Source organism: Eupeodes corollae, chromosome 1 (assembly GCF_945859685.1).
Source record: "Eupeodes corollae chromosome 1, idEupCoro1.1, whole genome shotgun sequence".
Taxonomy (NCBI): Eukaryota; Metazoa; Arthropoda; class Insecta; order Diptera; family Syrphidae; genus Eupeodes; species Eupeodes corollae.
Window position 1 is genome coordinate 102,297,224 of NC_079147.1, and position 61,884 is coordinate 102,359,107.

General features: G+C 34.0%; 2 protein-coding genes across 2 annotated transcripts; one reads left to right on the forward strand and one right to left on the reverse strand.

The window, feature by feature from the left end:
• Nucleotides 1-3,847: 3,847 nt before the first annotated feature.
• On the reverse strand, nt 3,848-38,202 carry LOC129941372 (epidermal retinol dehydrogenase 2). Its single transcript, XM_056049996.1, has 7 exons — nt 37,666-38,202; nt 11,122-11,277; nt 9,649-9,825; nt 9,468-9,540; nt 9,142-9,322; nt 4,161-4,286; nt 3,848-4,051 (listed from the first exon to the last, which is right to left on the reverse strand). The coding sequence occupies exons 1-7, from the start codon at nt 37,831-37,833 to the stop codon at nt 3,964-3,966; spliced, it is 969 nt and encodes a 322-aa protein (XP_055905971.1). The 5' UTR covers nt 37,834-38,202; the 3' UTR covers nt 3,848-3,963.
• Nucleotides 24,020-24,958, forward strand: LOC129941373 (uncharacterized). Its single transcript, XM_056049997.1, has 2 exons — nt 24,020-24,705; nt 24,761-24,958. The coding sequence occupies exons 1-2, from the start codon at nt 24,241-24,243 to the stop codon at nt 24,911-24,913; spliced, it is 618 nt and encodes a 205-aa protein (XP_055905972.1). The 5' UTR covers nt 24,020-24,240; the 3' UTR covers nt 24,914-24,958.
• Nucleotides 38,203-61,884: the final 23,682 nt, after the last annotated feature.

Genomic DNA, 61,884 nt, shown 5'->3' on the forward strand with positions numbered 1-61,884 from the left:
GAAGTACAGAGATTCTTTTTTTAGCCGTACTACGCGAATGTGGAACGCCTTGCCACGCTCTATCTTTCCCTGTCATTGCAATGTTCAGAAACTTAAAACCAATGTACACCGACACCTCCTATCCAACCCTTCCCTCTTTTCCTAATGCTCACACTGTGTCTTTGGCATATTAAAGGTATAAAAAACCCTTTTAGTGTTTGCTAATTATAAAAAAAAAAAAAAATGCAAATGTGCTACTGCGGAATAAAGCTATTAAAGAAGAGACAACGAAGGTACCAAGAAAGACCTACTACCTAGGTTTCTTTAAAACAACTTTTCAAGTGGGGTAAACTGTTTAATGGTCTTGCTTAAATTTTCCTAAAACCTTTCAGTTTATCAAAAACAATGACGAAGAACTATTCAGGCCACTCGGCTAACCAGGATGCAATATGATTTGTTGTTGTTTCTTATAAATTCAAGCCCACAAAAAAAATCCATTAGAACTCCAATAAGTCCAGAGTGTAGGATGGTGGTAACATTATTGTAAGTCATAATTTAAAATCGAGAACCTGAAGGGCAAGGAGGTTCACCAAACTATTTGGCATGGACTTTCAGGATGGGAGCATCCACGGTTAGACAAATCATCATTGAAGTCTGTGAAGTATTTTGGGACGTACTATCTCCGGTTTATATGCCAATATGTGTTATTTTGGGGTCATTGACTACACACTTTAATTATTAATAATAAGATTTAACGTCAAATACATTTTTTACAGAATTTGCTTTCGAATCTAATTTATTTTTCAAATTTCAGTAAGTTACATACAAACTAAAAATAAATCAATGCCTACTGAACGAACCCAATAATACAAAATAAAAGAGGCTGGGATACGACCCACACTGATAACTTCACATCCCGTCTATCGATTTGTCTTACTTAAAAGTTTGTTTATATGCATCAATTTTTTTTGATTCATAAAAAAAATGTTAAATGGATTTTTTTCCAAAAATAAACTTCTTTGATATCACGTTTTAATATATTATATAGAATTTAATTCAAGCCTTTAGCATTTTTGGTTCGTAAGATATTTAAATGTTCACCTTTTTTTAATTTGCTATGGTAAAAAAACTACCCACGCAATTTTCTTGAGAGCCCTTTCCGTATCTTTCTGCCTTATTATCTGTATAACAAAATTGATTTGAAATCGATATCTCTTCTGGTTCTTGAGCTATGGACTACAAAAAAACTTCGCGAACGTACGGACGTACGAACGTACGTACACACGCACGCACAGACATCTTTCTAAAAACCTTTTATTTCGAATCTAGGGACCTTGAAACGTCGAGAAATGTCAAAATTTTCCATTTGACAAATCGGACCCATTACAATAACTTCCTATGCTTAGTTAACTAGAATATAATGTTGGTTTAAGACGCGTGCGAATTTATTTGAGAAAGCAATTTTCTTGAAGAAATTGTCAATTCCTCGCAAGAGGCAGTAAACTTTAGGCAAGGATCAACCCCAAGACCTGTAGCATGACAGTCCAACGCACTAACCATCATGCCAAAGGCATTACTTTTTGTCTGTGCCAACTTTAATATTCTCCCAATACAAAATAACATATTCAATAGAATGGCCAACATTTTGGATTTACTACGCTTGGCTCAGCACAACAATAATTGCAATCATTGTATGGTATGTTGCACTGTGGTCTCAAATTACTTTTTTACATTTGCAAGAAACACAATCTTCAAACCTGTACAGCGTGTACCCTAATCATTCGCTAAAGTCCTTTCTCAGTCAAAACAATCAACAAAAAGCTTTAAGGCCAATCTTTGAAAACAATGCTAAGTTTTGGAAAATTTGTAAAAGAAATCCTTAAATATTAAAGTATTCAGAAGATCTTCCAAATAAATATTTGTAACACTGGATGCAAAAAGTTAACGAACTGATTTCTTAGATTTTAAGGAAATATACATATATGTACTGATGTACGTAATAAAGTAGGAATATATACAGAAATTGTTTTTGTTGTAAGCTACAGTCCTCCTTAGAGTTCTACGTTTATTTATTTAAATAACATTGAATTTTTATTCTAAAGGTTACATGATTACCAACTGCCTTGTATTTTAGGATATTTTAATTCAAGTGATATTTATTGGAATTATTTTAATATTCCAAAAAACAAAAAAAAGGTGTAATTCAAAATTTCCTTATAGTAACAAAAGACTCCATCATGTTAAAAATATAAAAAATAAAGCTTTTAAAAAGTTTGACTTTAACTGTCAGATACGACGTGAGTACGATTTATTAAATACATTTTTCTACAGACAATATATTTTGGATACTCAATCAAAGATATCAAGAGACCTTAAATAAATTTTCAAAACTCGTTTTTTTTTAATAATATGGAGTATGATGATCAAAGGGAGTTTTTTAGATGACTAGAAGTTTTCGTTAAAAAATCCCATCTGTAAATCAGGCCAAAAACATAAAATTGAGCTTTTTGAGTTGATTGTAAAAAACAAAATTTATTTTCATGTTAAAGAATTTATTTCTCCATGTCAACATTCGTGAGTGGTAGATCTACTACAACTAATTTTCGCTTTTTATTCAACATTTGTCAAATGCCTTGCAATCTGTTTTTCAGGTTGATGTAATTTATACTGATTTTCGGAAAGCGCTTGATAGTATTTGTATACCACTTCTTGTTCAAAAACTCAATAGATTCGGTTTTCATTTAACTTTTCTCAAGTGGATTTCAAGCCATTTGGTTAAAAGAAAACCAGTTGTGAAAATTTTTAACTCTTTGTCAACAAAAACAATGTTTGTACCATCTGGTGTTCCGCAAGGGAGCCATCTTGGTCCATTGTTGTTGAATGTACTTGAATTTTACAAAATGGTCTATTATTTGAGGATGATTTTAAAATATTTGCAGCTGTTAAAAGTATCAATGATTGTGCATTAATACAGAATGATATTGGTACTATAAACGATTGGTGTGAAAGTAATCATCTTTCGCTTAACATCAATAAATGAAGTTGTATGTCTTTTTCTCGATGTCATACTATTATTAATTATAATTATAATATTTAAAACGTCGACTTATGTAAAATTTTCGGAGATTAAGGACCTCGGTGTTATATTCAATGACAAATTAAATTTCTCTGGGCATATGGTTTATGTTATTGCTAAAGCGAATTCAATGTTGGGCTTTCTTAAAAGAAATTGTGCCGAATTTTTGAAACCATATGCAATAAAATCCGTCTATAGGTCTCTTGTACGTCCTCATTTGGAATATGCTTTAGTTGTATGAGATTCTCATTATACATTAAAAAAAAATCGTATTTAGAAAGTTTAAAAGTCTTTTACAAAATTTGTAGTTCGACAACTGAAATGTTGAAGTTCAAGCCTGTATCATTGATGATGATTTGCGAAAGCATACTCAAAAAAAGTGAGACATAATTTCGAGTAAATTATAAGATAATTTTTTTTGGTTATCAACATTGAATGTTTTATACCCCGAAAAACACATTAATTCCTAAGAAATAGATTTTTCCCAAAAATATTACCTTGATTGAACAGGCCACCACTTTCTGCTTTGTCCATCTATTGACTAATTGTGTTAACTTAAATACACACTCAATAATTCAAAACCAAAATTCCTAGCAGTTTTCGTAAAATAAAGGTTTAAGGTTACTATTTTATTACGAAGGTCTTAACATAAATCTATACACATTTATTCTGATCCTACAATTTTTCTCAATGTAACGAAGATACACAATAAAAGACCTTCTAAACTTATTTTTGCAAAATAAATGTCTTTGAAAAAAAACTTAAATACAAACAATTTGTTCATTATTTATATTATATTATATTATATTTATAAAGATGTTTTTTCGTGATAATGATATTTTTATATATTATATATTAACTTAAAAGCTTAAATTATTAAATATTTAAAATATTCGAAAATAACACTTTTATTTCCAGTAAAATTGTGCCAATTTATTTGAAGTGCTATCGTAAAACTGCAAAAGTGTATAATCCTGCCATTTAACAGGTAACAATCTGGAAAAAGGTTTAAATTACAAATAAGTACAATCATAAATTTAATGTTCCGTAAAGTTATGTATGTAAATATGAAAAAAAGACACACACAATGCCAAAGTACTCTTACCTGTGTAACCAAACAACAAGAGCAAACATTTTTGGGACATAGACCATTCGTTCATTACGTAAAATTCCTTGAACAATTTTTTCAGCTGTATATGATCCAGACATACAAGGATATCGACTGAGTACTCTGAAATATAAAAATAAAATGATTTTATTAAAATAAAAAAAAAAACATAATTTAAGCATAATTAGTTCTAGAGGATGGAACTTTTAGAATGCAAGGTCTATTGATTTTTATTATAATTATGTCTAGATGGTGAAATATTCTACGAATTATACAGAAAAAAGTCTTTAAGCAAATTTTATGAACTATATTTTTGATTAGACATTTAAAAAATAAGAACATTTGATAATTCATTGACCGTTAAACAAATATTGCACTTAAACGGTCGCATAAGCAGAAAACTTGCCATTTAAGTCTTGGGGTATTCACTTAATCCGGAAAGGATGGTTCAAACTGAATTTGGTGATTGGTCAGGATATGGCTTATGATTTATGTTTTGAATGTGTTTGGAAAATAGAAAAATGTCGGAACATTTAATTTTTAGTAAAATAAATTTGATGGGTATTGCCATCATGCTAAAAATTAAATAACACTTATTGAGAATATTCGAATTGGCTTTCTCGTATTGTCCATCCGTTCTTTAAAGATCTCTTTTTTTAATTTTTTGTTATAATAAGCGCACACTAAAGTTGATAATACTACCCTTATTATGCAAAGACATAGTGTGAACACTAGGAAAGGGAGAGAGAGGTTGAAAGGAGGTGTCGGTGCACATTAGTTTTGAGTTCCAGAATGTTGCGTAGACAGAGTGTGCATTACACATTCGCGTAGTACGGCTAAAGAACGAATCTCTGCACTATATTGATGAGCATTCCTAGAAGCGCGAGTATTACGGTTGAACTGTTTAAGGGGAGGAATTCAGCTGGATATTTCTCTAGAGCATAAACTGTTAAAATAATGATAAAAGAGGGTAAGACAAGAATCTTTACGAAGATGTTCAAGTGACGTAAATGATCTTGGTGGTATGGTATTATCACGAATATGGAAAGCCAAGAATACTATTTTAGACTTGAACCCTTGCAATAATAGCTGTATTGAACAATTCGAAAGGTAATAACTAATCCAATTAAGGAGTAATTCATAACAACCTAAAACACGCATCTTCGATAAGAGAGACTCTATGCCAAACCCTATAACATGCTTTTGAAATATTAGGTACAGTAATCTTACATTAAAACTATGTATGTATGCTCCACTGTTCGGCGAGATCGGTCATTAAGAAGTATTCGATCTCCGACACATTTTTTGAGCTGATAATTAGTCAGCATTTCAATGACCTTGGAAAGAAGTGACCTTAGGGCTAATAGATGTTATTTGGAAGGGAAGAATGATTCGCCTTTTTTGGCGACAGAATGGACAAATGCGGTTTTTCATCCGCTCGGAACGCCAACTGAGGAGTAGGACAGATGAAAAAATTTACGCAGTGGTCCAGCGTTGAAGAACACCTCTTCAGAACAATTGGTATGATATCGTCGGGTATCCGGACCAGCGAATTTATGTATGTTAAGGACTTTTGCCACAGCACGAGTGCGAAAAATATTGGTCCATAGAATCACTAATACGCTCGATGACAGGCGGAGTCATAACACTCATTGGCAGCGTTGAATTAGCGGTGATCTACCTATCAAAGGGATTAGCTTTCTCTAAAGACTTAACAAAAGAAATGTCATTGACAAGGAGCGTAAGAACCTAGGAAGAGGAAGAATTCTTCATATTTTTTATAAATGACCAAAAATTTTTACTGCCTTTGGGATATTGCAGTATTTTATGCAGTAATTTTTGGTCATGTAAAAATTTGGTCCGTCGAATATGGGCGTTGCAGGCCTTCCTGCTTGAACTTATTTCGGTTTTCCTCAGTTGGATTGGCTTTAAAGCAATGGAAACTTACCTTTTTGGTTCTAATAACCCCTTTATACATCTCGCATCGACCCATGTCGATGCTTTTAACCCTATTCGGGATAAAAGTTCTTATTTCCAGAAGAATCAAACCAGAAGAATGAAACTCGAGGAAGCATAGTAACCAGTAAAAGATCCTAAAATAATTATATACACAGTCCCAAGTGGCTTTCTCGTATTGCCAAACGGTTCTCTTTGGAGCTCTTTCTTTAACTGGAGAGTTTTTACACGAGAAATTTGCTGATATGACACAATGGTCAGATGGGTCTAGAGGAGATAGAACGCTAATAGTGTACTTACCAGGGTCAGAGGTAAAAAAAAGTCAAGAGTGTTTTCTGCTCGATCTATCACGTCCGATATCCGAGTGGGCTTGTTGATAAGAGTTGGGTGATTTAACTCAGCGAAGGTTTCAGCACACACTCCTTCAGGTGTTGTTTGACTTGAATTTTGAAGCCATGAAGAATTGATACATTGAAATCATCCGTAATAACGATTTTAGTGCGAGGATAGGACGAAACAATTCTTTTTGATGAAATCGGACAAAGCATCAAATATACGAGAAGTTGATACTCTGTCTAGATTAGGGCTTCGACGAAGGAAGCAATAGTGAATAGTCTGCTTATTTACGTAAACTTTAAACAACATAAATAAATAAATTAATTAGATGGCTCAACAGTCCGTTGAGAACTAGGGCCAGGTGATTTGCTACTCTCAGTCTCAACCCTTTCTGTGTGCGAGGAATGTAGTGAGGAATGAAGGGGACTTAAAGTTTTAATCCGATTTCGAACGTCGAATTTGAGGAAGCACTTTTCATGACAAGAATTACTCTTAGAGGATTTGTCAATTCCTTGTAAGAGGCAATACCCTTGAAAAAAGACTTTAGATGGCAAAGGCAGGGTTTGAACACAAGACTTCTGGCATGACAGTCCAACGCACTTACCATCACGCCACAGGTACTATTGCTCGTGGTTTTAATCATATTTGGCAATAACAACATACTTTTACTTATGCATCATTAGTTTGTTTGTAGTAAATAAATAGTAAGGTTTAACGTTATGAAGCCACGTTTTTTAAAGTTCTTGAGTAATTCGCGTAGTAATATATTGTCTACAGGCTAAAACCTATAAGTGTTCCCAAACAGAATAAAACTATTATCTCAGTAATATTAGTTATCAATTAGTGGAATGTCATTGTCATTTAAAATCTTAAACCACCTCATTGAATAATAACTATTTTAACAAAAGTAGGTCGGCACCACGCCCTAGTATACAAAATTAAGTGATTTCACATGTATCTCAAACTTTATCATTTCAAAGACGAAATTTGTGCAATATTTTAAGATTCAGAAATATCTGGAAATGCTGTATCAAAAATCGCAAAAACCCTCACAAAGCCAGCTTATTGAACGGAAGAAGTGTTATTCAGAGACTTGAATTAGGTTCAAAAATACAATCATTTTTGTCAAAAACAAGGAAAAAACACCATGGACCCTTCTGATGCTGCACAGAAGGACTAGAGCTGCTCGTAAGGTCTACGAGCAGAAGATTAGAGATGAACACCCGCTTGTCAGAATGAAAAAAAGGGAGTATAAAAAGGTTGCGATCAAGGAGACACAGAGATGTCACAAGATTTCCACGAACCGAAGCCTTTAAAGACAATCAGGACAACATCGTATTAGAACCGCATTCTATGATGAAAATATAAAAAGACATCGTCTCCAAACAAACTATATGTCGGCAACGACGAGTCGAATTTGACCGTAAGGAAGAAAGCACCATTTAACCTAAGCGAAGTAGAAAAACAATTTTGCCAAATCGAACTTGACGATATGACGACAACCATTGGCAAAATATTACCAGTTGGGCAGATCTTGAAAAAAGCCCCGGGAACTTTAAATCAATATCTACCATCTATCATCGAATTCAAGGGCTCATATATCAGCAAGAAAAACTTAACAGAACAAGGTACTGTACAGCGTGCAAAGATGGTGGGTGAAACAGATGACAGCTAGCTAGGGACCGAACTGCCTGGATACGCATGTTGATTGAGGCCTAGGTTCGTCCCGGGATGTAGTTTTACCTTTAGTAAGTTAGAACCATTGATGCTGTTTATGAAAACAAAGTATCATACATCCTTATTTTTTTCGCAGTTAAAAAAAACCATTGACATTAGTGGTCTCAAGACATGATATAATCAAGGCACCACAACATCAGTATGTTGCAAGTGGGTCACTAATTTATAGTAAAAACATTTCACTACGTGCTAGAATCATGCGATTTAATTTCAATACTCGTAAGTCGACTAAACTCAAGATATCTCCACTACCCCGGAGACTGTTCAAGAGAATTGGACCAAGTCTTGCTTTTGTGTGTACCACAACTTGGTGAATCTCGCATTCCACTGCACCTGTATGTCGAAAAATCTAGGAACTTAGAAACTAGGAACTTAGAAACTTAACGACCGTAGATAACGAAGTGTACCGATATTTAGCTTTCACAATATCCAAGAACGTGCAAGACAACGGTTTCAGTAGAGGAATTCAGAAAGATTGCCAAAAGCCTTACACAATTTAACAAAACTCAAATCAAATATTTTACATAAACTAACGATAGATAGAAGTAATCTAAACGTAACCAGAGCCATTCCATTTAATTACATAGCACATCAAAATATTGGCATCCCAATGTACCTACGCAATTCTTATTGTTCGTTGAAAACTAATTATCATCTCTACCCATCAACCAAACACAACTTCCCTATACTCCTAAACTTCATTAACAAGTTAATGAAAAATTCAAAAGCACATAATCTCAAGAAATCTAACCTTAAAAACACAACATCTCAATATCCGGTTAATTTATTATTTCCTTTTCCGGGCTAAAAACATTACCTAACATAGCAATAGCACCATCAGCATCATTCAGAACAAATATCTATCTTTTTAGCTTGCTTCTCTGTCCCACCATCATATCCAATATCCATGTCCATTCATAATTAATGCTCAAATTAATTTTCCACTTACCCTAAATCATTGAGAGTCTCATAAACCTCCGCGTTTGTCTTCATGAAATAAGGATGAGCCGTTGTTGTTCTTATAAAATCACAATCTGACAATCGTAATTCAGCCCTTAGGCAATCCATAAATCCTATTATTGCGTATTTTGTTGCCGAATATATCCCAGCTCCTGGCAATGCGATAAGTCCTATATAAAAATAAATACAAATAAGAAAACAAAAATATGTATTTGCGACTTATTCTATCTTTCAAAACTGAAATATCTCACAATAAAATATTTCACTCTCACATTCACTTTCACTTTGACGTCCTCACGACTCACTCTCACTTACCAGCCAAGGAAGATACTGCTACAATATGCCCCGACTTCCGTGCTATCATCTTTGGTAAAAATTCCTTCGTTGTCTTTAAAGATAAAATTAAATCAAAGTGAATTTAAAAAAAAAGGGTTTTTCATTTTAAATATTATTAAAATTTTATTTTTTAGAAATTAGACTGATTTTTCACACTCACCAAAATGTACGAACCCAAATTCACCAAAATTATCCTTTCGATTTCTTCAGCCTTTAGATTGGGCGTTGAATTTAAACTCATTAAGGCCGCATTGTTAATAAGTATATCCACTGGACCGAGATCCTTTTCAATTTTAACAGCTAGAACTTGAATTTCCCTATAGGAAGAGACGTCGGTCTAAAGATTAAACGAATAATATAACTGTCGAGTAAAATTACGAAACGCTACGGAAATTATGCAATGAAATTGTAGTAGGGTACATATACAGGGTGTGTCAAAAGTTTCTTCCTATAATTTGAAAAAAAAACATAAGTTCTCTGATTTTAAATGTTTTCATTACATTTTTTAAAGGTGAATAAAGGGGTTTTCAATTGGCACGGGTAGATTTTGGCGCCCGTGGCGGCCATTTTGTTTTAGTGACATTTGTCAAATATTTTGTTTATTTCTCAGCTGCTTACAAAATGTTCAAATGATAAAACTTTATTATCAAAATGCGTGCTCGATAAATCAAGCTTTGTGCAATTTTACGCTAGACGTGGTGGCCCTTCAGTCCACGTTTGGCGGCCAAATTTGAGACGACAAGATCGGCCGAGAACATCGCACAGTCTATAAAGCGTATAGCAGGACCCAAGACAGTCTATTCCTCGGCTTTCGCAGACTTCAGTTTGGCGAATTTTGCGTCAGATCCAAATGACCCGTGAGCTCAAAGTTCTTGACCATAGAATACGCCGAATCGTTTGAAAGAGGACCCGCATATTGGCCGAAAAATCATCTTTAGTGACGAGGCGCATTATGGGAGGACACCAAGCCACGCGAGGTTCACCAGGTGATAATGCATCCTCAAAAAGTTACCGTTTGGTGTGGATTTTGGGCCGGCGGCATTATTGTTTCGTACTTTTTTGAAAACGACGTTGAGGTGGTCATAACTATTTTATTTTGGCCCTAATTGAACCATATGGACCTAGACGGCATGCATTTTCAGCAGGACGGTGCTACGTGCAACACAGGAAACGCCACGATTGACATTTTGTCTGAACAATTTGAGGGTAAGGTTATCTCTCGCAGGAGTGATGTGAATTGACCAACAAGGTCATGCAATTTGACCTTTTTCCTATGAGGTCTCTTGAAGTCGCAAGTCTATGCAAGTAAACTCTAATCAACCGATGCCCTAAAGGGCATCCGTGCTGAAATACAATTAGGGAGCCCGACATCCTCCGAAGAGTTATGAAAAACGCTCTAGAGACAGGTCGACCTCTGAACATTATTTTCTATTCTTAGCCCTAAAAAATCTCCATAAATCATACTTTGTGATTCCTGAATAAATTATTAATACAAATTATTATCACTTTAAATTAAGAAGTCACTTTTGGCTCACCCTGTAGATACATAGATATAAAGTATATTCGTGCTGCATTATCATCAGCACTTAGACAATAGAAATTTGGAAAAGAAAATTATATAAAGAAAACTTACCCTGTAGGTTTTAGCAATGGCACCAGGAATCTTTGATATTATTTCAATTGTTTCATTGCCTGCTTTGGTGTTCACATCGACAACAGCGATTTTACAGCCCTTTTTAGCCAAAAGAATTGCCATTTCCTTACCCAAGCCACTTCCGCCTCCGGTTATCTATAAGATAAAAATCAAACAAGAGAAACAAAAATATAGATAAATGTACTTTTTATATAACTCGTAATTGTTTTTGTAAGAGAATTTAAGTTAAAGAAGAGGAATTATTGTTCTTGAAATAGTAGATCGAAATAATTGAATATTTGATATAGAAATTTAATACTTTAGGGATATTGAATCCCCGTCTCTGATATTCCCCAGAGTTATTATATTTTATACTTGATTATATATTCCTGTGATTTGAATGCATTGCTACTCATAAAAGAGACCTAAGAAAATTGCTGAATAATATTTTAAATTAAAAAAACAAAAATTTAGATGATTTAAAGTTTAAATTGTGTTTAAATGCATGTAAATAGAAGTATTAAGTAAAAGGACATATAGACATGATTGGTAGAAAGTATTCAAAAACTACAAATGTCATATTTTTAAAAGCATATTAGCGCCATCTTTATGCAAAAGCACTTATTCTGATAATTCAAACTACACATCATATTCGTGTTCTATTTATAAGATAAGTAATACTTCAGAAAGATAAAACAATTTTTGAGGAAAAATGCAAAACATGGCTGACATTTTGATTTGATTATTTGTCGATTGACACTTCAAAAAATAACGATCAAATTGACGTTTAGTTGACTTTTCGAAAAAACCTGTGTTAAAATGTAAAAATGAAAGAGAAAACACTAACATAAGAAAGAGAAGACTGAACGTTGACTCTGCCCAACAATCATTTTTGAGAGAGATTGACAGCTGTCAAATGAAACCAGAAAATTGTACACTATTTTTCGATTTTAATTTGATTGTGAATTTGAATGTGAATGAAATTTGAAATGATCAATTCGAACATTTACATCTGTAAATCAGCTTTCGAATTACTTTCCATTCTTAGATGTGAGTAATTTTGATACCTCTTTTAGGCTTGATGGATGTGTTGTAGAGTAGTGTCCAGCATAAAGAATGCTATAACGCCTTTTTAAAACTCAATACCTAGGAACTTTGATATTTCGACAGAATTGGGTTCCAAACTCAGTGGAAAGTTGTTCGTTGTTACAAATAATATGTTTTTCTACTAAGGCCCCACTACTTTCATCCAGGAAGCAGCAGCAAAATTTCCAAGATGGAATCAACGATGCATCTAAAGTTCCAGTTAGGTTGAACTACTTCAAGAACAACTTATAGGGTTTATACGACATATTTGGAGTTCAATCCTGCAAGTAGCGGTTGTGCCGGTTCTTCTTCTTCAAGGTGACTTCCTGAACAAAGAAACCCGTTGCGAAGCAATAACAAGGCTCGGATACAGATGGATTTACTGTTGACAACCTACGCAAACGATTTAAGGACAGTGACCTTCTTATATGCACGTAGAATGTTAGGTAGCTTAATAGACCAGTTGCAGCCGAAGCATAGGCGGAGACTACTTTAAAGCAGATACACCGCCATCCAGGAAATGCAGTTGGATGGGTCGGGCAAAAAGACGTTGAAAAACTGCGATATTTACTATGGTGACTAATTTTTATTATGGTGTCTACCAAGAAAACAATACAACGCTTATTCGGATGCGGTTTTGTCATTGGAACCAGATTGAAGCAACAAGTCAAGAAATGGAAGGTCCACTTGTGCAGACTGTATAACATCGATAAGGAAACGAATTACGCTGTCAGTCTGTTTGATTAATTTAATATAGATGACAAAAGCAACCAATTCCGTTTTCCCGACTTAGTTGAAGTAAAGATTGCCATATCTAATCTGAAGTCTAACAAAGCCGCTGTAAGCAGATGGCTTGAACGCCGTGCTCTTGAAAGAAGATGGAGATAATTTGGTTAGAAGCATGCACCAACTTATCTGTAAGATATGATCGGAAGAAAGTATGCCCGATGAATGGAACATCAATATTGTTTGCCCGATACTTAAAATAGGAGACCCTCAAAACTGTACCAACTATAGAGGCATCAGTCTTCTTAAAACAGCTTACAAAATCTTATTTGCCTTAATATGTAAACGTTTGAGGCCCATCGCCAATAACCTGATAGGTCAGGTCTTTATCAGTGTGCTTTTATACCAGGAAAGTCCACAATCGACTTGACAAAAAACCAAGAATATTAAATCGATTTCAAAGCAGCATATGACAGCATCTTTAGGGACGAGCTGTATAAAGTCATGTCTAGTTTTGAAATCCCTGCCAAACTCGTCCTTTGTGCCATGGAGAATTCGCGTTACTCAATAAAGGTTTGGAACAACTTAAACGAACACTTCGATGTCAAAAAAGGCCTTAGACAAGGTGATGCGCTGTCATGCGATTTCTTTAACATCGCCCTTGAAAGAATAATGCAGAGCTCTCACGTCAACACTAGAAGTACTTTCTTCCAAAAGCCTGTCCAATTAGTAGCTTATGCTGATGACATTGACATAATTGGAAGAATTCAACATGATGTCGATGGAGCTTTTGAACGAATTAAAGCAGAGGCTGCAAAAATGGATTTACCGGTTGATGAGGTAAAACAAATTACAATTTGTCATTAAGAAAGGACCTACAACTCCGACGGACGTCTTGGTCAAAACTTCGCCATCGACAGACGAAAAGTTAAGGCAATTAAGGCCTTTGCCTATCTAGAGAGAAGAAGAAGATGGAACGACAAGCTGTGCAGGCTGTACAGCGACATAGACTAATCCAAAAGGATACAAATCTAACTAGTGAGATGGCTGGGTTACGAAGAGCGCATGGAAACCAATGCCAGCCTGGAGAGTCTTCGAATCTACACCCTGTGGACAGCGCAGCAGAGGAAGACCCCGAGTCAGATGGCGCTCACAAATGGAAAGTGAGCTCACTCAACATGAAGTCGCAACTGGAGGGATCGAGCTGATGGAGAAGTTTGTTAGGTGAGGCCTTAGTTTACATAGGACTGTAGCATAACTTAAAGTAAGTAGACTAAATAAAATTAGGTGGGGCAACAGTCCGTAGAGAACCAGGGTTTAGTGACTTACAACTCTCAACAATTCCTGTGTGCGAGTAATTGCAGGGATGAAGGAGACCTACAGTTTATATGCCGAATCCGAACGACTAGTTTGAGAAAGCACTTTTTCATGACAAGAATTACTCTTGGAGAATTTGTCAATTCCTCGCAAGAGGCAGTACCCATGAATAAAAACTTTTTAAGTGACTCTAACTATCATGCCAAGGGTACTACTAGGTGACTCGACTACGTTCTTTAATTATACGAAAATAGACATAAGCTTTTATACTTGTTTATTATTTCGCTTAAATTTATTGTCATCAAATATAGCGCCATCATTTGCATTCAAAGATCTACATCATAATCTACGAACGAAACACTTTCCTTAAGTTCTTATTTCATTCAGCTTATTTTAATTTACGAAATGGAAAACAAATTAAAATCAAACCATTCCTGAATTTTTCTTAACATATCCTCTTAAAAAATTGTCAATTTTATTAAGGTTAAATTAGTTGTAGTTTTGTTTTAAATTATTCTGACAAATGTTCAATTTTATCAACTTTCAAATATAAAAAATTGTTTTTTGACAATTTCTCACTGTACTTCAAAAAGAATCCCATAAAGGCAGTTAGCTTTCAAAACGATACTTATGCTTAACTGCATTTTCTATCGGCTTAGAGCAAACCTACGTTATCAAATCTGTGGACTCTGTCTCTAAAAACTCTAAAAAAAAAAGTCCATAACTGTCGATCATTCTTATCGAGATTTCACAACAGTTTAATATTCACCTTTTCTAGGTGCGAAGGCATAGAGACATTCCAGGTAACTGTAAGGCAGATGAACTCACCAGGAACGGTACAGTTCAACCCATTCTACCACGTTTGCCAAATGCTGGCATACCAATTGCTACATGTAAACTATTACTAAATGCAGGACGTTATGAAGAAGGCGAGCATCAGATGAAATAACATCAACACAAGTCAAAACACAGAAAACATCTGGCCTACACTAGATTTAAAGCACTCAAGGTTATTCCTATCTCTAAGCAGATCACATATAAGCTCGATAATAGGTGTCATGACCGGGCACTGTCTAATAGCAAATCACGCCATGCCGCTAGGCGTATTCTCAAATGGATGTTGCAGAAGCTTTATCGATGACGAAGATGAGTCAACAGTTCTTCATCTTCTCTGCACATACATTTATCTAGCTGAAAAACTCAGGAATTACGCAAAAATCTTCTATAAACATCTTAACGATCTAAGGCCCGTTTGCTGATACGACTCATAACTATTTATTTAAGTTCACCGTAAGTTACTAAGTTCTGGTTAATGTTTTGCACATAACTCAAAGTTTGACATAAATTAACCTAAGTGATACTTTTTTGTATGGGGAAGAAATAGTAGGGCCTAAAACCTTAAGTTTCACTTTATATTTTGTGTTGACATTTCAGTTAATTGTTGTGCCAAAAAAAGTCGTTATTTAAGTAAAATAAAATAATAAAAATGAATTTTGAATTGGCCGATTTGCTGGAAGATGATGTGAAGGTTCTTGAATTGATTGAAGTTGGTGTCCCTCGTCAGGTTTACGATAGGAATGAGTACTTTTTGAGTTTCGATGAATTGGCCTTCTTCAAAAGATTTCATTTGACTAAAAAGATGACTATCCATGTATTAGAACAAATCGAGAAGGATCTAGAACGGCCTCATAACAGGTTTGATAGATGACTTTTATAACAAATAGTTGAACAAAATTGGAAGCTCTACGATACTTTGCTACAGGAAATCATCTTTTTAGTATTGCTGATTTTGGAGAGATGCATGTGTCAACTGTTTCAAGAATAGTTTTTCGAGTTGCCACAGGAATTGCAAAGCTGTATAGGAAAAAAGGAAACGGCCTAGTCACTGATAAAGTTCGGTTCCTATCGAGCACCGAAATCAAGCATCAATGAGCGTGGTAGACAGGGGGACCACCTACCGCGTGCTGTTGTCATGTGTTCTTTCTGTCTGTTGTTCTTTCTCTTCTGTCTTTCTGGCTTGTATTAGTGTCAGAGAGGTTTAAGAAAAGTATCATCAAACGACCCTAAATCAGCCTCTAACGTTTCTTAAGGGACTCAAACTGGTTTCATTGAGCTTAAAAGGAAACCTCAAGAATCATGTTGTATCACAATGGGCCATTAAGCTGGCCTAAGTATGTCCTACTTCATCACGGGCAGCCACCGAATATATTAAAAAGCGTAATTTTTTGGAATGTTTGTTATTGAACTGCATAAATATCATTTAAACCAAAGGATGACAGATTGTTTTTGATCCCAAAAGCATATGTATGTTTTCACATTTACAGGATCAACTTGCTAAAATCAGCTGCACTATAGCTGAGGGCAATTATTTATGTTATAAATTATTAATTTTGTAAATTGAAACATTTTAAATTCGGGAATAAAAAGGGATAATTTTTGATGTACCTCTAAATAAAAGAGCATTTATTTATAGTTATTAAAATCAATTTACACAAGAAGTACACATATATGTCCATTATTCATAATAATATGAACTTAAACTCTTCTATTTATAGCCGAATTAAACAAAAAGAATAGCCGCATTGATGTTGCATAAATATGCTAAGCTACAAAGCTTTTACGCGGTGATTGAATAGCTTGAATGATGGTGCTGATGGATGATGAATGAAATATAATGAGTGAATAGAAACTTATAAATGAGTGTATCTCTGAATAAACATATGGACTACTATATAGACCCACATATACAGAATACAGCCCCTCAGGCATTTACTCATAATTAACCCTTTTGACCTGTGATTCTTAATGAATGAAGAGCAATGAATAGAGAGCAACATCAACGGGCGATATGGGTCAGCGTAAGTTGACTTTTATTTCAATTTTGTGTTTTTATTTTATTTTTTATTTAGTTAGTTAAATGAGCTACTTTCTTCTGCTGTTTTGGTATTTGTTGTTTGTGATATGAAACAAATATACACGGTTTTTAATTTGAATATTTGGCTGATATTTTTTGGTTCCTATTTTGAAATTCTTGAATAAACAAACTAAGGTGCATCTTTTCGAAATTGGTTTTAAATGTTACCAAAAAATACCTTAAATTCGAAATTTATTAATTTTAAGTTTTAGAACAAGACCACATTGGGACTTTTCGAGTTATAAGTAGTTGAAGTTTACGTTTTAATGTATTTCCATTAATTGTGGAATCATTTTTTTTTAAATATAGTACAAATTGACGACAACGTGTTTTCCAAAAAGGACTTGACGACTTTGAATTTAATTTATCAACACAGCCTTTTGCTTATCATCAATCTGTCATTATCAATTTATTCAGTAAAAGAAACATTTTCATCATGGTTAATACACGAAGGTGCAACTTCTGAAAATCATACAAATTTTCTACGAAGCTCGTCAATAAAAAAATATGCGTTATCAGTTCAAATCCAAATTTGCTTTATGAATCACCACTTCATCCACAAAAAAAGAACTGTTGGTATAATTTACATGCCTTCTTATGCAAACAATCCGACGACACGACACTTTGGAACAGCTCAGAGAAAATACGAAATAGTGGCAGTTTTGCCAGATATTTGTGCTAGAGTCATTAAATATTATGGGTTCAAAACATGGCCAAAATGCAATTTTTTTTTCTCAATTGGCAACCCTGATTTGTTATTTTCTGAAAAGCTTAAAGGCCCAACTATAATAGGCATAAGCTAGCATATGCGCGCATAAGTAAACGTGCGAATACAAAGATTTTCAATACGAGTGAACATAATGGAGTCTAGCTCCGTTTCGTTTAATTTTTCTCAGTGTCGTTAACTTAAGCAAACTTAAGCAAGAGCTTAAAGAGCGATCCCAGTCGCTCGCCGCATAAGTAAAATCCGATATTTAGATACGTAAGCAAAATTGCATTATGGCTATGCAATAATTTCACAAACTTAAGTGAATTTTCGTTGGGTTTTTGACATAAGCTTATGTTTGCTTTTGCCTATTATAGTTGGGCCTTAATATTAATTGCATACAAAATCGAAACCTGCAAAGCTTTATCTAGTCACCCAGTGCAACGGGATCATTGAAAAGTCAACAATTGTTTAAACTGTCTGCTGAAGTTAGGAAAAAAAGTGGATATAGAGGTTTATTAAAATTGCTAAGCTTTTGTTTCTTAACCTTTTTTCATTAAAATCGCTATGGATCAGGTATTTATTAAGTTATTAGACGTGAATTGTGAGCAAATGTGTCGATCTTTTTAGTTTAAAAAGATTTTTGTTATTTTTTTAAGTGTTGCTATGTAATGAAATTTGTTTTGTTATGTGTGTATATAAAAGTGTGTAGTAAAAGAATCAGCCGCCAAAAAGAGCCATTTTATTAAATATTTTTGTTTTGTTTGTTGGTAATTAAAATTTTTCAATTTTTTTGTTTAGTGTTAATTTGCTTTAAATTCGTAAATAGGATCATCTGGATTGAGGTTTATGACTCGAATTGAGTTATATAAAATAATGCAACGCTCAAATAAGGCAACATTTGATGAGAAACTGAATTACATTCAACAAGAAATTTTGAGTCATTATAGTGAGCATGACAAAATAGTTGAAGCAAAAAAAAAGTTATCTGTTATAAAACACCAGTTTAAGGAAAAATGGTTCGCTGTCCGAAAAACAAAATCATTGTTTGAGAAAAAAAATGCTGAGTGGCTTAACGGAATGGTATCGTTACCTATTGCAGGTAGGTCAATAACAAAATATGTTTAAGAGATTTATAGATACATATACAATTTTGTGCTAGCATAGGTGTCAGTCGAGGTCGTCCTCAGAAATCTACACAAATGAAGTTTCGCGAGACAGGGAATGTCGATGCTTCAAAAATCGTTATAGACCTAATTAAAAGTCCTGGAAGAGCAAAGCAATACGTTGCGGCCAAAAATAATAACACTGCAAACCAACCACATCAATTATCACCATTACGTGCTCTTTCTATGCTTTCGGAAGCAGGACTTACTAAATCCCAGTATGAAATCGTTAGAGAAACTAGGAAACAATTTTTTCCTTGCTATTCTGAGCTTCAAAACTTTAAAAAAGAATGCTACCCTGAAATTCACTCCATAACCGAGACATGTGCTGAAGTGAAAGTACAAAAGTTGATAGATCACACTGTGAGTCGACTTTTAAAACATCTTGGGAATGCTGTAGAGCTTTTAAGTGAGGAAGATCAAAAATCATTAATTTTGATAAGTAAATGGGGTTGTGATGGGTCCCAACAGAGTCAATATAAAATGAAATTTGAAAATCAAGCTGACTCTGATGCCAATATTTTTCAAAGCTCTGTTGTTGCACTACAGTTGCTTTATGGTCTCGAAAAGAAAATTCTTTGGCAAAATCCAACCCCATCAACTCGCTATTGTCGACCAATAAGAATTCGATTCATCAAAGAAACACACAATGTTATCATCGAAGAAATAGACTACGTAAAATCACAAATTTCTGCGTTTTCCGCTCCAGAAGTTGATGATATGTTTATAAAACATAACATGTTATTCACCATGGTAGATGGTAAGGTTTGCAATGCCGCAACGCATACCAAATCTTCGGCCGTTGCTATATTTGTGAAGCCATTTCACACGAGTTTAATGACTTAAGTAAGAAAAGACCCTGCAAGAAAGAAAATTTTGACTTCGGTCTTTCCCTGCTCCATGCTCGTATACGGTTTTTTGAGACTATATTACATGTAGCTTACAGGTTGATTGTGAAAAAATAGAATTTTAGACTTACTAGTGAAGACAAACAATTAGTAAAATGAAGAAAGAACAAAATTCAGGATCAGTTCAGGCAACAACTCGGACTCCTAGTGGATATCCCAAAATCGAATTTTGGCAATACAAATGATGGAAATACCAGCAGAAGATTTTTTGATTCATATGAAATATCGGCAGCTATAACGGGAATAGATAAACATTTATTGTATCGTCTTAAAATTGTTTTAGATACATTGTGCTCCGGATTTAAGATCAATACTGAAGCGTTTGAAAAGTATTGTCAAGAAACGGCCGAGCTTTATGTTTCCTTATATAAGTTTTACCCAATGTCTCCTACAATGCATAAAGTGCTATACATGGATCCGAGGTAATTAAAAAAGCTATTCTTCCATAGGACAGCTTTCAGAGGAAGCAGCAGAAGCACGAAACAAACATATTCGCTTATACCGTTTAAGCTATTCAAGAATGTTTTCTCGTGTTAATTGCAACATGGACGTTCTTAATAGGCTTCTTCTAACTTCTGCTCCATTAATAACCGGCATGAGATGTAATAAAAATAAAAAGAAATACTTATTAACTGATGTTATTAATTTGCTATCAGAAAATAATCCCTGTGCCTGTGCCATCCAAAGTTATTTTTAGTTGTAATGTCCCTATACCGAGGAATTGACAAATCCCCCTCTTGTCATGAAAAGTGCTCTCTCAAGTTAGTCTTTCGGATGCGGCTTAAAATTGTAGGTCCCTTACATTCATGACAACATTTCTCGCACACAGGAATGATTGTGAGTTGTGAGTCAGTACGCGAGTCAGTACGCCCTGATTCTTAACGGACTGTTACTGCTCCTAATTTATTTTTTATTTACTTTACCGGTGCACATAGTTCTTAACATTTTGAAAATGGGAGGTAGAAACAGAATTCGGTAAAGCACTTCTTTTTCTCGATGTAGGGTTTGAAAAAGAATCTGTGTACTTTACAATACGTCCGATATTAAACTGAAGAGTAAACTGATAAGTATTACGGCTGAAATGTTTGAGAGGGGCACCCAACTGGCTTATTTGATAAAATATTGTTTGTAAAAATATCAGTAAAACTATTAAAGGCATGACACATTGCATCGGTATCATTTTCAAAGCCCTTTTTTGAATTCTATCCAAGATATTTAAACTTGATTTTAGGGCACCTGCCAAATATGCAATTTATATTCAAGTTATGGACGAAGGATGGCCTTATAAATTTCAGCAAAATCAGAAGGTGTGAACAAATTCATGCACTGTCGGAGATTGGCCAAGCTTCTAGCAATATTTTCATAGCTGGGTTATGCTTGAACGACAGGAGACAGCATTGAGTCTTTGAATCATTAAATTCAACACGGTTCGTAATTTCCCATTTGACAATGCTGTCAAGATCAGATTTGAATGAGCTTCTCATACGCTGACGTTGAAGTTCCACATCTAAAAAAAAAGTACTTGAACTTAGAAACGAATATGAAAAGCTGAGGGTACTTTCGTCATTGAAATGGTTTAGAACTGGCAGAGGAGAAATCGTTTATGAATAAAAGGAAGAGAGTCGAAAACAAAACGGAGCCTGGGGGACACCAGTATTTATTTTTATGAGTTTCAATGCATTCAACCATCCGATGCAAATTGTATTGAAAGGTAAGAGAGGTAGTTTATAATCCAAAGAAGAAGAGATTTATCAATACGAAGATCACTCTTTTTTGATAAGAGAGCTTGGCGCCAAACTCTATCAAATGCTTTCGAAAACATCAAGTGCAACAATCTTACTTTCTCCAAAACGATTGAAATTTGTAAAACTATTTAAGTTAACTTAAGTTTAACTTTTTATTTCAGTAAAATAAAAGCATCTGAGAAATGTCCTTCGGAATATATCTACCTTCGCGGTTTGAAAACATAATTTTTCTTGCATATTTCTAATTAAGACATAAATAAAAACATGTTCTGTGAAGGATTTAATCGAAAGCATGCTGGTTTACGAGATATCGAGCCTCAATCACGGCCCCACCCTGCCTATTTACGTCGCTCGAGGCCCTCTATTATCCCGAATGACGAGAGGAATCGGCAGGGCCAGAGGGCAATCGGGGTGGAAGCTACGTATTTTTGTTCGCTGGGAAAGGCAGCTGCTAACTCTTGTCCATCCTGTTCAATTATTTGATTTCTTACAGAATTTGTAACCGTTTTCTCAGCTAATACAGAGCGGCACCGATTTCTGATTGAGAAATTATCGGAGAAGAAAAGCGGCCAGTTCTAAGTTTTGAAAAAGCTCAGCGACACTCGTTGGTCTTTTCGATCTGAAGCTACGCCTTAGTCAACGGCTGTTCGGAAATGTAATAAGCTCTAACCAGCATATCTTCCAATAAATAGCAAAAAGACATCGTGAGGAATGAAGCAACGCACCTTCTACAGAAGATGAGTGGTCTCGAAACCGCTTTGTTTGCAACATTTTGGAACGATATCTTGGAGCGATTCAACGCTACAAACAAGATGTTGCAAGATCCGAAAATGATTCTTGAATCGGCAATGCGTGCACTAGAACCATTGAAATCATTCGTGGAATCCAAACAAAATGATTTCGATAAATACGAGGAAGCAGCCAAAAAAATATCCCATACTGATAAATATGTACAATCACGCACCCGCACCAGAAGGAGAAATGTGAGGTTGAATCCGCTCGATTACGGGAAAGCACAAGAAGCAGATCTGTGACCGACCAGCTATCCGTTTCTCTTATTGAAAGTTTGTATGCCTATGAAGCTGTTCGTTCGATAAATGGATCCCTGAATCACATCGAGAAGATGAATGCTGAAAATTTGCACGCTGCAGCAGAGGCATTGGTGAAAGTGTAACCGGATGATTTAGAGCCTAGTCTTGGTAATGGGTTAGTTCAATTGGTGTCTTTGATTGACTCATAGAAAATAGAAAAGGACTGTGGAACAGATTAATCGCCGGAACTGTTTTACTACATAATTCTGGAAAATCAAAATTTCAAAGCTACATTACCAAACCTCAAAATTGCATTGAGAATGTATTTGGTTTTGATGGTAACAAATTGCACTGGAGAGGAGAGCGCTCATTTTCAAAAAAATTATAAAAATAGGCTTCGAACCGCTATGGGACAAAACCGTCTATCGAAGGTTTTTCTCCTGAGCATTGAAAGCGATTTACTATGAGGATTTCAAAGAAATCATTAACGATTTTTCGGCTAAAAAAGCGCGAAAGGTTTCGTTCGTTAACCCTAAAATTTAATTTCATATAATTTTTTTTCCGTCTATAATTATATGTGTTCGTTCAAGAATCTACAATAAATTATTTATTGAAAAACTCGAGTGAAAAAATTGGTTTCCTTTATTTTAAAAATAATTGTTGGCAAGGGGGGCTCCGCTCCTTTATTGCCCCGAGGCCTCTGCACCTCTAAATCCGTTCCTGGGAATCGGTCTATGGATAGTGCTTTGTTATTGTGTATGCGTGAATTGTAAATTCTGCTAATCGTGTTTAATTTTAACATTTATCCTTAAATGCGTTTTCCCAAAAGTATAGGGTTTTTCAAAACTGTTAGCACGATTTTGACGAATCTAATAAAAATATCCTAAATCTGTAAAGCGTTACTTATTCAAAAAACTTTGAATACTTAAAAGCTTGTGTCTAAACATAATCAACGTTCTAAAAACTTAGATACAAATCTGTTTTGTTGTTTCAAGGTTCCGAAGCTGAGATATCGTGCCAGCCGTTCTACTCCGTCGCACCGGCAGTAGTGCATTCAACGAAGCATCAAGTGCAAATTTTATTTAAAAAAAAAAAGAGGCTGGGATGCGACCCACACTGATAACTTCCCATCCCGTCTGTCGATTTGTCTTGCTTAAAAGTTTGTCTGTATGTACTGGTATCAATTTTTACCAAGTTTGCGTACTATTTTTTGTAGATTTTATTTTTAATGAAAAAAAACGGACAGTTGGATTTTTATATAAAAATTATTGAATATGTGCCTGGTTACACGAGCGCAAAAAAGAATTGCTTTTGTGTATACACACAGAAAAAAAAATTAAGTGGGCATGCAAGAAAATTTGACAATACAGGAACAGTCGGAAATTAAAATACAAAAACTATACTCAGCGTCAGGTACTTTCTTTTCGAATAAACTATTATAAGTTATTATTATTGTTTTTGTTTGCTAGAGCTTATTTGGATTACGGTGTAGTGATAATTTTTTTAGTAAAACATACATAATGGAGGAAGATTTGTTGGCAGCAGCAGGATATATGAAGTGTGTTGCAGCTGCTTTGTCATTATATGCGGCTGCAAAAGAAAAGCAAGAAACATCAAATTCTAAAAAAAGGGAATGGGTTAAGACATGGAGACTGAAAAGGATTGAAAATAGCTCATTTAAGTTCTTGTATGATGAACTTCGTCTGAATGACAAAGATAGTTATCGTCGTTATTTAAGAATGGACGAAGAATGTTTCAATGAAATTTTAAAACTTGTGGAACCCTTGATTCTCAAAGAGACGACTCAAATGAGAGATCCGATTGATCCTCGAGAAAGTTTGGCCATGTTACTACGTTTTCTTGCTACTGGGGAATCTTACAGGAGCTTGGACTTTCAAACCCGGCTATCGCACTCGTTCATTAGCAAATTTATACCAAGATGTTGCTCTGCCATTTATTCATCTTTAAAAGGAAGATATTTAAAAGTTTGTTATGCGATAACGATGATTTTACTTTGAATTTATGCATTTTTGCTTTTAGTTTCCGAGGAGCTTTATGGAGTGGGAGGATGTGGCTGAAGGTTATTCACGTCGATGGAGTTTTCCATTGTGTTTAGGTGCCATGGACGGCAAGCACATTGGTTTTAGAGCTTCCAAGACGGATGGTGCTCTATATTATAACTATAAAGGTTAAAAAAAAAAAAAACAAAATATGAGCAATGAACAATACCTACCACAGTTTTTTTTAATATACAGGGTTCAATAGTATTATCTTACTGGCAATGTGTGATGCGAGATATAAATTCACATTTATTGACGTAGGTTGTAATGGAAGGTTAAGTGATGGAGGAGTACTCAACCGAAGTGATCTTTGCACTATTTTAAGCAACCCGAGCCGATATTTTCCACCAGATGCAGTTATCGGACGCGAAAGAAAATTGCCATATAGTATAATTGGAGACGACGCTTTTCCTCTGCAAAAGCATATTTTAAAGCCGTATTCATATACATCAACGGAAAAACAAAAAAAAACTTTCAATTTTCGGCTAAGCCATGCGAGACAATGCATTGAGCATAGCTTTGGAATGTTGGCGAACAGATTTAGGGTTCTTCAGACAACCATACACTTGCGCCCAGAAAAAGTTAAGCTTGTAGTTCAAGCTTGCTGTGTTCTTCATAATTTCTTAATAGAAAATTGTGGAAGCTACGAAGTTCCACAACGCCCACCAAGGGGATACACACTTACGGAAGATAACGAAATAAGTGACCAGAGGAGACCTACGCAAGTTGCTTCGGACATAAGAGACGAATGTGCGAAATATTTTACCGAAGAAGGCCAACTTCCATGGCAGGATCTTTATATATAAGTTTTCAATAAAATTAAAAGTATTAAGATATTATGTTATTAAACTATTTCATTCATTTATTAATAAAATAATATTGCATAGACTTCATTTTTTTAAAACTAAACAAAAATAAAAATTAAAAAAACAAAAAACGAAACACAAAAAAGACTTAATTATTTATAAAAAATCTTCGTCATCAAAAACATCTTCCATTGCACTTTCAATTATGTTTCTGTTTGATGAACTTGTAGAATTGGAATTTTCTTCATCGGTTACTTCAGACAACAACCTTACTCTGGAATAATTGGTAAATCTTGATGGAGTTGAAGATCTTGACGGTGGTACGCCGACATTACGTTGTTTGATTTGGAATTGTTTAACGATGTCATATATCTTCCACTTCATCTCCCGCATCAGATCTTCATCCTTTACAACTATCATTTCCTCTTCTAAATTGCCTAAGAAATGCCGAAGAACTGAGGATGGTTTGTTTGTTATCGCATTAGCTATTTTATCAGCCGCTGAAAGCGCCTGTAGCGCTTTGAGTTCCATGTTTGATACACTACCTTTCCGTTTCTATTGAAAAAAAAAAAAACAAAAGCATTTTTGTAGTTAATTGGAATATGATAGTATGATTGTAGATGTATGTACATATGTATTAAAACTCTCCCAAATTTTATGAAACCACTTAAAATATGTATATGTATATAAAATGAAAGCTCTTGACTCCCCGAGTACGAATATGTGCGCGACAGACTGTATCCACTTTAAGTACTGTTCCGATGTCACCTTTCTTGCTCTCTTCAAAATCTAGACAACAACGCTCTGTCATTTCTGGACACACCAATCCTCTTACATACATACATATATCGCGTATTGATCTGCAAATTGAAAATCTATTTATTTCCACCTGTATGATGTGGATCTTGTATTGATAATCCTTCTACGGTATCACTACTACTATGCCGATTTTAATGAAGAGATGGCTGACTACTAGAGAAGGCTGACCTCACAAGACATCACGCTATATTTTAGTGCCTTAATAATAGTTTAAACACTCATTCGGGAAATAAATACATATACTCTTAACCTACCGGAACTGTTGTATGTAAGGATCTGGATGTCTTTGGTAAGCTGTGTACCTCTGGCTCAGCAATGATTTCCGATGATGTGGGATCAAAATGCTCCTACAAACATAAATGTTCATTAACATAAAATATTTATTTAATTTACAATTCTAATTTGACTTACCGACAAAAATGAAATATTCGACTCTCCAACAACCTCATCACCGGTGTTATCCCAGAAATTGAGCCTATCGTAGCACCACAATATAGGCACATACACTTCATTTGCACCCACACCACTTCTTTTTGAACGGATAATGTTATTTTTTTCTTTTAAATATTGCGTTTTAAGCGTTCTAAGCTTAAGAATAACATCTTTCACAGACGTCTCCGGCCGACAACATTTTGTTTTCTCCGCGATTTCGTTTAAACTTTGTGACTTTTTAACCCGGTTTTTATAGTCAGCGTGACAAATTTGAAATAAATTTGGATAGTCTTGTAGCACTTCTAATAATTTAAGCGTTTGAACTCGAGTCCAACTAGCCATTGCCTTAAAATAATTGTTTTTTGAATTTAAAAAAAAGAAATGAAAACAGCACTAGCAAAACAAAAGCAAATTTGTTGTTTACTTCGACAGCAAATAGAAATGAAAATGTATGTCAAAAGGAGATCGTTTTGAGAAAGAAACATGATTTTTAACGCAAAACTCATATCTGAAAATGAGGAAAAAGACGAAACTTGGCATTTTTTTCCATCCCTTTCCTTCTTCCTAAAAATCATCCGTTCTCTTTCTTGAATTAATTCTTTTTTGCGCTTGTGTAACCAGGCACTATGGAAAACAATATTTTCTGTGAAATAAAATAAGTTTGAAGCCAATATTCTTACTTTTTGAAAAGCTATTTGAGTTGAAAGTAAATTTTTAATATGTTTAAGTATAATTTTTTTTTAGAGTTTTAATTTTTGTAAAAAAAACTGTCGATTCGATTTTTTTCAAAATTTTACTGAATGTTGACAACAATATTTTTTGAAAGAAAAAAGTAAATTACAGCCAATATCTCAAAGTTTTGAAAATATATTTGAGTCGAAAATCAATTTTTACCAACTTTTTTTAATTTTTTTTAGGTTTTTTTTATGTTTGAAAACTGTCTGTTCGATTTTTCTCAAAATTTTTCTTAATGTTGAAAACAATATTTCTTATAAGTAAAAACTAGTTAGAAGCTATTATCTCAAATTTTTGAAAAGATATTTGAGTCGAAAATCATTTTTTACCAACTTTTGTAAATTTTTTTTCGGTTTTTAATTTTTTGTACAAAAACTGTCAATTCGATTTTTTTCCAAATTTTACTGAATGTTCCCAACAAAATTTTTTGAAAGATGAAAGTAAATTAAGGCCAATATCTCAAAGTTCTCAAAAGATATTTGAGTCGAAAATCAATTTTTACCAACTTTTGTTAATTTTTTTTTTTAGGTTTTTTTTTTTTGTAAAAAAACTGTCAATTCGATTTTTCTCAACATTTTGCAGAATGTTGAAAACAATATTTCCTATAAGATAAAATAAGTTTGAAGCCTAAATTTCAAGTTTTTGAAAAGTTATTTGAACCGATATTCAATTTTTCCCAACTTTGAGTAATGTTTTTTTAGATTTTTATTTTTTATGAAAAAACTTTCAATTCGATTTTTCTCAAAATTGTATCAGATGTCGAAACCATTATTCTTCTTTGCACAACATTGTTTTTTGGAGATGAAATTATATTTTAGTCGTAAAATTTTGGAGGTGACACATTTTTTTTCTTCAGTTTTTTTTTTGATTTATAAAAAAAAACATTTAATAGATTTTTTTCAAAAAATATACTTCTTTGATATCACGTTACAATATATTATATACAATTTAATTTAAGTTCATAAGATATTAAGGGTTAACCAAAATTTTTCACCTTTTTTTCAAACTGCTGTGGTAAAAAAAACCACCCACGCAATTTTCTTGAGAGCCCTTTCTGCATCTTTATGTTTTATTATCTTTATAACAACATTTATTTGAAACCGATATCTCTTCTGGTCCTTCAGCTATGGAAGACGAACAAAAACGTCGCGAACGTACGGACGTACGAACGTACATACATACGTACACACGAACGCACAGACATCTTTCTAAAAATCTTATATTTCGACTCTAGGGACATTGAAACGTCGAGAAATGTCAAAATTTTCAATTTGACAAATCGGACCCATAACAATAACTTCCTATGGGAAGTTAAAAACATCCTTTTTTTGTTATTCCTTAAAGTTCATGAATTCACTAATCATATAAAACAAATTTTGTTCAAATATCATGTTTAGTTTTTTTTGCAATCCATCCTTGAATAATAGGCCCGAAATTTGAGCGCAAAGGTAGACGACCCCCTTAAGTTAATTCTAAAATATTTATTTCAGTTTTTTTTTACAATTTTATTACAACAACTAATGAAAATTAAAATAATTTATACCACTTGTTTGTTTGCGTGTAAACATTTCAAAATGTTTATGTTTTTAAGTAAAAATAAACAAACAAAATCAATGCATTCATTTTATTGTGATTGAAAATGTTGATGTTTTTGTGTTTATTATGATGTTTAATACTTTGAAATGAAATGTATCATTTTATTTCTGAACACTTGTTGTGTATGCACTTCATTTGAATTTAAAATTTTCAATTAAAATAATTATTTAAAAAAATGTAATCGTAACTGCATAGAAAAACTTTGTTTATTTTTTCAATAATTTATATTTCATTGTTGAAACTATACATACAACTTGATATATACTAATTAATATTCTAATCAGGTCACGCTTATAAAATAATATCCTTCTTGATTTATTTTTGGTTCATTAATAATAATGTGCTAATTAATTAATTGAATGCGAGCCATATTGATATTGATAGCTAAGCTATGAATGATGATAGAGAAATATTTATTTCTGTTTTTATTCTGTTTTTTTTTCGAAATTCCGCTAAAAACATTTGATTGATGATGATATGATAAATCTGTAAATTATATTCAAGCTTTTAGTGTTAATTTTCTTAAATCCTTATTTCTATGTTTTTGTTTCATTGAACAACTATACAGACGATTGGGTTTCTTTAAATTAAGGAGAAAAATTGGTAATCTTTTAAAAAAACAGTTTGGTGTAGACTAAAAATTGTTATTTAAGTATAAATTCTCCACTTAAATGGTACATTGATAAATTTGTATTTTCCACAAATAAATCAAATGAAAGAGAAAGTAAAACAAAGAATAGTTTCGATTTTAAACTTACGTTAAAACAATTTGAATTTTACGAAGCTCATAGAAGAAAGAATCTTGCTAATATTCCCATACTGCATGAAAATGAAAGAGATTCAATGTAGCCTAAGAAATGATAAGCGCAATTATACCAACAATTTGGCTCAAGAAATGTAACAGCAGAACATTCTATAAGAAAACCAAAAAGCTCACTCTTGGTCAATGTTCATAACAACACCCGATGAAAGATAAAGGTGGTTCCTGTTGATCTCTGATAAAAACAAGCTTTTAATATAATATATACAATATAAAAAAGAATTAAGGAAGAGTAAGAGGTCTTCTTGGAGAAACTTTTGTTTTAAAATAGAAAATACTTCAGAATCCTCAAGACTCAGGAAAATTCTCTCAAAAAGTCCAAAAATACCCAGTGCTTTAAAGACAGAAGCAGGCATGTGGACTATCACAGATGAAGAATCTCTTAATCTGTTATTAGACACCCACTTTCCAGGTAGCTCTAACCTACTCAACGACTTAACATCAGAGTCTCTAGCTTCCAGAAGCGATTTAGTTGATCTAATAACGCGGGAAAAACTGCAGTGGGCCATAGACAGCTTTGATCCATATAAATCTCTAGGACCAGACCGAATCATTCCGGCCGAACTACAAAAATGCTCAGACATGATCATTCCACCATTGGAAATCATTCTGACAAACTGTTTAAGGTTAAGATATATTCCCAAAGCCTGGAGAATGGCAAAAGTAGTCTTCATTCCTAAAGCAGGGAAACCCTCACACGTTAACCCTAAAGATCTACGACCAATCAGCCTATCATCCTTCCTTCTTAAAACCTTGGAAAGATTGATTGAAATTTACATCAGACATAATTTAAAACCATGTCTCATTTCCACAGCTCAACATGCTTACTCTAAGGGAAAATCAGTAGAATCAGCACTTCACTCGCTGGTACGTATTATTAAACATTCCCTCGAATACAAAGAATATAACTTAGTAGCGTTCCTAGATATTGAAGAAGCTTTCAACAACGTCAATTACCAGGCGATCACAACAGCAATGGATAAGCTGAAATTAGAGAAATCACTCATAGATCTTATAAGTCTCATGCTCAAAAGCAGGACAATAATTTCTAACATGAGAAGTTTTACTACCACCAGATCGGTGAATCAAGGCACTCCCCAAGGTGGAGTCCTTTCGCCTCTTTTATAGAACATGGTAGTAACCGACCTACTTACATCATTGGAAGCAGAGGGTTTGAAAGTGATTGCCTATGCTGACGACGTTGCAATATCCGTATCTGGGAAGCACCCCCAAGTTCTCTCGGACTCTTACAAAATGCCCTAAACAGGCTAACTAAATAGGCTAAGCAATGTGGATTGGACGTCAACCCACACAAAACAGAATTAATACTCTTTTCGAGAAGATATAAAATTCCTCAGATTAGCCCACCCAAGATTAGAATAATACCATTAGGCTTTTCTGACCAAGCTAAATATTTGGGCCTCATTTTAGACAAAAAACTAAATTGGAAGGCAAATATTGATGAAAGAGTAAAAAAGGCTACTTTAGCGCTTTTTACTTGTAAAAAGGCCATAGGATCAAAATGGGGCTTCTCCCCAAAAATAACCCACTGGCTATACACTTCGGTAATCAGACCGATACTCATTTATCGAGCTGTCTCATTTATGGACCGCACTGGACAAGATGGTAAATCTAAATAAGCTCATCAAAGTCCAGCGGTCAGCAGGTATGTGCATCACAGGAGCACTTCGCTCAACAACAACCGCAGCACTGGAAGTGCTTTTAAACCTAACACCACTTGACATCTTCTCCAAAAAGGTGGCTGCCAACTCATGTGTAAGGCTTAGAGCCACCTCTCAATGGACCAGTAACAATACTGGACATACTACTATTCTAGAAAGTTTCAGATCTATCCCAGAACGCTTAGACTATACCATCCCTTCAAGATCCTCCTGGGAAGACGAGAGACCCCTGGAAGACGATGCGATACACTTCTATACCGACGGTTCAGAGACCGATCACGGAGTTGGAAGTGGTATCTATTCGGAACAACTGAATCTCAGTCTATCCTATAGACTTCCCAATCAATGTAGTGTATTCCAGGCAGAAGTAATGGCGATTAAAGAAGCACTATCATGGCTCAAAGAAAACGTTATATCTTGTAAGGATATACGAATCTTCTCAGACAGCAAAGCCGCTCTTAAATCTCTCGCGCCTGTCTCCACAAACTCTCAAACAGTACACCATTTGTCGATCATCTCTGAATGAGTTGACGTAACAATTTAACATTCACCTCATTTGGGTGCCGGGCCACAGAGACATTCCGGGAAATTGCAAAGCCGATGAGCTATCCAAAAACGGAATACTTCTGCCTCATGTTAGACTAAAACATAACATAGGAACACCACTTGTTACATGCAAATATCTTCTCAAGCAATATGCTCTAGAAACAACAAATGCTAGATGATCACAGAGTACCACCTGCTTAGCAACCAAGCAAATATGGCCAAGTATTGACTTAAAGCGGTCAAAAGGCTTGATATCACTGAGCAGACAAAGTATAAGCTCTGCAATTGGAGTAATAACGGGACACTGGCTAATAGGAAGACATGCTCTGAGGCTAGGGGTCTACACAAATGACTTTTGTGGAAGCTGCATGGACGAGGAGGAAGAGAAAACGGTCCAACACCTTCTATGTACATGTCCAGAACTCCCCATTACAAGGAGTAACTTTCTCGGTAATCCCTTCTTCGATAACACCAGTGAACTGGCAACGATTGACACAAAACGTCTCTCTAACTGTTTAAGTTCATTACTCTCCCATAAGTAACCTCATTAGTGGTATCACAATGGACCCTTGAGGTCTACGTGCGTCAATGACTCAGCCACTCCAACCTAACCTAACCTAAGCTTAGAAGATGGATGGATTTGGCGAAGGATCATTTTGCTTTGGTTTTTTACCATGTATTTGACAGCAACGTGCAATTACCATATTATGTGTTGGGCGATGGAACGAACTCCCGATAAAAGCACTGAGAAACAAAAAAGCGGTTGGGCTGTATTGCATTCCCGTAGAATTGTTGAAAGCAGCATCTGATCGTTTCCCCGAAGTGTTTTCAAGCTTCTAAAAAAAGAAGAACTACTGAAGTAAGAAAAATAGAGAGACATTTGCGTTTTGCTAACAGTCGTCAACATAATATTGAATTTTGTCAAGAGAAAACATCGAAACAACACTCCACGCCAAAAAAGCAAGATTCCACACTGGATCCTCCTTACGGTCGTCATATCGATCACCACTCATAGATTTTAGGAAGGCTTTTGGAATTGTCAGCAGGGAGTTTATCTGGTTTGCTTCCAGGAGAAGGGGTATCCTGGATGAACTTAGTTCTATTATAGAAATGACTTATGAGCGGTCCAAATTACAACCTCTTACTTGGAGGTATAGGTTTTCAGAGGAGTTTGAAGTCCAAAGTGGAGTTAGGCAGGCTGCATAGTGTTACCCATTCTGTTCTGGTATTGGTGATCAATGATGCTCTGTGCACGCAGACGATGTATGCTAGCTAAATATTTCATAGGATAATAGATTTCCAACAAATCAAAACAAGGAAGCAGAAATCTTGCGACTGAAAATCTTTTATAAACAATGCTCAACAACCCTTAAAAAAAGTAGAGAGCTTTTAGTTTCAGTTCTCTATGGCCTAAATTTACGTTCAGGATGTTGTCCAATATTTTGAGGGACACCTTCCTCAACTTAAAGTCAAAACCAAGACTGTTCAGCTCAAATGTCGAATCATTAATTACATCCAAATTTATATTTTATATAGTTCCTATATGGTATAACGGCTCGGAAAGCCATTGTAATCATTATAAGAAGGTGAAAGCGCAAAGGAATACGTTGAGGAGAACAGTCGAGGATGAATCAGCGTGTTTGGGAAAGCTGGGAGAGCTTAAACACAGGGACCGCGCTCGAAAGCGGGTAGAAGTATTTGATTTTCTATGTTCCGCTGGGGACATGTAGTACCCGTGGAATGATGGTTAGTGCGTTGGACTGTCATGCCAGAGGTCTTGGGTTGGATCCCTGCCTGTGCCATCTAAAGTTTTTCCACGGGTAGTGCCTCTTGCAAGGAATTGACAAATTCTGCTAGAGTAACTCTTGTCATGAAAAACTGCTTTCTCAAATTAGCTGTTCGGATTCGACATATAAACTCTAGGTTCCCCCCCATTACTCGCACACAGGCCCTAGTTCTCAATGGATTGTTGCGCCTCCCAATCTATCTATGTTCCGCTAGGGATCACTCACAGACTTTATAGGTTCAAGGACATACATTAGTAATAAAAGTTAAAGTAGAATCTTACTATGGATGGGTTTTTGACATTTATACGAGTCTCTTATGTGATTTCGTTCCCAAATGTTGGTCAGATTTATATTGCATTTGTATATCGATGGCTGTGTTCGTTGAGTAGTTGTGCTTCTGGAATCATGTGTTTTCCATGGGGAACAAAATCAATCTGTTACTGTTGATATTATTTAGTTTTGTTAATGAAAATGGGCTTATTTTGCAAAAGAAAACAATAAAAAAGATAATTAAGTTTTGCTATGTTTCCACCAAAGGTTTATCTCAGTTTAGATTAAATAAATCTTTTTGGTTTTTGCACCGCACAATAAGATTTAAAAATGATTAAGTTTGACAGCACTTTCTAAAATGCAAATGGTGATTCGATGTTTCTTATGAAGTGCAAGTGAGATAGTTCGATTCGTGTTAAACAATGAAGAACTGAATAGTTCAGCACCGTATAAGAGTATGCTACCAACTCAATGTGCAATTTTTGTTTCAATTTGATTAAAACAAAACTATATTTTTTTGTACACAAACATGCAAATAAACAGACCATAATGCATTATCTGTAAAACCAACTCCTCCTCTCAGGTTTTTCTTCACAAATTTTGACTCGTCTTCCATCCCCCACTGGAATCGAGTCGAATCAAACTCATTTCAACTCGATTGAAGTATAAAAAGAATTGAGCAAGCTTCAAGATCGCTTCAATACCACATTTTAATGTAGTAGTCTATGAACAAACCCCTTTCTTGAAGCTTTTAGTTTATGTCAAATTGTTTGGTGATGAATGAACTTTTTTTATAGAATCTCAATTTCCAGATGTTTCGCTACCATTTCTTCTTTAAAATCGTAAATTTTATTAGTTTTAGTTTTTTTTTGTTGAAGTTTATTTTAACTTTTTATTTTCACAAAACTCTCTTCTATTTGTATTTTTTTAGTTATTATTCTGACAGGTCGTCTTTCAGTTGTACCAATTTTTAAATATTAAAATCTGGCTAGATAATTTTCAAGTGCTTAATGCCAAAAGTATTTGGTTTATTACACTGAAATATCTGTAATTCTTAACGATATTTCAAAAATCAAAGAAAAATGCAGGTTTCAAAGTCTAAAAATAGCATTTTAAAGTTCTGCATTTCTAGTTTTGATATCTTCTGATTTCAATTTCAATTAAGAGCATAAGAATAAAAATTTAACAAATTTTTCTATGAACTTGAAAAAAAATTATCAAGACCGAATTGTTTGTAACGGGTTATTTATTTTGTATTTTTAAAAGTAAAGGGTTGGAATTCGACATTTGTCAAACTAAGTTGCTAAACCAATTTTTTTTAGTTGTTTGTCTGACATTTACGAAAAAAGATCGCTTAACTATCGCACAACTCACAAAAATTGTTAATTGTATTTTGCATTTGGATTAACACCTATATCAATACAAAAGTCCAGCTCACAAAACAGCTGAAGCCAGCTGATCAACAGGCGGTGACTGCTATTTTTCGAACAAAATTTTTTTCAGCGACGAAGCACATTTCTCACTCTGTGAATATGTAAATAAACACAATTATGGTATTTGAAGTAATTAAAGAGAGGCCATTACGTCCACAAAAAGTCACCGTTTGGAGTGCTCTTTGGTCAGGTAGTGTGGTTGGACCTTACTTCTTCGAAAACAATGATGAAACGACTGTTACCATCAATTCGGAGCCTTATGGTCAGATGATAACCGACTTTTTTTGCCTGCTATCGAAGGATTTGGGACTTGGAGAATATGTGGTTTTGACAAGACGGTGCCACATGCCACACAACTCGAGCGAATATAGCTTGATTACAAGACACTTGTTGGTCGCGTAATTTTTCGTCATGGTGATATCAACTGTCCACCAAGATCATGCGATTTGACACCGTTGGACTTTTTTTTTGCGGGCCTACGCGAAAGACCGTGTTTATGCAGATAAACCTTTAACTCTTGAGCACTTAGAAACTTACATTCGTCAAGTTATGGCTGAGATACCACCCAATATGTGTCAAAAACGGTATAACATGCTTGCAGCAATTCGCCTGGTGGTCATATTAACGATGGAGTGTTTCACACAAAATGTCAACGTTCAAACTTCAAAGAAATATCATGACAAAAAATATTTTGTATGCGTTTTATTAACGTTTACTTTTAATACCTCAAAATGGTATAACCCTCAAAAAGGAGAATTTTAATAAGTTTAATACCATTTAACGTAGATTAACTTCTATAGAACAATCAGCTCAGGTGGAGTAATTTTCTTTGATACTTTGATAAATTAGCTTCTATTTAGGTACCACTTTAATATTGCATTGAGACTTAACATCGACAAGTTCTTGCAGATACTTCATTGGAGAGCTGAATCTTTTATTTCGTTGAGGCGTTAGTGCCATTCCGAATGACTAACAAAAACAAAACATCTTCTATTTTGAATGACCAATAATAGTTTATTCTGAATACAACTTTTTTGGCTTCTCAATTACCGAAATGTTGCTTTAAATTAAAACCAGAACTTGATTTATATTAAAAACCTATACCAATTCAGAAAAGATTCAAAGCTTCCAAACTCCATAATAAAAACAAATAAAGTCGTTATAATTGAACACTGAACCCCACCCGCCATTAATTAAATTAATAACTACGTCATAATTTAAATAAATTGATGTACAACCACACCTTCAAAAACCACCATCTGTTTATAAAATATATTAATAATTCGCAAAAAGACAAGCTGTCTATAAAGTCAACATTAAAATATTCTAAATATTTATTTAAAAAAGGGGGGAAAGGAAAATCTTTGAAAAATGAGAAAACAGCTAAATTTACTGCACATCGTCAACTACTGCTACTACTGACCCAATTACCTTCAGGTTACCTCAGTGAAAGAACATTGGAATGTGGCTCAATGTATGTACTGAAAAATGGTCAACAATATAGATACAAGGTATCTATAAATGGTAATTCAAGTTCTACGTTGACATTGAATACCCCAAAGGGAATCCATTCAATTCAACTAACTTAACCGTAGTGGGTGAGGCAGCCTATGTCTAGTCTATCTCGTTAGTATGTGGGAAGACTTGACTTGTGAATCCCACATACCTTATTTAAACCGGAAAGTTATCAGAAAAACGCATTCCCCAACGTCTTTCTTGATATAAAAATAATTTGTTTGAAAAATAAAAAACACACAAAACTAAACAAAACAAGCTCTACACAATAAAACACTTAAATGCTTTTAGAATAAACAATGAAACACACAAATTATTATTGTTTGGCACACGTTTTAAAAAACAGTTTTTTATTTTGTATGCACTGCAAGATAAAAATGATCTTCACCAAACTTGATACCAACAGGAATGAAAAAAAAAAACAAGTAAAACCGATCGACTCACCAAAACAACTTTTCCTTTAACATCCTTTTCCTTTGATCCGAATAAGTAATCCAAAAGATGTTTTAATGCAACGGCAAATAGAATAAGTGGCAACAGAAGCAGACACACAATTATCTTTAAATTGAAGATCAATCTTTGGCGTTTCTCACTAGCTTCAGCTTCAACCATATTTTTGTTGATCTTGTTTTTGTTTTTTTTGAAATAATTTATATATCTTATAGATACGCGGTATCTAAAGCCCGAACGAAATATATTAAAAAAGTATCTTTGAGATACTTTTATTTATTTTATAATTCACACAGGTGTTTAATTTGCGATTTGTTCATCAAAACACACGGAAACCAACTGAACTGCGGTTGCGATCATCGAAGAAAATTGCTGACTTGATCGATACGTTGATGTTGAATGTTAGATACTACTTTGGAAACGCGCACTTCCAACGAAACTACGGCTGCTGGTGCTGCTGCTGCTGCTGCTTGTGCTTGGTTAGCTTCAAGTAAAAAAACTAGGGAGTAGCCACATCCAGTTGGTTTGGTTTCCATCGACGACGACGAACGTTGACGTTTACGACGACGACGATGAAGATGATAATGATGACGAGTAGACGACCGACGACGCGACGTAAGGTATGGAAGGTTTCACAAGCAAATAAAGAAAAAAAAATGCTTGAATGGAGGTAGAATTTCTAAGTGAACAAAAAAGATTCAAATTCCCAGCACGCAACGGAACCAGCTTGAAGAAAAAAAAAGATTTTAAAAGGTGAGAGGGGTGAGCATCTGTATAGGTACTGTAGCTGTAGCCTTGTATCTTTTCGAGACTCGAAGTCATATTGTTTATTATCTTTAAATCGAAGATAAAAAGTGTATATACACATAAGAACCTAGGTTATGTGTTCCCATCATGATAATAACTCACTTATGTATCTATTCGTACATTATTTATCATTTTCGAGAGCTTTTGAAGTGTTCAAGCTTTATATTGTTCTCTGAATGAGATAATTAAATTGATAGAGTTAGATTGAAAAAAATGTAGTGAAGTGATCAATTTTATTATTATTGACGAATTTTGGTTATTGACATTGAAAGCACTCTGTTTGTAGTGTAGTTCATCATAAAAGATAGAAATGATGTTGGGTTGGCTGCAGAGATTGTGTTTTTGATGATCTACTATAAGAATTCATTTGAACTGATGTCAATTAAATGATTTCAACGGTTTTATTATGGGCTTGGCTAAACTCTGTGAAATGAGAGATTGCGTCAGATATCTTTTACTTCTATGAAATTTCGTACATTAAAGCGAAGGGGTTACATTTTTTGAAAAAAAGGTTAAATAAGGAATAAAGTATCTAAGATAATTTCGTGTTAAGAGTTCTGGAACAGTGAAACTCGTAAACAGAAGACAAATTAATATCTTAAGAAGAGTGCAGTGGGAAAATAAAATAACAAAGAAATGGAAGATGATATCTCATTTAAAAAAAAGTACGCATGCACCTAAGTAAACGCATTAATTCACGAGCACATAGTTTGAAATTAACTAAATAAAGTGATCAGATAAATTTGAATCTTTGTAAGACAACAATGTGATATTAAAGAAAGTATCTTTAACTTCCCATAGGAAGTTATTGTAATGGGTCCGATTTGTCAAATTGAAAATTTTGACATTTCAAGGTCAATAGAGTCGAAATAAAAGATTTTTAGAAAGATGTCTGTGCGTGCGTGTGTACGTACGTTCGTACGTCCGTACGTCCGCGTCTTTTTTTTCGTTGTCCATAGCTCAAGAACCATCAGAAGAGATATCGACTCCAAATAAATTTTGTTATACAGATAATAATGCAGAAAGATGCAGAAAGGGCTCTCAAGAAATTTGCGTGGGTGGTTTTTTTACCATAGCAGTTTTAAAAAAAGGTGAAAATTTTGGTTAACCCTGAATATCTTACGAAGCAAAAACGCTAGAGACTTGAATTAAATTTTATATAATAAATTGTAACGTGATCTCAAAGAAATATATTTTTTGAAAAAAATCTATCTAACGGTTTTTTTTATAAATCAAAAAAACTGAAAAAAAAATTTGTCACCTCCAAAATTTAACGACCAAAATATAATTTCATCTCCAAAACAATTTTGAGCAACGAAGAACAATGTTTTTGAAATCTTATAAAATTTTGAGAAAAATCGAATTGACAGCTTTTTTTATAAAAATAAAAATCTAAAAAAAACATTACTCAAAGTTGGTAAAAATTGAATATCGATTCAAATATCTTTTAAAAACTTGAAATTTAGGCCTAAAACTTATTTTATCTTATAACAAATATTGTTTTTAACATTCGATAAAATTTTGAAAAAAATCGAATTGACAGTTTTTTCACAAAAAATAAAAACCGAAAAAAAAATAACAAAAGTTGGTAAAAATTGAATATCGACTCAAATATCTTTCAAAACTTTGAGATATAGGCTTTAATTTACTTTTATCTTTCAAAAAATATTATTGTTAACATTCAGTAAAATTTTGAATAAAATCGAATGGACAGTTTTTTTACAAAAAATTAAAAACCGAAAAAAAATTAATAAAAGTTGGTAAAAATTCATTTTCGACTCAAATATCTTTTCAAAACTTTGAAATATTGACTTCAAACTAATTTTATCTTATAAGAAATATTGTTTTTCGGTAAAATTTTGAGAAAAATCGAATTGACAGTTTTTTACGAAAAATAAAACCTAAAAAAAATGTATAAATGTTTGTAAAAATTGATTTTCGACTCAAATATCTTTTCAAAAATTTTAGATATTGGCTTTAAACTTATTCATTTTACAGAAAATATTGTTTTCAATATTTAATGATTTTTATATAAAAATCCAACAGTCCGTTTTTTCATAAAAAATAAAATCTACAAAAAATAGTTCGCAAATTTGGTAAAAATTGATACGAGTACATATAGACAAACATTTAAGCAAGACAAATCGACAGACGGGATGGGAAGTTATCAGTGTGGGTCGCATCCCAGCCTCTTTTTTATTATGCGTTAACAAGCGATTCCAAATATTAAATTTCAATAAAAAAAAGTTTTGATAGATTATTGCTATTCTACCTTCGTGCAAAAATTTCGGGGCTATTATTCAAGGATGGATTGCAAAAAAACTAAACATGATATTTGAACAAACATTTTTATTTGATTAGTCAATTCTTAAACTTTAAAAAGGATGATATTTTAAATAAAATTTGCTCTTGACGCGTCGTTGAGTGCACTACTGCCGGTCGGACGGCACAATGTCTCAGAACCTTGAAAAAACAATACAAAATTTTTAACTTAATTTTTAGAACGTTGATTATTTCTAAACAAAAGTGTTTTTGAATATTTTAACGTTTCACAAAATGTCAGCGATTTGAAAAAAAAAATTGCATTTTTTAACTTCCCATAAGAAGTTATTGTAATGGGTCCGATTTGTCAATTTCAGGTCCCTAGAGTCGAAATAAAAGATTTTTAGATAGATGTCTGCGCGTGCGTGTGTACGTACGTTCGTACGTCCGTACGTTCACGACGTTTTTTTTCGTTGTCCAAAGCTTTTGAAGTGTTTAAAAAAAAAAAAAAACTGAACAAAAAATGTGTCACCTCGAAAATTTTGAGAGCACAAAATGATTTTATCTCCAAAATCATTTTGCGCAACTAAAAATAACGTTTTTAACATCTGGTAAAATAATAACCTAAGAAACATTACTTAAAGTTGGTAAAAATTGAATTTCGACTCTAATAGCTTTTCAAAAAATTGAGATTATGGCTTTCAACTAATTTTATCTCATAAAAAATTTTGTTTTCAAAATTCTGAAATTTTTTTTAGAAAAACCGAATTTACAGCTTTTTGTACAAAAATTAAAAACCTAAACAAAAAAATCAATAAAAGTTAGTAAAAATTAATATTCGACTAAAAAAATGTTTCTAAACTTTGAGATATCGGCTTTGAGCTACTTTCATCATTTAAAAAATATTGTTGTCAACATTCAGTAAAATTTTGAAAAAAATCGAATTGATCATCAATGCCAGATATACAGTCGTAGAGAGCGCTTCGCCACGTATCTAAACTATCAACAGATAGAGACATAGGAAAGTTGTGTGCCGAGGCCAAAACATACCAGTCTTTAAATGGAGTATACCGGCATTTAAAACACACTGAAATTGTTGGCCGACCAATATATAATCAGCGTTTGCTTTTAAATTCATAATAAATATTGGAGCAAGTCCTGATTCTACTATTTGCTTGTTCACATAGACTTGGTTGCCATAACACAAACAGCTTTTGATAGTTGCTTCAAACACTTTGAACTTAGACGTAGGATCAACAAGTTTGCTATTTTTGCAACTCTCAAATTGCAACTCTGAAATTTTTATTTTTAAAATCATGGAATGAAAATAAAAATAAAACAGCATATTATATGCGTTTCGTCCCGATGTAACGGTTGGGCTCATCAGAAGATGGCCATTACACCTTGTCTTGACGCATATTTTCTCGAATAAATCGAGATTCCATATAATATGAGCTACATAGAGCTACTGTGAATTATATGGTGCTACAGTCTTCAGAGAAGATAAATTGTAGCTATTTTTATTTCCTTGCTATGGGACTTTTGAAGATGAAATGTTTGACTGTTAACAGTCGAATTGTTTGTTCCTGAACACCAATAATTTTTAAAAATATGATTTAAAATCATGAAAATGAAATTTTAATTTTTAAAATCATGGAATGAAAATAAAAATAAACCAGCATAGGTGTTCTTATATGCGTTTCGCCCCGATGTAACGGTTGGGCTCATCAGAAGATGACCATTACACCTTGTCTTGACGCATATTTTCTCGAAAATTCAGGTTATGAGTTAATGTGTACCCTAAATATTTAAATTCTTTCACCACTTCTAAGTTGGAACCTTTGGGGGTCCAGTTGCGGTCGGTTCTAATGCTACGATGTTGGGACCTAAAGACCATAATCTTCGACTTTGAGGTGTTTGTTTGGAGATCCCATAGATCACAAAATTGTTTTAATTTGTTTATTTGAAGCTGAATTGTGACTGCATTATCAGTTAAGATCACCAAGTCATCGGCGTAGAACAAAACTTTTACAGATAAATCACCAAAAGTAACACCACCAGGGATATAGTCTTTAATATCATTTATAAATAGTGAAAAGATAAGCGGGCTTAAAATGTAGCCTTGAGACACACCTGTATTACAACTAAACGATTTCGATTTGCTACTACCATTTGAAACTACAGCTGTCATATTTGAGAGCAGCTGCTCATAGATTTTGTCGATAGCTGCAATTTTAAATAGTAGAGATGTTCTGTTAATGGTGTCAAATGCTGATTTAAAGTCAACGAAAAAAGAGTAAATATTTATTTTTTTCTCTAAGTAACGCCTAGCAACACTCGTGAGAGTGAAAATTTGATCGATTGTCAAAAGATTAGCTCGAAAGGCCGCCTGAAAGCAACTTATTTTGTTGTTTTGTTCGATCCATCTTACAAGCCTGGAATAGAGGATCTGGGTGAATAATTTCCTTAGGGAACTAAGCACAGAGATTACTCTATAGTTTTCAGGTAAAATAGGGTCACCTTTTTTAAAAATTGCAGAGATAGATGAGGACTGGAAAATTCCTGGAAACTGCTCCTCCTCAAACATTTTGTTTAAGAGCACTAAAAAAAATAGCTTTCAAATTTGTTAAAAATTTACGTTCGGTTCTTGATATATCTTAAATTAATTGGTAATGGTAATGGTTGGTAATTTTTAAATTTGTAAGAATAATTCAACTAACAACTTTTTAAACAAAACCCGAAAACCTTAAATGGGAAATTATCAGTGTGGGTCGCATCCCAGCCTCTTTTTTTTTGAGGTCTTAGACTCAAAAACAAATTTATAAAATGTTGGCCCTTGTTGGGGGTTATCCATTTTCCTGTTTTAAAAGTATAGGCTTGGAAATCGACATCTGTCAAACTAAGTTGTTAAACCAATTTTTCAACAAAAAGTCACTATTTGGTTTGCACCTTGGTCTAGAGGTGTGATTGGACTTTACTTATGCAAGAACGACAATGGAAAGACTATCAGCGTCAGTTCGGAGCATTATGCTCATAAGATAACATATTATTTTTGCTGCTATTGAAAAATACGACTTGGAGAATATGTGCTTTCAACAAGATGGTAGCACATGCCACACAACTCGAGCGAATATGCCTTTTGCATTTTTCCTGGCCACGCAATTTCTCGTAGCGGCGTTATCAACAGGCTACCAGTATTTGATGTGATTTGACATCGCTGGACTATTTTTTGTGCGGTTAGGAAAAAAACTGTGTTTATGCAGATACATTTTTATTTTTAAGTTATGGCTAAAATTCCGCCCAATATGCACCAGATATTTTGTAGAACGCTAATATACCTATAGAAATGTGTTCAGGTTCTTATAATCTCCATCCCATTTATGCAAACTAAGGAGTCCCTGAAGGGAATCACTTTGATCCTTTGATATTTGTATTAACTATTAACGAAATAATTAATGTTATTGATAATATTTAACAAAGGGGCCTTTTAATTGGCGCGGGTATATTTTGGCCCACCGTTGCGTTGGGGCCATTTTGTTTTGGTGACATCTGTCAAATCTTTTGGTTATCATTCAGTTGTTTATTCCAAATCATTATGGCAATTAATTAATTATCAAAATCCGTATTCGTTAACGTAAACGTTACGCGCATTGCGTCCATTTTACGGTAGACGTGGTGTGGTGGCCCTTCACAGTGGACCAAATTTGAGACGACCGGTTCAACAAACAATCACCCAACACCCGGTCTGTGAAAGTGAAAGTAGTACCCAAGGCAGTTTATATCTTGTCGTGCACAAGAACTCGGCCTTTCGCATAATTCAACTTGATGAATTTTTATGTAGGGACTAGGGCCTACACCCTTAAAAGATCCTACAGGAGCTTAAAGTTCATGACCATAGACAACGCCGTTTGTTCACTGACTGGGCTTCGAGTCGTTTGGAAGAGGACCCCAATTTGGCAGACAAATTATCTTAAGTGACGGGACAGACTTTTGGATGAATGCTGTGTTAACAAGCAAAATTGCCGTATAGGGGACTTCACCAACCCACGCGAGGTTCACCAGGTGATAATGCATCCTCAAAAAGTTACCGTTTGGTGAGGATTTTACGCCGGCGGCGTAATTGGTCCGTATACAGCTTCTGCAAAAGTCATTTGAGAATACGTCGCTTAGCGTGCTTTCCTATTAGACAGTGTGCTGATAATGTACAGAACAACTTCAGTAATCTGAGGTCTAAAACATGGAGCAAGAAGGAGGAATTGCATCTCTGTGGTGAAACCACATATCATTGATTTCCATATCTTTTGATTCTGGCCAAAAGAAGTTCGTTTACATAGACTTCCATGAAAGATTAAATTCTGTGCATTCGTCGTTGACAAAACAGATTGAATAAATGACAAATTAGTTGTAGAGCTGTATGGATTCTTTTTTTAGAAAGATTTGATTATTGCTACCTATCACTTTCATGGGTCTATACAACTCCAAATCAAATTTATTTAACTTCTTCGTTAAGGTAGGTAATACTGATGAAAACTCAAAAAAATCTTAGTTCAAAGGCAAACAATTTTAATTTAATAGCTAAATTAAAGGCAAATTTATAGTTCCTAGAAAACAAAAGAACATAGAAACATGTACTTACAGAGCATTTACGGATGCCATGGAAACAACTGACAGCGCCGATATAAACAAATTCAGAAATAAAAAATTCTTGGAAGTTGACAATGAAGTCATGTGTCGAATTTCATAATTAAGTCTTACAACGAAAGACCAGTGGAACCAGTTGAATGATCAAGCATGAATATTAATTCCTTATTTTTAATAAGAATAAAATAATAAAATTGTTTTTCAAAAACATTTTTATCAAGCATCCCTTTTTGATGTACATATGTATGTAAACATTTCCTTAGAAGAATAAAAATTCTTTCAAATATTCAAGAATACCCTAAAAAAGCTTTTGGATGAAACTCCAAAATACAAAGAAATATTCACGTGAAGTCAATTAATTGACATCCAAAAGCCACTTTCAATAGCCACTTCGCAATTACAAGGTGATGCGAATCTTTGACGCTTGTAAACAATTTTGGATTCCTGTTTCTAAATGAATTGCGTAGTTAGGAGTTCTATTTGGAAAATAAAATAAAAATTGAATGATGTTTCTACTACTCAAAACTCCTAACATCATAGCAAAGTGATGTTTTTCAACGCTTTCGAATAATTAATATTAGGCTTATAACAATACATTTTGGGTTGAGAAAATGTTCGTCCATGTCATATTCAGCAAACTTTAAGAAGACTTTGGCTTTTCAGTAAGATGGTGTTTGAAATCTATCTATGACTTGATGTGACTCTTAGACAGTTATAGTCTTTAGTGCCTTCAAGGCGGTGACCATTGAATACGATGATATTGGATCGTTCGGCCTTCATTATAAATCCCCATGTGTTGCAGTATGTGGACAACCCGTAAATTTTCAAATGCTTTAAAAGAATCACAAGATCGTCCGCAAATTGTACGAAAAGCGATCCTTTATCAACGGCAATATACTTTCCAATATTGTTTATAAACAATGTAAACAACAAAGCACTCAGAATGCATCCTTGTTTAACACCAGTATGAGTAGCGAACCATTATGCGAACAAAGATCCATTTCAAACCTCTGTTTCTATACCATTAGATGGATAGATAGTTATTTAATTTTATTTTCAAAAATATTTTACAAAAAATGAGGATTGCTGGTTAAAAATTAGTGTTGACAATAAGTTTAAGTTGCCTGTGAGGTTAAAAAGGAAATTCAATAATATATAAGCTTCGTAAGTAGATTAAGTTACATACATACATATGTTATGCAAATTCATTTATAATAAGATTGCGATAATTAATTGACGCTTCTAAAAAGTAATATAAGTTTGAGTAGCAGTAGCCATTAAGAATCTTGAGAAGTTGAGTATGATAAAGCATGCCGTTGCCAAGAAATTTTCTTCTGTACGTTTTGAATGCTGGGCAGATTCCAATAAAGTGCATGGTATTTTCCGATTCATCCATATTACATAATGTGCATATTCCATCTGCATCACCTTGGAAGGCTCTAAGCAGCCCGTAGCGGGCTTTAAAAATTATGGAAATCATATCACGTGAATTGGAGTCATCAAAGTAGTTCGGTATGCCAGAGTACATCAAGTTGCAGTATTTGTCGTGAAATTGAGACTGTGTCGCACTAACTGTAAATTCAGTCCAGTGTTTTTCTTTCATTTTCAGTAAGAGAATGTTATGTAAGCCGGGCCATTCAAGTAGATTCATGTCAAACAAAAATCCAACGGAAATCCATTGAAAATATCCAACCATTCCTTAGCCCAGAAGATTTTCTTGTTTATAATGGCTTTCGATAAAATGTTGGGTAATTTATTATTAGGAAGATTTAGATTTCGTCTTATGAACGAAAAATGTAGCTGGAGGGACATAAGAGCAGAGCATAGTTAAGCGTATTATCGGGCAGTAAAAAGCATCTTTTCATGTAGAAACGCTGCAATTTTTCGACTTGGTTGTATTCGCAGTATGCCCAAACTTGAGCACAGTACAACATAATAGCTTTTGAGTTTGTAGATGCTCCGAATCTGTTTGTTAGATGCTCATTCCAAGACATGTTGTAATTAAACACTACGCCAAGATATTTGTATTGATTAGACAGCTTTATTTCTGAATTATTGTAAAACCATTTTTCGCACGCTGATATTCTTCCACTATTGCGAAATATTACTATTTCCGACTTATCAAGATTTATTTCATGATTCCATTGAATCCAGTAAGTCTTTAAACTGTCAATTAGCTGTTGCAAATTAGAAGAATTATCTGACAACAGTACAATATCGTCCGCATATAAGAAGGCGTTAATTTCAAGATCGTCTAAAACAATACCGATTGGAAGTTCCGCATGAAGATCATTTAAACACAGAACGAAAAAAAGAGAACTTAGAACACATCCTTGACGAACACCTTTCTTCGTGGGGAAGATATCTGACAAACACGAACCATCCCAAACAACTGCAGTAGTATCCTTATAAAGAGACTTTATAGGAGCCAGTATCTTCGAAGATATTCCCTAAGTCGATAGCTTATAAATAAGAGCATTCCTGTCAATGCTATCAAAAGCAGCCTTAAGATTGATGAAAAAAGCGTAGAGTTTCTTCTTTTGGCAGAGTTGAATTGAATTATGCATGAAAGGTTATAAACTTGGTCCACAGTAGAATAGTTGGTTCTATATGCAGCTTGAAATTCATTGATGATGTTGTTTTTTTCTAAGCAAGCTGACAGTCTGTTCAAGAAAACTGTAGTAAACAGGGTATCCAGAAATGAAAGTCTTCTATAATTTGACACAACATTTGTATCTCCTTTCTTGAACAGTGGGTATATAATGGATTTTCTGAAAGATGATTGTAGCGTTGCAGTTTCAAGAATCTCAGTGAATAACTTCTGTATTTCTTAAAAAGAGATGGACATGTATTTTTATAAAATTCCTACGGCCAAGACAAATTCCATCAAAACCAAGACTTTTCAAATCTTTTGATGAAGATATAGCAGAATATATCTCGTGCAGCTCAATGGGGTAATCTAACTCTGGAACATGTCGCTGAAAAGCGTATGAGATACTAGCTGAATCATTTGATTGCCAGAGTTTACTTTTCATTTACTTTTTTTGCCGTTGTGGTTTTAATCTACTGTCCGCGTATTTGCTTAGCAATCTTTCACCACTCTCGGGCTGAATAAACAGATTCAAGACTCCTAGTAAGGCTACCGAAATAAGCTTGTTTTTTGGTTTTACATAAAATCCTATATTTTTGTTGGCATCATAGTAGTTTCTACGACATATTTCCAGATTCAGTTTTCTGAAGGATTTAAGGTGTTTAAGAGCATTTTCTGGCCATAAATCAAAAAAAGTTTTTTCTGGCTCAAACTAAACATTTTGTTGCATGAGATCTCCTTTTGGTTCATAAATACAGCTTTTTATTGCTTTGCATGGTTCTTCAATTGAATCTGTTGGTATTATGATGGAGAGTACAACTGACTCGAGTTTATTTTTATAAGCAACACCTCTTTGGTCATACCATTTTATTCTAGAGGTATACATCCTTGTTTGGTATTCTCTGCTGTTACTGAAGATTTTAGAGAACGGCATGTGATCTGAGAAGGTTACACAATCTACACTAAAATCTTCAACCAAATTAGTGATTGCGTACGAAGGGCAACAGAAGAACTTCTACTGCTTAAAAAAGTATATTCACCATTTTTGTCAATAAACCTTCTACCATTAAGAATAAATGCACCAATATCAACAAGAAATTGAATAAATTTGGTGCAGTTACTGTCACAAGTAGAATCTTTTGAATATCTTCTTTCCATAATCGACGATGTAGGATTCAAGTTGCAGTCCACTAATTCCAAATTTTAGCGTTTTTGTAGTAAATATCCATTTAAATTTATAACCCACGAAGTATTTCTCATAATTTTTAAAATTCTCAGATAAAACAGAAGTTTCAAATAAAAAGAAAATTTTAAATTTACAAATATATTTAAAAAATACCATTATACATATTTCTTAAAACTTTAAACATTTTTTTATAGACTCTGAGTTGGGAGATAATATACATTTAGTGCGTTTCTATTTACAAAAATAGAAGAAAAATGCGTAGATATTTTTATTTCGGACTTGGAATGCTTTCACAATCGACGTTAACGCAAATGTCTGGTCCATAGTACTGTAATTCTTCCTGAATCCTGCTTGGGTCTATGTTAATATGTTGTTATTATAAACCTACTTTTCTCATTTGTTCAATAGAAGCCCGCAAAATATTTTGGATGGAATTTTAATAAATGAAGGTCTCCGGTATTCTGCAAAATCGTTTGGATATGTATATTGGGTAAATATTCTTATGAAGCAAAGATTGGTTGAATTCTGAGCTCTTCAAAGCAGCTATAGAAAATTTATTAAGAATTATGCACCAACTTATCAGTAAGATATGGTCGGAAGAAAGCATGCCCAATTAATGGAACCTCAGTACCGATTCTAAAAAAAAGGACCCTCTTGACTGCACCAACTTTAGAAGAGGAATCCGTCTACTTAACATCGCTTACAAAATTTTCTCTGCCGTAATATGTAAACGTCTTAAAACTATCGTCAACAACTTGATAGGTCTTAATCAGTGTTGTCTTAGACCAGGAAAGCGTGAAGTTTACAAATTAATCACATTACGGCAGATCCTGGACAAACATAAGAACATCAAATTGAGACCCACCATCTCTTCATCGATTTAAATTCCGCATATGACAGCATATACCTACAGGGACAAGCTGTATAGATCAATGTCTAGTTTCGGCATATCTGCCAAACTCGTCAGGATGACCAAGAAGAATTTGAGCTGCTAGACAAAGTGCATTGTCATGAACTGTCATGCGATTTCTTGAACATTGTTCTGGAAGAATGGTGCAGAGCTCCCACGACAAAACTAGAGGCGCTTTTTTTCAAAAGTCTGTCCAATTACTAGTATATGCTGATGATATTTAAATAATTGAAAGAACTCAGCGTGAAGTCAATGGGGCTTTTGTGAGCATTGAAGCAGAGTTGGCAAAAATGGGTTTAACGGTTCATGGGTGCAAAACAAAGTACATGCTGTCATGAAAAAAGACCTACAACACCGACGTTTTGGTCACCATCGACAGACGTAACTTTGAGGTAGTTAAGGACTTTGTGTGCTGAGATCAAACGTAGAATTACTCTTGCTAACCACTGTTTCTTTGGGCTAAGAAAGCAATTGAGTAATAAAGCCCTGTCTAGAGCGTCAAAGTGTCGCTATATAAGACCCCCATCATCCTTATACTGTTATACGGTGCAAAAGTATGGACTAAGACAACAACGGATGAAAGCGCTTTGGGTCGTTTCGAGAGGAAAGTTCTTCTAGTGGTTTACGATGACCTGTATGGGCTATACAGCGACTTAGATTCAGACTTAGATAGAAGGATAAAAGTCCAACTACTTAGATGGCCGGGTCAAGTTGATCACATGGAAAGCATTGCTCCGGCCCGGAACGTCTTCGGATCCACACCCACGGGACAGCGCAGTAGAGGAAGACCCCGGATCAGGTATCGCACAGAAGTTGGAAGTCAACTTACCCAACTTGGTTGGGAGTCAAACTGACTTCCATTTAGATGCAGGGATGTTATAAGCTGATCTGTAATTTGGAAGGAAGAAGTGCTTACTTGCACCTCCACGTGGGGTGTCGTCTTTCCTCTGGGTTAGGGGCTGACTTACTTATAAAATTAATACAAATACAATACAAATCAGTAAATATATAAAACGGACCAAGCAAACGGTATTTAAAATAAGTTTAAAAGATTCTGAATTGGAATTAAAAATCATTTTTAGGAATGATGTATATTGTAGATAAAGCTTGGCTGATTGCATTCCTTCAAGATTCCGGGCGACCACTTCTAGGGTTATCTTCCCTAGATGACACTTCATCAAAGACTAACAGTCAGACCACTGAAGACGTGGTAGCACGGGATACGTTTTAGCCCCCTGGTTAACTCCAGGAACATATGACGGGATGGCCTCCTTGTGAGAGCATCGTGGTGACTGTGGTTTATCCTATATGCATAGGGTATTGATTTTTTATTACTCAAAAAATCAATATATAGATGGACAAAGCCAATACCAAAGGTTAACAAAGAAGTGAATTTGTTATGTCTTGCAAGCTTAGAAAGAGGAATCATTTCGCCAAATAAAGAGTAACTACATGTGTAAATCCTATTGGTAAATTTCAAAAACCAAGCGAATGCCCAATGAAATCTTTTTTTTTCTAGTAAATCCTTCCGTTTTATGTACATATATCCCTTGTTGTCCTCCAGCTTAAAAGACATCATACTACCGAAAGACGCTACACAGTTGTCAAGAATTCACAATGTGTTACGAAAATATTTCTAAGAATTATTTTGTAGGTGAATCCGTCAAAATCGCTGGCATATTTTGCATATGTTTATTTCTAATTTCACATCCATATCATCCTAATGCAAATGTTAATGACCTCTCTCTTTCAAAACCGCTGCTCATCATAGCTGCATTAAAAAAGTTGACACTTTCCTGCCATATGCAGATGTTAACTTAATACGTTTTTATCCAGCAATAGTTTATGATGCATCAACATCAGAATGATAACAACATGTCATGATGGTTTCTGCCCTACACCACAATCCAACGAACGCGAACGGTACAGCTTCAACACCAGAGAATCTAATGCCATGCAAAAGCTATTCGCACATGCGCTCCAGTCAATGAACCCATTTATAATAGATTCCCGCGGGATTCTGGACCGCAGGATAAATTAAACAAAAATAAAAACTAAATTCCATAAATATAGACAGTGGAACCGTAACCGTAGCATGTATATACTCGTAAGACGCAAGCGCGTCACGCAAAAAAGTGGCTACGAGAAAAAACCAATTTGCATGTGCGTTGTGGATGCATTATGCGCATATTGTGCCCATCCCGTCAACGTCATCCAGCTAAACAACAGATGTTGCTAAATGTAAGTTTGACTTGGATCTCATCTCTGCGGTCGATTGCTTCTGGGCTTCTGGTTCTGATTCTGGTTCTGGTACCACGTCCATAAATATATGTTTAAGTTCCTCTGATGGACCATGTTGTGTAGAATGTCACCCGAAGAAGAAGAATCAGAAGAATACAAAATATGAACAGCACGTTGTACACACAAATATGTATCCAAATCCGCATCCATGCCCTGCCCCAATGAGTAACATCTTGAGCGTTCTGACGTCTGTCTCTTGTGTCATTCGCGCGGCGATACTTTACTCCTATCTAGATGCATTATTCTTTTCTGCACCCATCCGATCCGAATGCCAGCGCAGTTCCAGTTTCAGTTCCAGAGCAGTGAACAAACTCTTGCTTCGACACAAGATGTTATCCAGATCCTGCTACTAATGGTGACGCGACGCAACGGTGGAGTGTTGGATGCACGTTCGAATATACAAAAGTTCTGCAAATGCAAAAATGGGAATTAAAATCACGGGTGAGATATCATATTAATGATATTACACAGAGAACACGTGTTGAGATGTTTCTCGCTGCAGTTGTTTTTGTTGTTTTTTGTATCATCATCACTATAAGGCTATTAGCAATAAGGTTAATGGATGAAAATATGCTGACGGTACGATAAATTAAATTTCGTTCTTTTTTGATTTTGCTTTCATTTCCGATTTATTTCTATAACACTTTTGCTAACGCGGATGTGTTGATGGAATTCTTTTTCAATTCAAAATTGTATTCCATTGATTGCAATTCGCGTAATTATGATTATTCTTTTTCTTTGTCCCTTATTACTCGAACATATGTACATGCGGGCAAAAGAATAATTTGTTAAGCTTTATGGACTTTAAATCGATGTCTTTTCTGTTAGAGGCTTCCAGAGTAGCTTAAATACCTTCATTTAAATAGTTATTAGTTAATCCGAAGTCGATCACTTCCACGAAAGTTGCAAGTTTGAATTGTATTCGTGCTTTTTCATAAATACGTTTTTAACCGTACATATTCAATGTAGATATATAATACAAAAAGAAGCTGGGATGCGACCCACATTTGTCCTAACGTTGAAATCAATATTTCTTATAAGTAAAAATTATTAAGAAGCTATCTCAAATTTTTGAAAAGATATTTGAGTCAACTATCATTTTTTACCAACTTTTGTTTAATTTTTTTTCGGTTTTCAATTTTTTGTAAGAAAACTGTCATTCTATTTTTTTCAAAATTTTACTGAATGTTGACAACAATATTTTTTGAAAGATAAAAGCAAATTAAAGCGAATATCTCAAGGTTTTGAAAAGATATTTGAGTCTAAAATCAATTTTAACCATCTTTTATTAAATTTTTTTTAGGTTTTTGTTTTTTTGTAAAAAATCCCTCAATTCTATTTTTCTCAACATTTTTCAGAATGTTGAAAACAATATTTCTTATAAGATAAAATCAGTTTCAAGCCTAAATTTCAAGTTTTTGAAAAGATATTTCAATCGATATTCAATTTTTACCAACTATGAGTAATGGTTTTTTTAGATTTGTATTTTTTATAAAAAAAACTGTCAATTCGCTTTTTCTCAAAATTTTATCAGATGTCAAAAACATTATTCTTCGTTGCACAAAATTGTTTTAGAGATGAAGTCATATTTTAGTCGTACAATTTTTTTCAGTTTTTAGATTTATAAAAAAACCGTTAAATGTATTTTTTTCAAAAAATATACTTCTTTGATTTCACGTTACAATATATTGTATAAAATTTAATTCAAGTCTCTAGCGTTTTGTGTTCCTAAGATATTAAGGGTTAACCAAAATGTTCACCTTTTTTCAAACTGCTATGGTAAAAAAACCACCCACGCAATTTTCTTGAGAGCCCTTTCTGCCTTATTATCTGTACAACAAAATTTATTTGAAATCGATATCTCTTCTGGTTCTTGAACTATGGACGACGAAAAAAACGTCGCGATCGTAAGGACAGACATCTTTTAAAAATCTTTTATTTCGACTCTGGGGACCTTGAAATTATTAATTATGTTAATTATGTTTTGTATTTTGTGCGTGTGTTAGGCTTTAATTGTATTAGTATCTTACTAACAACTAACACATTCACTTATGATGAACCTCTGATCGTAGTTTGAAGTGTGCTATAAACTTACTACTTTCTGAAGTGTAAGTGTAAATTAAAAACATGAAATATTTGGAAAATAATATGCAATAACCAAAGCATGGTTTGTGTATTATAATGATCAACTTCTGTTATTTATTCATAAGCTCAAAGTCAATTTTATGGTCATTTAAAATTTGAAGGATAGAGCTAGGGCATAAATACTCGTATTAATCTGCGAGCACAGAAGGGGCTTTTTTTGGATAGTTTGTTAATTTTGATACAAGTATATTTTGAAATATGCTGCTAACATTTAATGTTTAATTTCGAACGATGATAAAAAGCGGATGGTGTGAGCAGTCCCTTGCGTCCTTATCGGTTGTTGTTGGGTGGGTTTAGGAAATGGATCCGGGGAGGGAATCCAAGATTCTCTGTTAAGATCAGCCTCTCCCGTGCAGGCGCGCAGGCCCGCGGGATAATGTAGAAGGTGTTGAAGCTTTCCTTGTTCGATATTCCAAGTATGGGCCCGTTATGGCAATACATCTAGAAATCGGTCTTGTGGTGTTGAGTTGCCTGTAATTAAATTAATAAGTGGGGGATTTTCCTTAACATTGTAGCGCTAAATGTTACTACATCTTCAGCAAATAGCATTATCGTTGTTTGTGCATTATTGATCGGTTGATCAAAAATGTAGAGATTGAAGAAGACAGGTCCGAGAACCGATCCTTGAGAAGAAGAAGAAAATAGTGTATAATACGGACAACCTGGTTTTATGACGTTGATTCTTTTCCTACGTTATCCGTTAAGGGTCCTTTGAAAATTAGCTTGATATATCTATCGATCAGAGTCTAAACCAGAAGCTGAGCTAACTAAGTTCTTAAAGAAAGGATTCCTACAAATGAGGTAAGCTGAGCAAGTAAAAAAATCAAGAGTCGAAGGAGTTCGGGGAAATTTTAGAATTGGTTGAGATATATTCTCAAAGGAGTGAGTGTTGGGAGTTATAGAACTGAGCCCCTCGGCAAAATTGGCTCCTTGGTCGTTGTTTAGAGAATAGTGCAATAATTAATGCTGAGTGATAAACACTATTGTTGTTTATTCATACTCCAAAGTTATTTTTATGATTATATTATACAATTTAAAGAAAAGAGCTAGGACATTAATAAAATATTAATCAGCAAGCACAGAAGAAGCTCTGCTTAAATATTTTGTTAATTTGTATACAATTATATTTTGAAATATGCTGACTGTGATTAACATTTGAAGCTTAATTTTGAATGATGATAAGTAGGGGATGATGTTTGGGGTACCATGCGTGCTTCATTTGGTGTTATTATAATTATAATAAAGGGTGATTTTTTTGAGGTTAGGATTTTAATGCATTAGTATTTGACAGATCACGCGGGATTTCAGACATGGTGTCAAAGAGAAAGATGCTCAGTATGCTTTGACATTTCATCATGAATAGACTTACTAACGAGCAACGCTTGCAAATCATTGAATTTTATTACCAAAATCAGTGTTCGGTTCGAAATGTGTTTCGCGCTTTACGTCCGATTTATGGTCTACATAATCGACCAAGTGAGCAAACAATTAATGCGATTGTGACCAAGTTTCGCACTCAGTTAACTTTATTAGACATTAAACCAACCACACGAATGCGTACAGTGCGTACAGAAGAGAATATTGCGTCTGTTTCTGAGAGTGTTGCTGAAGACCTTGAAATGTCGATTCGTCGCCGTTCGCAGCAATTGGGTTTGTGTTATTCGACCACATGGAAGATTTTAACAAACTTTTTGTTGCCAAAAATGGAAGAACTGAACTTGGTTGACATGTGGTTTCAACAAGATGGCGCTACATGCCACACAGCTCGCGATTCTATGGCCATTTTGAGGGAAAACTTCGGAGAACAATTCATCTCAAGGAATGGACCGGTAAGTTTGCCACCAAGATCATGCGATTTGACGCCTTTAGACTATTTTTTGTGGGGCTACGTCAAGTCTAAAGTCTACACAAATAAGCCAGCAACTATTCCAGCTTTGGAAGACAACATATCCGAAGAAATTCGGGCTATTCCGGCCGAAATGATCGAAAAAGTTACCCAAAATTGGACTTTCCGAATGGACCACCTAAGACGCAGCCGCGGTCAAAAAAGTTATCAAGCTCTTGAAAAATCACCGTTTATTTTAGGCATCAAGCTATTCTTATGGTGAGAATCAACAAGAAAGAATATAAGTACATTGATTAATTATTCTGTAAACAAAGAAGTATTAATTATCCGGCGTTTAATGAAAGTTAATGAAGTAACGAACATACATAGATTCTAAGAAATGTCAAAATTTATAATTAGACAAATCGCACCGATTACAATTACTTCCTATGAGAAGTTAATAAAAACTTAAAAAAAAAAGCTACTAAAATTGGTAACAATTGCTTTTGGACTTAAAATCTCAAAATATTATTTGCTAACTTTTACAAAATACTAATAAGAAATAGGTTTCGACTTAAGTGTTAGGAATACAAAGAAAGATATTGACTTAAATTTGTTTAGACAAATCACAGCTTTTTTTTCTTCTTGTCTAAAAGCTACTATTTACTTTAGAAAACCTGCACACGTTCTCTAGAACTGGCGTGTTAAAAAAATCAGACAAATTATTTTTCTAAATTAGAATTTTGAATTTTATGAAAACACAAAAACTGAACTTGAATTTGGAAAAAGTACTCGATTTATAGAATTGACTTTATTTGTAAGTTATGTGTTTCTTTTGAAAAATGTTATTCCACTTTTCTTTACTTTAAATTTCACCTGGAAGGTGATTGGCCTTTGATTAATGTCCTTTAATTATCTTTACAGTCCAGCCTGTTTTATAATATATTCACTGCACATATTTCTAAAATAGTTATTAGTTGTCTTCTTAAGTCTACATTAAGTGCGCGCCTAAATTGACACCTAAATACATTGTCGTCATAGGACAAAAATATATTAATTTTTGTTGCTATTTCACAGCCTAATTTTTGGCCAATAAATATCTATGGCACATTCTTAACATTATTTATGTCTACTTCAAGAAAGTTAAAAACAACATACCTTTTTGAGTACTACAAAGTAATTTATCTATAAATAAAATCGACTATACTTTAATAAAAATATGCAAATGAAAAATGCACGTGCAGCGACTAATTGCATAATATTTAGTTTATGCGTTTATGGATTTTAACGATCAAAATGTGATTTGATTAATTGATTTGTATTCAAATCAAATCAACTTCTTCGCCTAACCCCGGCACCATCAATATAATAAAATTATTTTTGTTTTAATTATATCCCGATGATTTAAAGAAAAAGGAGTTCTAAAAGAATATAAATGGTTGCTGCAGGTTTTGTGTTACGCATGGCAAATGCTTAATTATATTTTTTAATTCTTGTTTTGGCGTTTCAATCAACTGCCAAATATGGTATTGGGATATCAACGTTATTCTAATATGAAGGTTCATCATAAACGTTTGAAAGAAGAAAGAAATATACATAATTTAGGTATGTACTCGAACTCGTACCTTAAATAATATTGATAAGGAACGAAGCCAGCTGTTCATTCAAGTCGAAAAAATAAACTCTCTTTGAATGAAACTTCCGCCAGAAATATTGGTAGCTACTTCCTGGTAAAAGAGTTAGTACCGTATACCATATACCTATCTTATATGCGAGTATACATAATTTATTAATTCATAAATAATAAATAATTCATTTATCGAGTAAAAGAGCAAAATTATGGATACACCAGTTCGTACATACCTTATCTACTTATATGACATATTTACGGCTATACATTGAATTCGGTTTAAAGAAAACATTAAACCTACCGCACCTCACCACACCGCATCATTGTGGGCGGAATGGGTGGTGTTGTTTTTAGCTGAAGACGATATGTATCACAGGGGATCTACCATTTAAAAGAAGAAGAGTTAAAGAGCTTGCTCCACTCTTGTGTATTATAAAATGATAATGTTATAAAATGATAATAAATAACCATGTTATTTAAGGGTTAAAGTATATTCGACTTATTTTTCCGGTACTTTAAGATTCAGATGCTATACATCCATTTATACATTTTTATCTTTTAGAATTCTGGTATCTATAGGTAAGGTGTGTGTATGTAAGAGCTTCTACATATAACTTTTTATACAAATATATATACCTACTAACTGTTACCCGCGGCTTTGCCCGTATGAAAATAACAAATCAAAATATCACATGGAGACTTTTCAGAGGCATCATTGAAATCAATCCGGGAAAAAAATTTGAATTTCAACTTTGTTTTCCTATATTTAGAAATATAGAAAATGACACATGAACTTTTCTTAAAAAACGAATGGTTCCCCTGATCTATGTTCCAATTTTACACAATTCCAATGACGGGTTTCTATTAGTAAACATTTTTTGGTGGATTTCAATCAATAGAGCTTTAAATTTCTGAAAAATATGTTAACTATAATAAATGAAAAAAGAGACTGGGATGCGACCCACACTGATAACTTCCCATTCCGTCTGTCGATTTGTTTTGCTTAAAAGTTTTTCTATTGTACTCGTAACAATTTTTACCAAATTTGCGTACTTTTTTAGCAGATTTTATTTTTTATGAAAAAACGGACTGTTGGATTTTTATATAAAAATTACTGAATATCGAAAACAATATTTTCTGTGAAATAAAATAAGTTTGAAGCCCATATTTCAAATTTTTGAAAAGATATTTGAGTCGAAAATCATTTTTTACCAACTTTTGTAAAAATTTTGTCGGTTTTTAATTTTTTGTACAAAAACTGTCAACTTGATTTTTTTCAAAATTTTAGTGAATGTTGACAACAATATTTTTTGAAGAATTGGAGCAAGCGTTATGTACTCTGAAAGATGGGAAAGCAGCAGGCGCAAACGGTATCCCAGCCGAATTTTACAAATATGGCACTTCTGCACTTAATGATCGACTTCTTACGATGTTCAATAAAGTCATAGAGGGGAATTTGGTAGTGAATGAATTTCAAGAAGCTGTTATATTCCCAATACATAAGAAAGGATCATACGCGGATGCTTCAAACTATCGGGGCATTTCCTTCTTGAATGCAACACATAAAATTCTTACAACGATGATGCAGAAAAGGCTCAACAAGTGGATTAAGTCTCAGAACATACTGAAAGAGTTTCAAGCAGGTTTTAGAGCAGGCTACTCTACAATGGACAATATTTTTGTACTCGGAAGTCTTGCAGAAAGCTTTATCGCTCAAAAAAAGAAATTATATGTATTTTTCATCGACTTTCAAGCGGCATTCGATACAATAAATAGAGGTGCTTTATTCTACAAGCTATAAAGCGGGGTTATCGATGAAATTTGGACTTGCGCTAGAGAATCTCTATAGAGGAACGCGAGCGGCTGTATGGAATGGTGCAGAGTTGTCAGATTGGTTTGTGACCTCATCCGGAGTAAGGCAAGGCTGCACATTGAGCCCCACTTTGTTCTCACTTTTTATAAATGACCTGATAGATTATCTTCCTGGTGGCGTGGATTTCGCAGGAACACATATGAAGGCCTTACTATTTGCAGATGATATTGTCATGTTTGCGTATTCGCCGGAAGCGTTACAGCTCATGATAAACAGGTTATATAATTACTGTTGCTTATGGAACTTAATCGTTAATACGCAAAAGTCTAAAGTGATGATATTTAAAAACGGAGGTGGAAGAAATGCTTCTAACGAGAAATGGTCAGTTAACGGAGAAGCCTTAGAGTATGTAACCGAATACAAATACCTAGGGGTAATTTTTACGAGAAGTTTGAGCATGCAGAAGCATTTAACTGTAAAGTTAGAAAAGGCGAAAACAGCCATTAACATATCATGGAAAAGATGCTTCATGAACAGAAACATTGCGCATAGCAGTAAGCACAAGGTATTTGAAGCGGTATCGGAGAGCATACTTTTATATGGCGCACAAGTTTGGGGATGTATGAGATTTTAAACGGTGGAAAAACTCTTGACACACTATATTAAAAGGATATTTAGCTTACCAGTCAACACACCAAATTACGTGGTAATGCTCGAAACAGGACTATCACCTTTACACATAAAGACCTTGAAGTTGCAAGCCGATTTTCTTCAGTACATATTCAAATTATCAGAATCCAGATTAGTCAAGAAGGTAGCTATCAGTCCATACACGAACGAAACAGCTGGTATAGAGAGTGGTCAAAACTAGCTGAAGAATGCAATTTAAGCTTTGATTTAAACCTGGAAAACATTGGTAGTTGCAAGACTCTCTTCTACAATGTAATCTCGAAGGTGGATGAGAAATATAGAGCTGAATATATAGCTGAAGCCTCCAGTTCCATCTACAGAACAGTTTACAGTAGATTAAATCACAATTTGCCAGAGAAAAACTATTTTCGTGACTCTAATAAGGTTAATGTTATCGCTACAATGGTCAGACTTCGCAGCGAGCTTATCAATCTGAACTTCATGCCTCACAGACCTGATCTACCATTAGAATGCAGCATTTGCAACATGAAAGAAAGAGAAGACGTCATTCACTTTTTGGGAAGATGCCCAACTCTGAAAGAAACCAGAAAAAAGCGTTCTTGGGAGCGATGTTTTATCTGAAGAGCAAGTCCTGGACGAATTGAATCATATGAACGTTTATAGACTTTATGAATATTGTGTAATTGCGCTCTGTATCTTATTTGAATTTTTAAATTTTATTGGTTTACATATAATTCCTTATTTTAAACACATATGTTATTTAAAACGGTTATATCTTTGTAATTAAATTAATATATATTATAGTTGTCAATCTGGCAGACGGCAAATGCCATGTCATAATGATTTTTGTAAATGTAAAAACGTGTCTATTGTTAAATTCAAATGTTGATCCAATAAAATCCAAATGATCTATCTATCTATCTATCTATCTATTTTTTGAAAGATAAAAGTAAATTAAGGCCAATTTCTCAAAATTTTGAAAAGATATTTGAGCCGAAAATCAAATTTTACCAACTTTTATTAATTTTTTTTAGATTTTTAATTTTTATAAAAAAAACTGTCAATTCGATTTTTCTCAAAATTTTATCAGATGTCAAAAACATTATTCTTCGTTGCACAAAATTGTTTTGGAGATTAAATCATATTTTAGTCGTAAAATTTTGGAGGTGACAATTTTTTTGTTCAGTTTTTTTGATTTATAAAAAAAAAACCGTTAAATGGATTTTTTTTCAAAAAGTATACATCTTTGATATCACGTTACAATATATTATATAAAATTATATTCAAGTGTCTAACGTTTTTCGTTCGTGAGATATTTAAAGTTAACCAAATTTTCACCTTTTTTCAAACTGCTATTTTAAAAAAACCACACACGCAATTTTCTTGAGAGCAATTTATTATCTGTATAACAAAATTTATTTGAAATCAGTATCTCTTCTGGTTCTTGAGCTA

Excerpts from the sequence above, each read along its gene's own strand:
- LOC129941373 (XM_056049997.1), top strand. The coding sequence starts at position 24,241 with ATGGAGGAAGATTTGTTGGCAGCAGCAGGATATATGAAGTGTGTTGCA. Across the intron at positions 24,706-24,760 it reads TAAAAGGAAGATATTTAAAA|TTTCCGAGGAGCTTTATGGA; the intron begins GTTTGTTATGCG and ends TTTTGCTTTTAG.
- LOC129941372 (XM_056049996.1), bottom strand. The coding sequence starts at position 37,833 with ATGGTTGAAGCTGAAGCTAGTGAGAAACGCCAAAGATTGATCTTCAAT. Across the intron at positions 9,826-11,121 it reads CCATTGCTAAAACCTACAGG|ACCGACGTCTCTTCCTATAG; the intron begins GTAAGTTTTCTT and ends TTTAATCTTTAG. Across the intron at positions 4,287-9,141 it reads GAGACTCTCAATGATTTAGG|AGTACTCAGTCGATATCCTT; the intron begins GTAAGTGGAAAA and ends TTTATATTTCAG.